The sequence below is a fragment of the Xenopus laevis genome, chromosome 4S (genome assembly GCF_017654675.1).
Source record: "Xenopus laevis strain J_2021 chromosome 4S, Xenopus_laevis_v10.1, whole genome shotgun sequence".
Taxonomy (NCBI): Eukaryota; Metazoa; Chordata; class Amphibia; order Anura; family Pipidae; genus Xenopus; species Xenopus laevis.
The window spans coordinates 113,945,074-114,017,162 of NC_054378.1; the positions used below are offsets into that span (position 1 = coordinate 113,945,074).

General features: G+C 42.2%; 1 protein-coding gene across 2 annotated transcripts; it reads right to left on the bottom strand.

The window, feature by feature from the left end:
• Nucleotides 1-15,189: 15,189 nt before the first annotated feature.
• On the bottom strand, nt 15,190-55,920 carry LOC108715040 (monoglyceride lipase). Of its 2 annotated transcripts, none has more exons than XM_041561734.1 (8): nt 55,753-55,920; nt 50,736-50,874; nt 42,012-42,118; nt 25,294-25,430; nt 24,170-24,280; nt 22,886-22,975; nt 19,685-19,900; nt 15,190-18,378 (listed from the first exon to the last, which is right to left on the bottom strand). In XM_041561734.1, the coding sequence occupies exons 2-8, from the start codon at nt 50,861-50,863 to the stop codon at nt 18,235-18,237; spliced, it is 933 nt and encodes a 310-aa protein (XP_041417668.1). In that variant the 5' UTR covers nt 50,864-50,874; nt 55,753-55,920; the 3' UTR covers nt 15,190-18,234. The 2 variants fall into 2 exon arrangements, with proteins under 2 accessions (XP_041417668.1, XP_041417667.1); XM_041561733.1 differs by having other exon boundaries at nt 55,757-55,919.
• Between the last annotated feature and the right edge of the window lie 16,169 nt (nt 55,921-72,089).

The following is a 72,089-nucleotide window of genomic DNA, read 5'->3' on the forward strand; positions in this document are numbered from 1 at the left end:
TGGTGGGACCACAAATAAAATATGTAAAATGCGGGAAATCTTAAAATCAGGCTACTTAAAATCATGGTTTCACTGTATTCAGGTCGGAATTGAACACTGTGGTTCAGAAGGGGGCGATCGTAGGAGCAGGTCTGGGTGGGACCCACCAGTTTTTTTCCCAGTGTCCCGCCATCCCAGTCTAACCATGCAAAAGGGGTGGGGCAGGGGCATGCTTATAAATGGATGATGCCAGCAGAGTAAGTTATTGGCTGGGGAGAACAGAACGAAGAGCTCAACCCAAACCCACCCACGACCCAGTAATATTGCGTGGAAGTCAGCCCAAACATGCCTGACCTGTGGGGAAGGCCCGCACATGTCTATTTGTACATTCTTCCTATGTCAGTGTGGGATTTGTACAGGTACTTTAGGGAAAGCAGTTAGAGTAGGGCAAGATGATGCCAGTTGGGTAAGATGCCAACAGTAGGGTTACACTTTACACCATGGTTGGCCTATTTTTCTTCTAGGATAAAAATAGTCCCTTCCCAGAGACTATTATCCCACTGTTACTATAGGCACCATCTCTCCCTACTATACCTGCTATCCCACAGTCATACTCCCTTCCCAGAGACTATTATCTACTGTTACTATAGGCACCATCTCTCCCTACTATACCTGCTATCCCACAGTCACACTCCCTTCCCAGAGACTATTATCCCACTGTTACTATAGGCACCAGCTCTCCCTACTATACCTGCTATCCCGCAGCCGCACTCCCTTCCCAGAGACTATTATCCCACTGTTACTATAGACACCATCTCTCCCTACTATACCTGCTATCCCACAGTCACACTCCCTTCCCAGAGACTATTATCCACTGTTACTATAGGCACCATCTCTTCCTACTATACCTGCTATCCCACAGTCATACTCCCTTCCCAGAGACTATTATCCCACTGTTACTATAGGCACCATCTCTCCCTACTATACCAGCTATCCCACAGTCACACTCCCTTCCCAGAGACTATTATCCCACTGTTACTATAGACACCATCTCTCCCTACTATACCTACTATCCCACAGTCACACTCCCTTCCCAGAGACTATTATCCCACTGTTACTATAGGCACCATCTCTCCCTACTATACCTGCTATCCCACAGTCACACTCCCTTCCCAGAGACTATTATCCCACTGTTACTATAGGCACCATCTCTCCCTACTATACCTACTATCCCACGGTCACACTCCCTTCCCAGAGACTATTATCCCACTGTTACTATAGGCACCATCTCTCCCTACTATACATGCTATCCCACAGTCACACTCCCTTCCCAGAGACTATTATCCCACTGTAACTATAGGCACCATCTCTCCCTACTATACCTGCTATCCCACTCCCTTCCCAGAGACTATTATCCACTGTTACTATAGGCACCAGCTCTCCCTACTATACCTGCTATCCCACAGCCGCACTCCCTTCCCAGAGACTATTATCCCACTGTTACTATAGACACCATCTCTCCCTACTATACCTGCTATCCCACAGTCACACTCCCTTCCCAGAGACTATTATCCACTGTTACTATAGGCACCATCTCTTCCTATTATACCTGCTATCCCACAGTCATACTCCCTTCCCAGAGACTATTATCCCACTGTTACTATAGGCACCATCTCTCCCTACTATACCTGCTATCCCACCACTACACTCCCTTCCCAGAGACTATTATCCCATTGTTACTATAGACACCATCTCCCCCTACTATACCTGCTATCCCACAGTCACACTCCCTTCCCAGAGACTATTATCCCACTGTTACTATAGACACCATCTCTCCCTACTATACTTGCTATCCCACAGTCACACTCCCTTCCCAGAGACTATTATCCCACTGTTACTATAGGCACCATCTCTCCCTACTATACCTGCTATCCCACAGTCACACTCCCTTCCCAGAGACTATTATCCCACTGTTACTATAGACACCATCTCCCCCTACTATACCTGCTATCCCACAGTCACACTCCCTTCCCAGAGACTATTATCTCACTGTTACTATAGACACCATCTCTCCCTACTATACTTGCTATCCCACAGTCACACTCCCTTCCCAGAGACTATTATCCCACTGTTACTATAGGCACAATCTCTCCCTACTATACCTGCTATCCCACAGTCACACTCCCTTCCCAGAGACTATTATCCCCACTGTTACTATAGGCACCATCTCTCCCTACTATACCTGCTATCCCACAGTCACACTCCCTTCCCAGAGACTATTATCCACTGTTACTATAGGCACCATCTCTCTCTACTATACCTGTTATCCCACAGTCACACTCCCTTCCCAGAGACTATTATCCCACTGTTACTATAGACACCATCTCTCCCTACTATACCTGCTATCCCACAGTCACACTCCCTTCCCAGAGACTATTATCCCACTGTTACTATAGACACCATCTCCCCCTACTATACCTGCTATCCAACAGTCACACTCCCTTCCCAGAGACTATTATCCCACTGTTACTATAGGCACCATCTCTCCCTACTATACCTGCTATCCCACAGTCACACTCCCTTCCCAGAGACTATTATCCCACTGTTACTATAGGCACCATCTCTCCCTACTATACCTGCTATCCCACAGTCACACTCCCTTCCCAGAGACTATTATCCCACTGTTACTATAGACACCATCTCCCCCTACTATACCTGCTATCCAACAGTCACACTCCCTTCCCAGAGACTATTATCCCACTGTTACTATAGGCACCATCTCTCCCTACTATTAAATTATTTATTGTTCCACAAGTCAGTGACAATTCAGAACCAGATTTTTATCACTGCTCTTTGTATTCAGTCCCTGGCTTATACATCTTTTAGTCGGTCATTGCATTGTCTGCCTGGTTACTGGGGTTAGTTGAATTCCAATAACTAGATAGCAATTTTAAATTAGATACAGATACAGGTAATGAAAGTGTTTAAAGAAACAATTTTACATCATATCAATATAAAATGGCTCTTATGCCATCAGCAAATGACTATATAGAACTAAAATAATGTTGCCTATCCTCTCCATGCTGAAAATCTTGCAGACCAGACCTTGGCTCTTCAGTAAAGCCTCCATCCAACACTTATCAAGATCCAATTCCATCCCTAGTGTTACATTTAGCATCTAATCCACATTATTATACTCTGAATACAGAGGAAACAGCCTCTCCTTGGGTTTTCCTTCCCCCTTGATATGGCACAATGCACATTGCTATGGCTTTATAGTGGGGAAAAAAGGACAAGTTACTAAACCTTAGTTGCTGTAATTCTAGAAATGTGAAATAGAAAAATCACACACAACACACATAACAAACAAAAAATCCATAAGAGGCGCTGTAAATGTTGGCCTTAATATTATATAAATAAAAAGTATATATACTGTATTTCTGTAATGATATCACCTGCATTGTTTAGTTAAAGGGCATGTACTGTGCATATCTTATTCTTAAGTTGTCTTGTTTGGGGAAGGGTGTATCTCCATTCAGCTGGCTAGACTTGCCTCAGTTTCTGGGGGGAAAGAGGTGGGTTAACATTATTCCAACTGGCAGCACAGCACTAACTGTAAGTCACAGGGCAGGACAAGGCGCTAATAAGGAGAGGGTTTTGGTGCATTTCATACTTTCTTTATAAGCTGCAAATTGATTTCACTTTTTTTCTGCTATTTTTAGTGCACCTTCTGCTGTCTTCTATTTTAAGGCTGAGATGATGTTAAGTTCATTTCTTCTGATTTTTGATTCATATCTATCGAAACCTCCCCTGAACATTAGCCAGAAGGTGGATTCCAAGCTTCAGTATGTGCAGGGAGTATATAGAAGCTGGGCAGCTGTTGGGGGAGCACAGGGTATAGAGCCATAGTTTTCTATCACTGCTATGCCATAAAAAAAAATATTTGGAACTACTCAATATTCACATTTATTCAACTATCCCATATTCATAATATTTATGCACAGTGGTTGGGGGTGACACCATAGCAAATTGAGGCTTTGCTGCCCGGGGGCGTCTTGGGTTTCATTCAGACCGGGACACAGGGTATTAAAGGAATTGTTCGGTATAAAATTTATAACTGGGTAAATAGATAGGCTGTGTGTAGAGACCCTGAGATTTGGGTGTATTTATCTCAGGCATTCCTCTTTAGTATTTGGACACCTAAGGGTTCTTTAGTTAAGTTAGGCAGCTATGTCCCTGGTGGGGTCCACACTAGTACCTGGGGATTGTCCACTAGATGGCACTGTTTGATAATATAAAAGGGTTTAGCACCATGAGGTCGGGGTCTGTCCTGGGACTTTGCCTCAGTGTGAGGTACTACAGGTCCAGATCTGCCGGAAAAGTTAGTTAAGCGTGAGATAGGGATAGTACTACAGTAATAGTCGCTCTAGGAGTGAAAGTTAGCCCAGGGTAGCTAGAGAGCAGACGTGGCTCCAACGAGGAGAAATAGTGGGGTTAGGACCCCGTGGTATTTGAACCACTAGTGCAGGGACTACAGTGGGTGAGTTGAGGACCAGATAGGATACCAAGACCCAAGATCCCAGGCTGAATACAGTGGGTGAGGTGAGGATCAAGTCCGGTGCCAAGATACAAGACCCCATGCTGAGAAACCCATGCCTTAGTGCTCAACCATAAGGATAGTGCCAGTGAGAGTGGTAACTATTTCCCAAGTCTATTGTTACTGATCTATATTGATTTCTACTCCGTCTGTTGCATCTTCTACCCCCCCCCCCCGGAGGGAATATTGTTGTTGGAGGCGACTCTATAACTGCCAGTGAACATCAAAGTACTGTAACCTATGATCTTGCCGGTGTTCTGTTAATAAACCAGTTATAATTTACTGCAAAGGACTTGTCTGGCTGAATCTACTGCTGCATTTATCCACACCAGGTACCGGGAGTTGCAGGGAGTTGCACGGGTACACTGGGGGTCTGGGGCACACTACAAGCAGTGTTAGCCTGGTCACACACAGCCTTAATACACAGCAAAAGTACACTCAAGGGTGTGCTACATTTGGGGGCTCGTCCGGGATCATCTTTATTGAACGCATTGCTGTGAGAGAAAAGTGTGACAGGCGCTGCAGTGCCGGACCAGAGAGGAAAAAGGCATCTTGGCCTAGCGCAGTTAGCAGCCTGAGTTCCGACCGCCCTAAATTTACTGTTGCCTGAAGGAGAGGGCTGACTGGAAAGTTGTGTGCCCACCTTTCCAGATTGGTGGGGAGAACCAATCAGGATCGTGTAAATTGGCGCCAGAGAAAGGCGCGAAACAAGTGTGAGTGACGTGGCCCTAATTGTCTGCAGTACCACCCTGTTTAGCCCAACCCCCTCTGACACCAGGAGGTGGGGTATTAGCCAATCTGACGTGCAGAATTCGGCGCCAAAAGGGAGCAGGGAGGAGCCCCTGTGATACTGACGTCATGGCGGCCATTTTGCGAATGGGTGCGAGAGTAGCTGGCCAGAGGAGAAGACGTATGCAGCGAGCCTTGCAATTGCAACTCCAGCGAGCGTCAGAAGGGTCCAGTATGTCTGACAGTGACCAGAGTAGCTTCCGATCTACCTCAGCGATGATGCCGCTTGGCATGCTAAAAGACACGAGCCGCCGATATACCTGGGGTGGCGTGTTCGCCCAAAAAGTGAGCGACTCGGGTAATTCCGTGATGGTTCCCGTCTGCGGCCGATGCCGACGTGAAGCTTACCCAGCCTTCCATGATGTCAGGGGTCGATGCCCCCATTGCCAGCAAAGCTGCTGGATTGGGCCGTATGTGGATGACAAGGTTCAAGGATCACCCCAGGCTGTTCTAGGACTGCTCGCCCTCATGGCCAATGAGGAGCGCTACTTCACGGAGGGTGCAAGTCAGTCCGAATCGACAGATCCGGAGGCGGTTAATCCTCACCGAGAGTTGGCAGTGCGAGCCGCCCTCCTAACGATCACCGACCGTCCAGCGGAAGAGACCCCCCTGGAGGGCAGCACCCCGCATGTCCCAGCAGTGACGGAGGCCTCCGTCCCACCTGAAACGGCACCAGTTCTGCCCGCGGCTGTGGAGAGCGTCATGGCGCCAGTGGAAAGCAAGCCGGAGAAAGGGCCTGAGCAGGAGATCCACTCCAGAGGTTCCCAGGAAGCGGAGGATGCCACCCGCGAGGAACGACGCCCACCTTCCCGCCGCTCCAACCGCCCAGAGGGGGTAAGTGCCAATATCCCCAGCCGGGGCCCCCAAGAACCACCCGTGAGGGAAGGACCCCCCCCATACCCTGAGGCGGACAGCAAAGAGGGATGGGCCCGTAAGGGAGCAGATCTGCCAAGCAGAGGGGTTACTCAGGGTGCGTCAAGTGGCAAGGAGGGAACAGTGGATGAGGCGGAAGATGATGGAGCCACCGACAGGCCTCTGTTTAAATTGCCCCATAGTTTCTGGGCCCCTAAGAAAATTACCCGGGCTGAAGAGAAGCACTTCTGGGTAGTACCCGGCCGAGCCAATCCTGAGATCTTCTGCAGGGTTTCCCGGGTACAGCGGGTCATAAACTTCCGTGTGTACAGGAAATGGGGGTATTATATGCCCTACGCACCGCTGTGGGTTTACGAGCAGGTGGAGGAAAATCTGGATGAGTGGGTGGTGGAGGAGATTGTGGCGAAAGAAAAGACAATTGGAAATACTCTCTCCCACCCTGATCAAGCCAGGCGTGCAGCTGCCTGGAGCTTTGTGCGGTCCCTGGAGAATGAGTGGTGGTGGGGACACACCATTTTGCGCCATGCTGTCCACAGCTTTGGAAAGAAAAACCCTGCGCCACGTTATTTCAGCGTGGATGTTCCACTTCCAGAAGGGGGCACTGTGGAGAAGCCGCACCCAAAATACTACATTAGCTACGAGGACACTAAGATGCGGTTCACCTACATGATCTAAACCGGCATCTGTGGGACTTATTGTAGCCGCGTGCTAGGAGTCACACCCAGGAGGGTGCTGTTTTCTGTTGTGAGGGGCAGGGTGAAGTAACCACCCCCAGTGAAAAAGTTAAAGTTGACCACTGGAGGTCTTTTGTTGCATTTCTATTTTTTTCCCAAGTGACTTCAAGGAATGTAGTTTTATTTTTGTTATTTATCTCTGGTTTGAGACTCTTCAAGTTGGGGAGGCTTCCCCTGGAGTCAGGACACATAAAGAACAGAGACTCAGGTTTGACCTGCAGCATGACTGAAACCATGTTGGACTCTGTAGTGGGTTCTTTATTTTAGCCACTCTCGGGGTGAATCGCACCCACCTGGAAGGAGGACTTTGGCAAACAACCCAGAGACTGTAAATAGTTAAGGGACACTTGTCCTAAAATCCCAATTCCCTTTTTCCCTCCTAAGTGCATAAATAAAAGAAATGTGAATACCTGATTTAAGTACAGTGTTGGTAATAGTAGGGTTAATCCCGAGGTAATAGGATTTAGGGCCACGGCCGTGGACCCAGTATGAGGTTGCATTAAAGTATTGATACAGTGCTCAGGAAAAATGCATGTTTGCAATATTTTTGTTTACAGGATCCATTGTACCATGGGCAGTCCTCTGGAGAGGCTGGAGAGGCTGTTGAAGCGTGATGTACAAATAGTAAATGTTATTTACAATGTGATTTATTGTGCACTTGAGAGTAACTGTTTAGTTTGTCAACGAGGACGTTGACGTTTCTAAGTGGGGGGAGAATGTAGAGACCCTGAGATTTGGGTGTATTTATCTCAGGCATTCCTCTTTAGTATTTGGACACCTAAGGGTTCTTTAGTTAAGTTAGGCAGCTATGTCCCTGGTGGGGTCCACACTAGTACCTGGGGATTGTCCACTAGATGGCACTGTTTGATAATATAAAAGGGTTTAGCACCATGAGGTCGGGGTCTGTCCTGGGACTTTGCCTCAGTGTGAGGTACTACAGGTCCAGATCTGCCGGAAAAGTTAGTTAAGCGTGAGATAGGGATAGTACTACAGTAATAGTCGCTCTAGGAGTGAAAGTTAGCCCAGGGTAGCTAGAGAGCAGACGTGGCTCCAACGAGGAGAAATAGTGGGGTTAGGACCCCGTGGTATTTGAACCACTAGTGCAGGGACTACAGTGGGTGAGTTGAGGACCAGATAGGATACCAAGACCCAAGATCCCAGGCTGAATACAGTGGGTGAGGTGAGGATCAAGTCCGGTGCCAAGATACAAGACCCCATGCTGAGAAACCCATGCCTTAGTGCTCAACCATAAGGATAGTGCCAGTGAGAGTGGTAACTATTTCCCAAGTCTATTGTTACTGATCTATATTGATTTCTACTCCGTCTGTTGCATCTTCTACCCCCCCCCCCGAGGGAATATTGTTGTTGGAGGCGACTCTATAACTGCCAGTGAACATCAAAGTACTGTAACCTATGATCTTGCCGGTGTTCTGTTAATAAACCAGTTATAATTTACTGCAAAGGACTTGTCTGGCTGAATCTACTGCTGCATTTATCCACACCAGGTACCGGGAGTTGCAGGGAGTTGCACGGGTACACTGGGGGTCTGGGGCACACTACAAGCAGTGTTAGCCTGGTCACACACAGCCTTAATACACAGCAAAAGTACACTCAAGGGTGTGCTACATGTGCAAAATAAAAAAACAATTTCAGTACAGTTAGTCAAAAATGTAATGTATAAAGGCTGGAGTGACTGGATGTCTAACGTAATAGCCAGAACACTACTTCCTGCTTTTCAGTAACCAATCAGAGACTTGAGGGAGGGCCACATGGGTCATATCTGAGCTGAATGCTGAGGATCAATTGCAAACTCACTGAACAATTATGTCCCATGTGGCCCCCCTTAAAGTCACTGAAAAGCAGGAAGTAGTGTTCTGTTCCATGTTAAACATCCAGTCACTCCAGCCTTTATACATTACATTTTTGGCTAACTAACTATATTAGAAACCTTTTTCTATTTACCCAGTTTTTATTTTTACACTGAACAGTTCCTTTAAAATAACAGTTGGAAGGAAGCAGGTTAAACACCACTAATATATACAGTATAACAAAAATTCTAACAATATTTTAGAATTCTTTTTCATAAATAGATTTTATTTTTATGCTGAAAACAAAACAACCATATACAGTGTTGGACTGGGACACTAGGGACCCACCCAAGAACCTTAGACCAGGCGCCCACTCTCAGTACTATTATTTTTCCTCTACTCACGCAACCTCTATTCCCCTAGTCTCTTTTCTTTACATACTATAATTATCCCATCTATTTATCCTCATTGTTCTCATAGAAATAGGGAATGGCCATGAAATAAGCCAAATATTTAGCAGCATGAGGGCCGCTGACACCTGGGCCCACCGGGAGTTTTCCTTGTACCGGTGGCCAGTCTGACACTGACCATAATTTTCGGCCATTACTAATCACATTTGATTAAAGGAGAAAAAAACTCAAATCACTGGAAGGAGGTACCACCTTGAGAGAAAAACTTTCCCTCATGGTTGAACTTATTTAAGATAAGGGGGCAAATTTACTAAAGGGCGAAGTGACTAACGCTGGCGAAAATTTGCCAGCATGACGTCATTTTGGAACTTCGCCGATTTACTAACCAGTGCAGGCATAACTTCACTAGCGAAAGAGATTGACTCTGGCACTCATTCGCACTCAATCACCAGACGAAATTGTGCTCTGGCGAAGGGACGTAATAACGCAATTTTACTGAACGTTACCTCTTGCGCCAGACTTGCCTTCGCCACATCAGACCAGGCGAAGTGCAATAGAGTAGATAGGACTTCCTCAAAATGTAGCTGAAAATTTTTTGAAGTCCCAAAAAACGCTGGTGTCTTTTCCTTTTTTCATGGTGATAGGCTGCAAAAGAGCGTAAATTATTTTGGGGTACCCGGCTTCCCCCCTACATTTCCTAACATATGGCAGATAGACTATACACTGGGCTCATGTGTTTGGCAATATAACAACTTTATTTTATTTTATTAAGCTTCCCTGGACTTGTGTAATGTAATGTATTTGCTGCAACATATATATCCATTGAACTTTAACTTCCCGGCGTATGCAAATTAGCCAACGCTAGCGCAACTTCGCTCTGCTTGCCGAATTAACGATAGTGCAACTTTGTCAGCGTTTAGTAAATTAGTGTTGTCTGAGCATATTTTCGCCTGGCGAAGTGTTGCACTGCCTGCGAAGCCGTCGCTGGCGAATTTTCGCCACTAAGTAAATTTGCCCTATTGTGTGGAGTACATGAGTCCACCACCAGCCAAGTATCCGGTGACGGCATATAAATAAAGGTGCATCAGTCCAGGGCAGGGGGATGCCATTTTTTAAAAATGTGGTGCCAATCATTTCCTGGGGGTGGGCATTGCTGAAACATAATTAATCTCTCATTCTGCACAGTTTATAGACAATGAATCGTCAATCTATGACAAAAGAGCCCCATGTGGCATTTCTTGGCCACTTTACCAGTGCATTGTGCTCACTATAATTCCGAGGGACAGAACATGGGATTTATACTTGCCAGGGCCCAGAATAGAGCAGAATGTGCATTTGTCTTTCTTATGTCTGGATGCACACAGGATTGAAAGCAAGTATTCCAGATGAATCCTGAATGAAGGGGGTAGAGGCTGCAAAATGGAGTATGGGGGGGGGGGCAGTGCTTGCCTTAATACACATTGAATAGGGGAACGTGAAGAAAATGCTGAGGCAGCCGCAGCTCAGAAAAGGGAAAGTTGATTAGTGGCAAACAGATGCACATGATACAAATACAGATTTATGAATTTCTAAAGAGCTTTCAGAGGGATATGATTTGTTAACCCTCCAGGGATGTGCAATCTGCAGCCGATTTGCTGTTGTTCGACTACAACACCCAGAACATCTCCAGCAGCTAAAGAACATTGTCATTTTGGACAGTTCCCGTTTGATCCAACAATATGAATTATAAAAGGTTCAAACCATGAACTGATGCAACCTGATATGAACCACAGTATGAGGCTGAGATTGCACACCCCTTTTCTAATTTATGTGGAACATCTCAAAGCCAATAAGCACAGTGAAGACTGCTGGGCACAGGGACAGTTTATCATGAAGGAGGGGGGCTCAGATCATGAAGACTAAAATCAAATCCTGATAGATGTAAAATCCAATTTGACCCCTTGAGCTCCCCAAGACTTTAATGTTGTTGGGCTGAAATGTGTATCCTACGGTACCTCATTTCTATTCCAATCCTTTGTTGGTTTTGGTTCCCTTTTACCATGACTCGTCTCTATGAACCGCATTATCATGGAATATAACATCTGAGTATGACATATTGCCAATCTCACAAATATCTGCTAGACTGTCTTCAAATACTTTGTGCTTATTAGTCTTTTTCTAAAACAGTGTTTAACGAGTCACCATTATTAAGTGCTCGTTAAATTAATTCAGATGCCGAAAGTGCTTTGGAGCTTGTCGGCAGCTTATTAATAAATGATTGTTGTACCGCAGGCAGGCTGTGAAATAGCTTGAGCAAAAACATTTCTATAAAAAGATACAACTTGGAGCAGGCAGCCTCCATTCCCTGAGGGGCAGCCAGTCATTTCTTGCCCAGATATTATACATAGTTTTTACATTTGAGCACCTCCATTTTTTACTGAAATTTGTTCACACTCGTTAAAGCAATGGTTCTCAGAAAGTGGGGTTGGTCACCATAGAGGGGCTCACTCAGAGTCTTGGTGGGGAGGGGGCCAATCCAGATGGGCAGCTACAAATAGGTTTAGGTAGAATGTATTGTTCCTAGATACTCCTGGATGTCCATCCTGGATGTAAATTACAGTTAGATATTGGTTACAGCTACTTTAAGGGCATAGATATTCTTGAATTTACAGCTGATTGTCTGATACATCCGAGTTTTAATATGTCTGTACCCTTGTAATGAGCTACGCAGGGCCCTGGCCTAAAGTTGGGGAACTTTAACTTTAGCAAACAAGGGAAAGTTGTGCTCACCACTATTTTTTAAAACCATTAGGCGGGGTGCAATGAGGCTGTGACCACAAAATACATTCTTAAGAATTCTTAATGAATCAGATGAAAATTGAGCATAGGACTGGCCAGATATGGGATGACTTTGACGTAGTTGGCAGCTTAAATATATTGCAATATATGGACAAACAATCCCTGTTTTGTTTAAAGGGTAAGGCATTTTTTAGTAGCAGTATGCACAAAATGTCTCTGTCTTAAATATATTGATAATGGGTTGAGTGCAGAGGACTCTTGTATTTGAACTTTAACTTTAGTCCAGGGTCAGACTAGGCCGGTAGGACACTGGAAAAAAACCTGGTGGAACTGCCAACCCAGATTTTCTCCCTGCTAACAACTCCTACGGGCTTATTTACTAAACTCCGAATGCAAAAAATTCGTGATTTTGTTTTTTTTTTTATAAAATCTGACTTTTAAAAAATCAAATATTTTTGGAATTTATTAGACTCTGAGGATGGAAAAGTCCGAATCTAAAAATCCGGCATCTCAGACCTGTCGAGGTTGCATTTAAGTCAATGGGAGAAGTCCCATTGATTTTTTGATGTGCCCTGGGTTTTGTGCAATACCCTGAAGTCTTCTGAGTTTTTGAGTGAAAATTCCAAACAAAATCAGAAAAATCGTGAAAATCGGATAAAAAAATAAAAAACAAAAACACGGGAATCGGATGAAAAAACCCTGAAAATCGGATAAAAATCCGAAAAATTGTGAAAATCGGATAAAAATCAGAAAAATCGGATACACAATAAAAAAACTTGAAGATCTGATTTTTTCCCGCAAAGCTAATTTTCAGGCAAATGTAATAATAAATAAGCGTAAAAAACCCGACTGGATTTGATCAGAGTATGTAGCAGAAAATATTGAGATAAATTTGGACTTTGATAAATAACCCCCCTAATGTTCTGCAAGTGTAAAGAATGCAACAGCCCAGGGGCGTAACTACAGAGGAAGCAGACCCTGCGGCTGCAGGGGGGCTCAGGAGGTACAGGGGGCCCCATGAGGCTCTCATTGATGAGAAATTTGAACATATATTGGTAAAACAGGACAAACACTGGATATGTTGGGGGCCCTAAAATGAATTTGCTGTGGGGCCCAGCAACATCTAGTTACGCCACTGCAACAGCCGCAAGTAATAGGATCACTATGCATACCTGCCAAGGGGGTGGTGGTGGAGGAGGCAAACCAACAGATAAACGGGGGAATGTAATAAAAATCGCTATTGGAAAAACTATTCGCAATGCGAAAAGTTATGCCTTTGTGCGAACAAATTTTGCTTAGTGCGAATTTAATATAGCTTTTGCGAGCCCGGAAACTGTTTAGCGACCACTTCCGACAGTGAAAGACCGTTTGCGAATTTTATAGTTTGCGCCAATGCGCAGTCAATGTAATAAAACTTCTTACTGAAAAAGTCGTTATGTTTGCTCCAAAAGATTACGACACCTTCAAGCACTTCTTATGAGTGCGCAATTAAAATTCGCAATGCGCAATTAAAACTCGCAATGCGCAATTAAAATTCGCAATGCAATAACAGTTTAAGGAACAATATTACATTGCGAGATGTGGATTTTTAGTCTTATTGGTGCGAATTGTTTTGCTCTTTGCGACTTTTATTACATTCCCCTAAAAGACTTTGCAACCGGGTCCCCAAGGTTGCATCTCTATCTAGACGTATATATACAGTATATACAGTATATATATATATATATATTATATAAAATATAGTCAATATAACTAAAGGACAGCCACAGTAAGTGGCACTTGGGACATGATCTCCACATGCACTCAGGACAACAGACACATGGAAATCTGCATGTCTCGCACTCATGTAAGTGACATAAACACATTTTTTAATATATTAAGTGGGTTTTTTGCCCTAAAAAGTTTTTTATTGCCATAGGTGACTATCATGAGCGCCATTAATTGCTGTTGATTGCTTGTTTGTGCATTAACACATTTATTGCACAGTGAGACCACCAGGACTTTCACCACTAGTCTAACAGTGTGTAGATTTAAAGAGAAAAATGTTCTAACTGGTTTTATTGGATTTTTGCTGCTTGTATTTGCATTGTTCTTAATTCCGATGTTTTTGCCAATAAAATATTTGGGTACAATATTTTCATTTTGGGGACTAATAGATATGAGATCCTTTGCATATTTGGCATCAAAATCTTCAGAAGTTTATTGGTGCTCATATTTAAGCTGTTTTAACTTTGTACAGAAGGGCATGTGGGAGATAAGATGCAGTAAACTGCAAGCTTTCAGGCAATTTATAGAATTGTCATTAAAACATGCTAATTTTAGCGACGTTTGCAGCTTGTTAGTTTAGAGGGAAAAAATATATATTTAACCATTTTGAATGATTCCATCAGTATGTGTACTTTCCAAAAACATATGGTTTTCTGAGGTCAACTTAAGGTTTTTAACCACACATAATAAAAGCAGGCAGTGGGTTGTTCTAAAGGATCCTCCAGTAAATGGCACAAAATGTTCAAGTTGGCTGCCACCTAACACAAATGAAGTGCAATAAACGTTTGTCACTATAGGGGTAAGAGCATGTTATAGAGTAATATATATATATATATATATATATATATATGTGTGTGTTTATATTGTTTAGTCTTTGGAGTCTTGTACTTTCAAATCAGTTCTTGGATGTCATTTGTTTTATTTTTTGCTTTAGGCTCATTAGGAGTAACCATTAACCCTCCTAAAATTATCATTGTTTTTATCTATTTGGACCTGTGAATTCTCATAAGTGTTCTGCTAGACTGATTCATTTTGATTGGGTTACAGTCATTAGGATGATTACAAAACAAGCAATAATGCAGCTCACGGGAAGTTAAAGATCTGGAACACTAAAGGGGTGCCCACAGCTAATTACCTAGTTCAGCTTCAACAAACATTCCAGTTCTATTAAAATCTCATAATGGGTTTGTTCTTTGAGAAAGCTGAGCCTCCACGTTCAATGCTCTAGTCTGTTACAGATAAGCTCCTATCTCAGGGTCTCCGAATGAAGAGGAGCTCTGATGCATGGAATTAACTTTTTTACTTTGTTTGATGCACAGAGTCATTTTTATCGGTGACAATCCTGAAGTAAGACTTTGGGAGGCCCCAGTATTAGAGTAGGACTTCCCACCAGTGGCCCTTCAGCTGTTGTTGCACCACAAATTCCAATGCACCGAAAAATATTTTCAAAAGAATATTGGAATTACAGAATTTATTTTGAGACTAGAAAAGAATTTTTGTGTTCAGTGACCACATTGTATTGACATCTATCATTGTATGACTGCAACATTATTTTTGTTTAATTCAAAAGCTACAAGTCAAGATTTTTATTTCCCTTTACACAACCACAATAATGAATAAAGGGCAATAAAAATCTTTTGGATTCATTTGATAAAGTTTGCTTTTGGATTAATATTTCGGAATCCCCAAAGGGACCTTATGGGATCGGTGGCCTGTTAACCCAATTGTATCTGTCCCTTATATCAGGGGTCCCCAACCGCCGGGCCGCCGAACTGGGCAGCCGAGCCTAGCGACCAATAAACGTGAATTGGACACCGGCGCGCCAGAATTGGATGCTGACCCCTCCCGACCCCCCGGTCCTTGCAAAAAAATCTGGCTCTACACCAGTCCCTGGACCAAAAAAAGGTTGGGGACCGCTGCCTTATAGGATGTCAAATTCTTACAGAATTACATTTCTTTACCTTATAATGTATTTTTGCCATTTTGGGGTCAGGAAATGAATTATACCAGCACAAAAAGGAAATACATCCATTTTGTGTCTAAAACAAATTGTTTTTGTTAACACAACTTAAAGAGGCCAAGGCCCCCCTGCAAAAAAATAATTTGGTGACCTCCATCACCCCAGAAAATTGTGGGTCTCCCGTGTTGTGCGAAACTGTGGGTTTGCGGGTCACCTTTGGTTTTGTGGCCAATGGGGGTCACCCTTGATTCTGCAGCTGTTGTGTGTAACCCATTACCCTTCCCTGCTATGGATATTAGCTGATTTTAGAGAGCTTACAGAAAATTTTCTTCACCTGTACAGTAATTCTATCCCCTTTATACACCACACTAAGGAGAGAGTGTATCAAATTGCCTGGCAGATCCAGTTGACATTTTAATGATTATCTGGGAAAATGGGTTGTGTTCTGACTTCTGAGGCAGGAGAATGCAAAGCCTTCAGTCTCCCAGAACACAACAGGAGCTAGTGATTAGGTCAGTGTTCCAGTTAATGGCACCAACAACAGTTACACCACACAGGTTACACAATTCTAACAGTCAGAATTTATTCATAAGGAGACACAGCGTCCTTTGTGCATTACATTGTTAAAAAACAAAAAACGGTAATAGTAAATTGTGCATTTTTGTTACAAAGTGCCAGACCTTTAGGCAGCCTCTCTTCAGATGGAACACTAAAAGCCAGAGATTATTATGAAGCATTTTTTATGCAGTTAGGCCGCAAAGGGAGAACAGTCCCCTTAGGGTGGCTGGTAGCCATAAGCAGCGTGATTCCCGTTCAAAGGAATAGAAAGCAGCAGCCAGCAGGCAAGGTTGTCCCTGAAAGAAGTGCAGCAATTATATGATCCATAGATCCAGAAGAATATCAATAGATCCATAAGCCAAGGCTGCAGAGGCATGCTGGGAGTTATAGCCGGGAGTTTTATAGACAATTCCTGCCTGCATCTGTGGCTATTCTTATATGATAATATTTTGAAACATCATTCCCTTATTTCACCAAGAAGGGCCAAAACGTCATGTCTCTGAGTTGTACTGCAGTTACAAATGGGTTACAGGAACAAATTGCCCACAAAAATCTAAAACAGGGCATAGGACCCTGTGACCCTCTACAGTCATTGAAGAACTGCAACTTCCACCAACCCCTCTGGTTGGTTTAAGGAAATCTCTAAATTTGGCCAAAGGTCAGTTATTCCACTATGGTATAGGTTTATGGTTAGGAACCATGTTCATGCTACACAGCTGGGGAAGGTGTTTATGTACTGTTTCCTCTGCAGCCTGGTTTGTACCCAAGAGAGGTCAACTACAAATAAATCTGGTTGCAAAAAGTTGGCCATTCTGAGCAGGTCGACAATAATGGTGGGACAAGCAGAATAAAGAAAACTAGGAAACTGGAGGCAGGGGAAGGATTTTTGTGTTGGGGCAGGGGTCGGGCGAATTGGGGCAGGGCTGGGCAGGCATAAGAAATCCATCCATTTCATACAACTCTAAAGACACATCCACCACCATGGACTGCAGATGATTTTATGAGCTGAACATCTTATAATATGGGGTGGAGAAGAGTAATTCCGTTATGCTGAGGTTCTGCTTGGGTCAAATTCCAGCAAGTGTGTTTTCCTTCATACTACATCATGACCACATATGCGTACGTACATACGTACATGTAGTTTTATATAAGAATGTCACAGATCAGCCAAAGAGCACAATGAACAAGCGCCAGCCCTTTACTAAAGAAAATTATATTTGTTTTCATCACCGGACAAGACTTCTGATGAACACACACTTAAGGTTACTAAAAAGGCCACAAGATTGAACATTTCTGAAAAATTTTAAGAAATATGCTTTAAAAAACTACATTTCCTCTGCCTGGTGTCATTCAGGCTGTTAATATATTAACATATTAAACATTATATATATATATAGTGTCTGTAATAAAACTTATTAAAACCAAAGGATAAGGGATATTTACAAGGGATTATATAGATGAGCTTTACGAGAATTACATTAACAAACCCCCCTTTCACCATGATGTTTCGGGGGTTCAAAACTGAGTTCTCTGGCTGTTGCCTCAAGTTTGATAGCTCCCTAGTCGTGTGACATATTGCTTATCTCTCCTTGGTTGGAGGATTTCATTTTCATTAGGACCACACACACGGTTCTAGGCTTCGAACAAAGAGCAGAGAAGCAGGGACGCAGGAGGATATGCAAGAATTCTTCATTCGCTTGCAAAAGCTGGAAACCTTGTGTCATATTATTGCTACGAACTGTAATGCCCGAATCCTCTAGATTCAAATAATTCCAGAAATGAGGTTTCCTATGTAATCATTGTTCCCACGATGGTTGGGATCCCTACTCAAGGTGTTGATGTATTTTGTGCTTTCTCAACATGGAAGGAAATGAACGTGTCCTAAAAAGGAATGTAAACTATTTCTGGAGTGATTTTATAGATGTCTGACCATGAAGTTGGAGGAGGCTTGACTGAGGAGAAGTCGTTGTGGGTGGTTATCCTATGTGCTGGATTCTTGCTGCACCACGTTGCTGATTCCTCTGCTTCCCAATCTTTTCTGAAGCCAGTTCTCAATCTCTTGGAATACAGAAGAGGTGACCTCTGGCAGCTCTTTATGTAAAGCATGGAAAGCTCCTTCATATACCTGTAAAAGGAAATATATTTATATCAAATACTTGATTGTATTTAATACCACAGTGATGGGTACAGTGCTAGGTAGAGTCAGTGCTCGTACAGTTGTTGTTGAGCTCCATGCTTCACTTTCATAAAATATGGGATGTGGCAGGCATGACTGAAGGATAATGGAAGTTTACTTAAAGAAGAAATTAACCCTACAAATGAATATGGCTAGAAATGCCATATTTTATATAGTGAACTTATTGCACCAGCCTAAAGTTTCAGCTTGTCAATAGCAACAATGATCCAGGATTTCAAACTTGTCACAGGGGGTCACCATCTTGGAAAGTGTCTGTGACACTCACATGCTCAGTGGGCTCTGAGCAGCTGTTGAGAAGCTAAGCTTAGGGCTCGTCACTAATTATCAACCAAAAAATGCATATAGTGTGACATTTCTATTCTATGTGTCCTGTATATTGTGAGTGGGTCCCTAAGCTCAGTAAGTGACAGCAGCACAGAGCATGTGCAGTGAATTAGCAGAAAAGAAGATGGGGAGCTACTGGGGCATCTTTGGAGACACAGATCTTTACTGCTAAAGGGCTGTGGTTGCCTTGGGCTGGTACAGAAGCCCAAAATATAATGTAAAACATTTCTAGCTACTTCTTTAGTTAAGCTTTAGTTCTTCTTTAAGATTTAAGCTGCAAATAACACCTTCATATGAGCTTTGGGGAAAAAAACAGATGACAAATAATTCTACATATGCCTCTTAATTTTTCATTTGATTATTCTAGTAAATCTCATGCCCCAATTCCTGGAAAGTAAATCCCATGCTACTAGGGGTAAAGTAGAGTTTACAGAGTATGATCAGCCAACAATAACATTTGTGAAGTCGTGCATACACAAACACAGACCCTTAATATCAACACAGATGTTGAGTAGAGCTCTGTATTTATATATTGGTAGCGCTGCACTCTAAAAGTTCTAGGTCATAGTTACAGCTAATTATTCTTGCCCTTTTGACTGTATCCCATAGGAAACACTTGAAAGGAGCTCCAGGATTAGATTTTAATAAAAATATAAAATTTTTGACTGTATAGTGCTGAAATATACATATTCTTATATTAAAATGATGGTCCCACTGACCAACATCATAAAAAGGTGGAGCTTGAGTGCAAAGAAGAATCTGCAAGCAAAGTTAGCAATACCTTCACAGGAATGACTAAAAGCCCTTTAACATGAACATTAGACATTTATCACTTAACTTGTCCATTAGACCAGCAGGAATGGAAAATGAAGAAGACTGAGTGAAGGTTCTCATAATTAACTCTCTTTACCTTTAGTGTCTTCTCCTCACTTTGTATGGTGTCTATCATAACGTGGGAGCCACGAATATCACACAACTTGTCCATGGTGCCATGAAACAACAGGACTGGAATCTTAAAGTGCGGGAGAGCTTTCTCCACCCGAGATGTGGCATTTAGCAACTGCACACCAAAGGAAACCTTCAGTCCTCCATGGTAAACCAATGGATCTGAGGTATATGCATCGACCTATAGAATAAAAGAAGCCTTGATTTAATTTTATTTCTCACAGGTGAAATGTTTGGAATGTGTGGGGATCTACAAATTAACTAGAGAAAACCATGACCAAACCACAACGTACATTTCCCTGTCACTAGGGTTGTGCCAGTTGAACTCAGAAGCTCTGTATTGGCTGCAACTTAGAAAATGTACGGCTAGCAGTAGCCCAGTATCCCTATACACCACATAAAAAACCATGTGATGTGATTTTAGGGTAAGGGCACACAGGGAGATTTGGTTACCTGGAGAATAATCGCCTCTTCTTCTGGGCAACAGTCTACCCGATCTGCCTTCCCTTACCTTTCCGCTGGTTATAATGAACAATGGCCAGCGGTATGGCACTCGCAGAGTTCCTTTTTCCGAAGTCGCCCGAAGTTTCCTCGTGAGGAAAACGAGTGCCATACTGCTGGCGATTTTACTGCTGGCAATTTTTCATTATAGCTGGCAGGAAGTTAGGGGAAGGAAGTTCTGAGAGATTGTCCCCCGAAGAAGAGGCGATTTGTCGAAGAAGAGGCGATTAGTAGCCTGGCTATTAAATGTCCCCGTGTGCCCTTACCCTCAAGATTACTTGTTATTTAGAAACGGACTGTATTTATAATTTCAGAAGAAAGTTTCTCAATCTCACTCACCAGCAGTAAACTTTGATAGCAACACCACCAATATGGCATTTTCAAGATCAATTTTATTAATGAAAGAAACTGCTAATCTGGTAATTTTATGATAAGACAAAAGACATGGGGCTTACTTACAAATCAAGTGCCATGGACTATACAACAGGTGCTAACAATTCCTAGTAGGGCAGATAGTAACTGGTTCAAACTGAACTGGTCCCTACATCAAAACAGGTGGGCCCACTGTAGGACAACTCTCATCACCTCTAGAATTTTTATAAAACATTCATGTCACACTAATACAATTCAGTAAATGTTATTGATCTTACAGTGGGTCTTGGAGGACATGTTCTCTGCCCTAGGAGACCCAGTCTAATCATCTGACCATGATCTTGAGTCTTCTAACATAAAAACAAGCTTTCATTTTGATAACTGGGTGTCAATAAATATATAGTTGGTATGTAGGGTGGCAGAGCTCTCTACTGCAATAGGTCACATATTGCTTAAAATAATGATAAAATTGCTATCTATTCAGTTATTTATATATTCTCTTTCAACAAATGGCTTGTGAAAGTTTTGCGCCTTCTGGTAAACATTTAGTGTATTTATGTTCAGATCACATGGTTTACAGTTGCTAATTAATTCAGCACATTGACATGTCGCCATCAAAGTTAAACTTTAAAGTGTTCTGCCCAAACAAAAATCTGATGGCTTTCTATAAACAAAACCTGTCCATCCACCCATTCAACTGAGTTAACCTTCAACTGTTCTAGAGGTGAAATCACGCTGAGTGCTAATGTGTCCCGTGAAATGAACTTGTGGCAAGTAGAAGAATCTGGGACTCATGATATTTTCTTGTCCTCTGTTTATCACCAGAGAAAACTGCAATTCCCCAGGCAGTGGAACTTTAATGAGGGAGAAAAGACCAGGCATAGCAATGTCACAGTCATGATACTCAACGTTCTCCAGTTTAATGGTTCCTCTAGAACTAAAAGCCTTTCACAATACAGGTTTATATTGTAAAATACCACTAGATAAGCTCCTTAGCAACCAGGTCACAGCTACTTATTTTTAAGTGACAAGCAGCATTAAAGGAACCTTGGGAAACACATTCAGAAAGAGGCCATGAGAAGGACCCACTTGTCCACTCACCCAGCATCCTAAATAACATTGCAGCCCCCCACCCTGCATACTAACTCTCTGCCTGTTCTTAGGATGAATGGCGAGTACATGGAATATGAATGAAGGTTTAGAGAGAGGCCTGTGTATTTATAGATAAGCTCACGCCTGAGTTATCTCTTTTGTGTCACCGGCTTTGAGAACTCAGTGTGGTCTGTGTATATAGCTGAGCTCACTTCATTGTGTCTGCTATAGTGATGAATGCGTGGTTCCTGATGGGCTTGATTGAGACACAAGCAGCTACCATATGCATTCTACTTAAGATTGCCAAAACAAAGTTGTCTGCAAAAATTACCATTTTCTTTAACTATCCTATAGGCTCAAACTCACTAACAGGGTGTTAAAGGAACAATAACACCAACAATGAGAAATTGAAAATGTAATGTACTGTAGTAGAATAAGGGCTGCCACCTTATTTAGATAAACTACCAGCCTACCTACTACTAGTTTTACCAGTGCAGGGCAACACTACATTATATTGTCATTCCTTTAAACCACTTTAATTTTATGGTGTTACTGGTGCTTTTAAGGACCAGTTACAGTAATTTATTTTATTTTTTTTAAATTCAATTCTTTTTAACGAAAAAAAAACACTAACACAGTTTAAACTTGTAATTCGCAAAGCTTTTATTAAGAAATTTCTTACCGATTCTCTGCATGCGCTCCTCTTCTGACACGGCGACAGGGCGACGATCCATCCATTTCTCCTCCCTGTCTTCTATAGTAGATAGCCAGGGAGGAGAAATCAAGCGCCACACGATGGATCGTCATCCTGTCGCCGTTTCAGAAGAGGAGCGCATGCAGAGATTCGGTAAAAACTTTCTTAATAAAAGCTTTGTGAAACTAATTTTTTAAAAAAAAAAAAAAGAATTACTGTTACTGGTCCTTTAAAGCACAGCCAGGTTAATTGCTGGTCAGAGCCAAACTACAGATCAGTTTTACCCATGTTGGGGCTCATCCATATAGTGCAGGGTTCCAACTAATAGTTGCCTAGTGAGGGATCCTTCTCATGTAGGCTACATAAGGTGGCAACCTTTCTTCTTCTTCTACAGTATATTATCTGATACCTTCTAATAGTACAGAAATCCTTTGTCCCAGAACAATGACAGCCTAAACCAACAATCATTCTCACTTGAGTATGCAACGTTATGTATAATTTTCTCACCTCTTTTTTATCGCGAGATACAAAGTTTGGATCAATGCTGCCCAAGGAAAGGTTCGGGAGGACATAGTTCAGCAGTTTAGCTGCAAAAACCTGTCAAACAAAAATACTAAATTGAATAAAATAATCCCACTCAAATGTATATGCATGGCCTTTAATCTTCTGTAAAAAAACAATTTTACTCTTTTTAATACCTTAAGGCACTTAATGGGTATGGGTACTCGGGTTGAGCATGTCCCCGTGGATACAGCAACAGAACCTGATAAATTCATCCATATGCTACTGTGTGACTGAGCCACAAGGAACCATCAAACTTTAGCAATAAAGGCCCATTGGAATGGAAACATTTCTGAATGTTAGGACATACTAGACAAGACTCTAGGCAAGTGGTGTCCATGCTTCAGCTATGTAAGAGCTCATTTACAAAATAAGCCACAATTAGGCTGCACAAAAATAGAATACTTTTACATATTGATAACATTTATTTAAAATTATTTTGCCTAAGCACCCTCCGGCCTTGCACTTATTTATGCTTGCCTATGGCCTATAAATGGCCTTTAGATGGTGTCATTTTATTCATTATCACTCTAGTTCCTCAAGCCATAGAAAATGAAACTTGTACCCAGTGGTCAATGGACGGTGTGGGGCCAATGTTGAGCTGTTGTTATCTACTCATCACCATCTCAAGATCCACTGGTTGGACACAATCTACCCTGTAGTCAGAGAGATTAGGACATTCAACATGCTAAACTAACATGAAGCCTGTTAGAATATATAAAAAATCTAGGCCAACCTGAAGCCAATATGAGTTTTAGAATATTCAAAAGCCTAGGCCAAACATATCCACTCAAATACATGGATATGTAAAGGGCTAGATTAATCTGTAGCCAATAAAAGCAACAGACTGAAATGAGTCTGAGGGTTGAGAAACTCACCTTAGGTGGCAGCGCCCCACAAGTTGTCAGGTAAGCAGACACTGCAGGGGCCCAGGAGGTTAGGGGCCCATGAGGCCCTAATTAATGAGTACTTTTAATACTTATTGGTAAAACAGGACAACCTCTAGAGAGTTTGGGGGGCCATCAAATTATTTTGCTGTGGGGCCCTAGTAACACTGTGATCTGCCAACTAATTTTGCTTATCTAATCTGATCGTATAACAAAGCAAAAATATGGGAATATAAAAATGCAATCACTGGAGCAACACTGGAAAATGTACACACAAATATAAATGATTAATGTGTGAGATATGGACATTGGTTCCGAGTTTATATACAGGATCGAAATTCACCTTGCATGAAGTCGCAGATTGTGGGTTTGGCAACACCAAGGGAGATATTAGAATTAATCCAGAAAAGTCATCCAGTCTCTCATTAACAGTCAAGATGGCAATGGCTCCTCCCTGAGGAGAGAAGAACAGCGGAATTTCTTATTATCCATAAACTGTCAGTGCAAAAGGAAAACATTTCCTGCTGCCTGTAGCAATCCAGGCATTTATTGCCAGCCATGCTACTATAGTGCCAACTGGAAACATGAATTCCAATGAAATATTTTGTAACGTAGGGTGCCACAAACCCAGAATTAACTCCAAGTTCTTGGGTGTGATTTTCCTTGTTGTTGTATTCGGTTTTGACTCTTGCCTGTCCCTGACTCTGACAAATTGCTGCCTGAACTGATCCTTGCCTGTTTTGTACTACTCTTCGGATTCTGATTTGGAACTGTGCTCCTGCTGTGTTTGACCTCGGCCCGTGACCTCACCCTAGTCTCTTGCCCCTAAATATTAGATGCTACACAGAAGAAAGAAGAGTGCATTCTTAGGCTTTGAAGTGTAAATTACAAAAAAACATGAAACTTATTAAAGGAGAAAACTGCACTGGCCTGGGGTTATTCCATCGAGCACCACGTAGCGATCCTCTTCCGGCTTCTTCTTTCTTTGCGCGGCTGCGCATACGCATTAGAGTCAAAAGCAGAACTTTTACTACTGCGCATATGTCTGCCCTGGGAAATTTGAAGAAAGAAGAAAAGCCAGAAGGGGATCGCTCTGTGGTGCTCACTGGTATAACCCCAGGCTGGTGCAGTTTTCTGCTGATAGGAGCACGAAAGATTGTTTGTTTCAATGCACACGTGTAGAGCTGAATCGTTAGATATACAGGTAGAAACAATAGAATTCTACCTGTATCTGATTCAGCACTAACAATGGCTGATGTTCGGGTGTCTTCAAATGTGCACAATCAAAATTTTCCGACCAGCCCGATCGACGAATCAACCAATATCCAAGTCTTCTGCTGATATCGGACGCACACCGAAAATCGTATGAAAATTAGTTTTGTACGATATTATCTGTGCGTCTATTACCACCTTAAAAAGGGTTTTGTTCAGATTTGTATTCACAATAGCCTTAGAGCAGACTCTTACCATGGAATGTCCACACATATATATTGGCAGGTCTGGATATTGTTTCTTCATGAGGTCCAAGTGTTGTATGCTGTCTCTTACAAAGATATGGAAATCATGGACGGTCATTCGCTCCCCCTCACTCTGCCCATGGCCAACTGTGCAAGCAAGAAGAAAAAAGACCTTGGTTGGATATGCACACTCTTCATTAAAATAAAAACAGTTTAACAATGGGGTTGAAGGTCTGGTGACCAATTGTTAATTTGTGTTTTATTTCAAATCATGTGACCTTAACCTTTATAAAAATATCAGTATTACTATTTCCCATGCAAGTAATCTGTAATGTTCTTGAGTCTCCCACTAGATATTGCCTGTGCTCACTGGAACAAGCCAGAGTTGAGTGTCCCACCAAAAACCCAGGTGTATTGTTTAATAAACAGAAAGTTCACTATTTAAATAATTTTTGTATGCTATTTATTTTGCATGGTTTTTCAACGATTACCTTCCTATTCTGGTTCTTTCCAGCCTGCTGCTGAAAATGCTGCATGGCTGTCATGGGGTCACTGACCCCTACAACAAAACAAAACCATGCCTCAGAGGCTTCAGTTTTATGATTATAATTTATTTTCTTTTTCAGGTCTTCCACTATTTATTTTGACATCAGGAGTGTACCCTGGTAGCATGAGTTATTAACTCCCAGCACCTCAACAACAGTTTAAAGTCAAAAGTCTGGAGCTGCAGAACAAAAAATGTAAACAATTAAAAAAAAAAAAACGCAAACAAATACACTTGTAATTCTGCTGTCTTCACCATACTGAAAGTAAAATCTAAATTGATTAACGCATTTCCTTGATTTTACATTCATTAGGTTTCAAGAGAATATGAGTTGTTTTTTCTTTAAAATACAGATCTTTACAGTTCTTTACCAATTTAAATTGACTATATACAGAAAAACATGATAAAAAAAAACAAAGGGTATTGCCTGGTGTAAAATGCCAGTAAATGAGGTGTAAATGTGCCCAGCAAAATGCACTGATATTAGAGGAACCAAAAAATGTTCACTAAAAATGCACGCGGAACATTGGATCTGGGATTGACTGTATATTTGAAACTATGGGAGCATTCCAGCATATGTCAGTTCATGCACGGGACACCGTTATTTAACTGAATCTCACTTTAATATACCTGCTACCCCACAGCCACACTCCCTTCCCAGAGACTATTATCCCACTGCTACTATAGGCACCATCTCTCCCTACTATACCTGCTATCCCACAGTCACACTCCCTTCCCAGAGACTATTATCCACTGTTACTATAGGCACCATCTCTCCCTACTATACCTGCTATCACACAGTCACACTCCCTTCCCAGAGACTATTATCCCACTGCTACTATAGGCACCATCTCTCCCTACTATACCTGCTATCCCACAGTCACACTCCCTTCCCAGAGACTATTATCCACTGTTACTATAGGCACCATCTCTCCCTACTATACCTGCTATCCCACAGTCATACTCCCTTCCCAGAGACTATTATCCACTGTTACTATAGACACTATCTCTCCCTACTATACCTGCTATCCCACAGTCACATTCCCTTCCCAAAGATTATTATCCCACTGTTACTATAGGCACCATCTCTCCCTACTATACCTGCTATCCCACAGTCACACTCCCTTCCCAGAGACTATTATCCACTGTTGCTATAGGCACTATCTCTCCCTACTATACCTGCTATCCCACAGTCATACTCCCTTCCCAGAGACTATTATCCACTGTTACTATAGGCACCATCTCTCCCTACTATACCTGCTATCCCACAGTCACATTCCCTTCCCAAAGATTATTATCCCACTGTTAATATAGGCACCATCTCTCCCTACTATACCTGCTATCCCACAGTCACACTCCCTTCCCAGAGACTATTATCTCACTGTTACTATAGGCACCATCTCTCCCTACTATACCTGCTATCCCACAGTCACATTCCCTTCCCAGAGACTATTATCCCACTGTTACTATAGGCACCATCTCTCCCTACTATACCTGCTATCCCACAGCCACACTCTCTTCCCAGAGACTATTATCCACTGTTACTATAGGCACTATCTCTCCCTACTATACCTGCTATCCCACAGTCACACTCCCTTCCCAGAGACTATTATCCACTGTTAATATAGGCACCATCTCTCCCTACTATACCTGCTACCCCACAGTCACACTCCCTTCCCAGAGACTATTATCCACTGTTACTATAGGCACCATCTCTCCCTACTATACCTGCTATCCCACAGTCACACTCCCTTCCCAGAGACTATTATCCACTGTTGCTATAGGTACCATCTCTCCCTACTATACCTGCTATCCCACAGTCACACTCCCTTCCCAGAGACTATTATCCACTGTTACTATAGGCACCATCTCTCCCTACTATACCTGCTATCCCACAGTCACACTCCCTTCCCAGAGACTATTATCCCACTGTTACTATAGGCACCATCTATCCCTACTATACCTGCTACCCCACAGTCACATTCCCTTCCCAGAGACTATTATCCCACTGTTACTATAGGCACCATCTCTCCCTACTATACCTGCTATCCCACAGTCACACTCCCTTCCCAGAGACTATTATCCACTGTTACTATAGGTACCATCTCTCCCTACTATACCTGCTATCCCACAGTCACACTCCCTTCCCAGAGACTATTATCCACTGTTACTATAGGCACCATCTCTCCCTACTATACCTGCTACCCCACAGTCACACTCCCTTCCCAGAGACTATTATCCACTGTTACTATAGGCACCATCTCTCCCTACTATACCTGCTATCCCACAGTCACACTCCCTTCCCAGAGACTATTATCCACTGTTGCTATAGGTACCATCTCTCCCTACTATACCTGCTATCCCACAGTCACACTCCCTTCCCAGAGACTATTATCCACTGTTACTATAGGCACCATCTCTCCCTACTATACCTGCTATCCCACAGTCACACTCCCTTCCCAGAGACTATTATCCCACTGTTACTATAGGCACCATCTATCCCTACTATACCTGCTACCCCACAGTCACATTCCCTTCCCAGAGACTATTATCCCACTGTTACTATAGGCACCATCTCTCCCTACTATACCTGCTATCCCACAGTCACACTCCCTTCCCAGAGACTATTATCCACTGTTACTATAGGTACCATCTCTCCCTACTATACCTGCTATCCCACAGTCACACTCCCTTCCCAGAGACTATTATCCACTGTTACTATAGGCACCATCTCTCCCTACTATACCTGCTATCCCACAGTCACACTCCCTTACCAGAGACTATTATCCACTGTTACTATAGGCACAATCTCTCCCTACTATACCTGCTATCCCACAGTCATACTCCCTTCCCAGAGACTATTATCCACTGTTACTATAGGCACCATCTCTCCCTACTATACCTGCTATCCCACAGTCACACTCCCTTCCCAGAGACTATTACCCCACTGTTACTATAGGCACCATCTCTCCCTACTATACCTGCTATCCCACAGTCACACTCCCTTCCCAGAGACTCTTATCCCACTGTTACTATAGGCACCATCTCTCCCTACTATACCTGCTATCCCACAGTCACACTCCCTTCCCAGAGACTATTATCCCACTGTTACTATAGACACCATCTCTCCCTACTATACCTGCTATCCCACAGTCACACTCCCTTCCCAGAGACTATTAACCCACTGTTACTATAGGCACCATCTCTCCCTACTATACATGCTATCCCACAGTCATACTCCCTTCCCAGAGACTATTATCCACTGTTACTATAGGCACCATCTCTCCCTACTATACCTGCTATCCCACAGTCACACTCCCTTCCCAGAGACTATTACCCCACTGTTACTATAGGCACCATCTCTCCCTACTATACCTGCTATCCCACAGTCACACTCCCTTCCCAGAGACTCTTATCCCACTGTTACTATAGGCACCATCTCTCCCTACTATACCTGCTATCCCACAGTCACACTCCCTTCCCAGAGACTATTATCCCACTGTTACTATAGACACCATCTCTCCCTACTATACCTGCTATCTCACAGTCACACTCCCTTCCCAGAGACTATTATACCACTGTTACTATAGACACCATCTCTCCCTACTACACCTACTATCCCACGGTCACCGTCCCTTCCCAGAGGCCATTAGACCCACCACAATAACACAGTATGCATAGCAAAGGAGTGGATTTATAGGGGTTTAGCTTTCCTACCTACATTATAATTGCTACATAACAGTGTCGGACTGGCCCACCAGGATACCATGAAAACTCCCGATGGGCCAAGGTGTCAGTGGGCCCTCCTGCTTCTAACCTTTGGCCTGTTTAAATGGTCATTATCTATTTCTTTATGGGATAAAGAGGCTTGATAATGGAAGAATAGAGTATAGTATGTAGAGAAAAGAGAGTAGGAGAATAAAGAGGTTGAGTGAGGTTCTGCCCTTTGGTTTAACGTTAAGCAGTTCCAAGTATTTATAACAGAGATATTCTGCAGCTCAATCTGCCGCTAGCATCTTCTTTATTCACATTTATGAGAAACAAGAAAAAAAAAAACAACAATTTGCATGTGCTAATAAGATGGGTAATTATGTTCTCTGCTCCTCGGCTCAGCTGGTGAATGTGATGTTGTTGTGTGCCATGCTTCTTACAATGCTTTCATTTGATTGTCAGTCCCCAAGCTTTCACTACATAGGAAGCATTTTTTCTGAGCATAACAAATGCTCAGCCAGCTAGATGGATCCATCCATTATAAAAAGTTGGATGTCTGCTTCAGTTTTCACAATACATCTGTGTTGCTTGTAAACCTAGCTCTGCCCTGCTGCTGGTATAAGCACATGTGACGATATTCAGTGTTTCTGTGGCAGTTACACATGAAGCTCACATGACTATACCGCTAACATGTCACCTCTAAAGACACTAATAGAAACAACTAGCACTGGGAGCAGTATTGCACTGTGTGATACCATTTTCTAAGATGTCCCCTTAGAGCAGGGATCCCCAACCTTTTGAATCCGTGAGCAACTTTCAGAAGTAAAATGAGTTGGGGAACAACACAAGCATGAAAAATGTTCTTGGGGTGCCAAATAAGGGCTGTGATTGGATATTTGGTAGCCCCTATGTGGATTATCAACCTACGTTGAGTCTTTGTTTGGCAGTACAACTGGTTTTTATTCAACCAAAACTTGCCTCCGAGCCTGGAATTCAAAAATAAGCTCCTGCTTTGAGGCCACTAAGAGCAACATTCAAGGGGTTGGTGAGCAACATGTTACTCACAAGCTACTGGTTGGGGATCACTGCCTTAGAGGAATACCGTGCGCCTTAACGCAAGGGAGCTCAGTGTTCCCAATGTAGTTTACTATGCAGCAGGCCGGCATGCCACCCCTAAAAATTCTCTACCCTAGGCTTGGCCCTTTGTGGCCTCAGTGCCAGTATTACAAATTTCCCAGCAATTACATTGTCTGTAAATTCGTATTTCCCCCTCTTTCTTAACCCCCCCCGCTATTCCCCTATCAATGCTCTTGCAAAGTTTTAGCTGGTTCACCTAGTTTCTCCCACTGTGCCGCCATTAACCCTTTCCTTACCTTTTAATTTGCAAATATTGCCTCTATGCCATCCTACTATGAATTCTGGGGTATTGTACATGGAATTGCCTCTGTGCCATCCTACTATGAATCCTGTAGTATTATATAGTACATGGAAATTTCCTTTGCGCCATCCTGCGGTGAGTTCTAGATGGAATTGCCACTACGTTCATTAATATATTCACCGAGGGTGTATTTGTAAAATGGGGAGTAGTTAGTGTGTGGGGTCTTGTAAAGTGGGCGTGGTCCCTGTCTCCAGATTTCTTTCTAAAAATCTAGTCACCTTACCCATTCTCCACCCCTGTGACGTCACTAATTGCCTCCTTGGACCACAGGCCAGTAAAACTGCAGAAAAAAAGATGGCAACCCTAATTCCATTATGGGATTATCCAATGGCAAATACTTAAAATACATGTATATTTTTCATGCTTTTTATATAAAGCAGTGTTTTACAAGCAATGTCAGAACTGCTGGCGGTGAAACCTACCTCTCTTGTGTAAAACATCTGTTAGACTTACTAAATTGCTCCTGGTTGCCTGTGTCACCATGTTGCCAGCTTTAGTACAACCCCCTATTGGCTATCCTTGGTGCAGTGCATGTGCATTATAGAGCCCGTCTGGCAACAGAGTCGAATGCACATTCCCTGCCTATTGAATATGACATTTATGGCAAGGATGGCAACCAGGAAGCAGTTCAGATAGCAATGCCCCCTGCTAAAAGAAGCCCTACCTCACACCCTGAAGAGCAGACTAGAGAGAGCTGCATGGAGAAAGCCTTATGCGTAAAACAGGAATACAGTTCTTCATTTATTAGGGTTAGTTAATACCAATAAAGCAGGGGCATCAAACTTGAGGACCCTACAATTCCCAGAACCCCATGCCAAGAGCAGTCGTCAACAACATGCCTTGTGAAGAGTAGAAAATGCCTGAACCAAAGGATTAAATTATCGCCTTCCTTTCAAATTATATGCGACAGAACAGTCCTGAGAAAAAAATAAAGTCACAAAGGCAGATGAAAGGGAAGAACAAGATAATGATCAGTCATTGAAAGGAACAGTTTAATATCCGTCCATTTAATGAAAACTTGCGTTCCTGTGCTAAACTGCACTTCCACTAAGATTCTCATTACTCTGAACTAATACACAGTGTCCAGTTTAAATTAAACTCTCATTGAAGGCTGCCTGCCCAGCAGTGGATGGGTTGTGACTGGCATTAATTGTGCTGATTCCATACAAGAATGCCCCCCATCCCTCTTTGATGGATTTTTTTTAAAAAATAGACGCATCTGCTGCAGGAGTCAGAATATTTTGCATTAATTACATGGCAGCTGTTAATGATCAGACCTGATTTTTTCATTAATATATTATAAACTAATAAAGTTCTATGGTTTTCTGCACCTGACTTTAGGTGCCCTCAGTCCTGGAATTTTATTAAAAAGTCCAGAGTTCAAATGGGGACACAGTTACAGAGGTAACATACATATTTAATATTTTTGCATAATACTATCAACAGCTCTATACTACCAAGGTTAACTACACCAAGCCACAACTATCGGAATATCTGGACTCTATTCCTATCGCAAAGTTACCCCTCTCGCTTAAAGCCTAACTCAATGGCCCCACTACACTAGAGGAGGTGAAAGAAGCAATAACCTTTCTCCAACCAAACAAAACTCTGGGGTCAGATGGATTTACAGCAGATTGGTACTAAGTATCCACAGAACTCCTCTTCCCCTGGCTCCATAAAACCCTGATTAATGCAACTCTCCTTTAATACTGCACTCATTGTGGTCATCCCTAATGAAGTTAAGGACCCAATTGAGTGTAGTTCCTATAGACACATCTCGCTACTCAACGTAGATGCTACAATATTTGCAAAACTACTTGCTAATAGACTGAAGCTAGTAATCAAGGAACTGATTGGGCCTGACCAAACAGGTTTTATGCCAAATAGATCCACAACATAAATCTCTGCAGGCTATTCACTAACATTCACACTGACCACACTAATAAAGGCTCCCGTATTGTGATCTCATTCGATGCAGCTCAGGCCTTTGACTCCTCTTGAAACTCCTGGAGAATTCCAGTCTAGGTGAACAAGTCATCAAATGGGTGGGAATGTTATAAGAAGCACCAAAAGTGAGGGTTAATGTAAATGGCCACCTATCTCCAGCATTCTCTCTAGCCAGAATCCAAGGCTGACCATTATAGCCTCTACTATTTGCCCTGGCTATACAGCCCCTCGCCATCCTAATCCGACACTCTCCAGCAGTGACAGGCCTCAAAATGGGGGCTGTAGAATAATGCCCTATACACAGATGATATCCTATACTTGAACTCTCCTGGTGCCTCCTTCCAGGTGGTCCTGCGTATAATTGATGACTTTGGACACCTCTCTTGCCTGAGAATTAACTGGGACAAATCAAACATATTCCCCATAGTAATAATATGGGAAACTTGAGATTCTAGGGATGTTAAAGGTACAAATGGGGATTAAGGGAACTGGGAACACAAAGGAAGTTGGAGGAAGAAAGATATGGGAATTCTAGAGAAGTTGGCAAATAAAAATAGGGATAATAGTAAAAAGGGGAAACTAGAATACTAGACTAATGTTGATCTGGCCATACTAGGAAAGGGGAGGGTAATGGTAGAAAGGAGAACTGAGAACAATATAGGAAGGAGAGATGGAATACTTGAGAAAGGGAAGAACTGATAGCTGAAGGTAAGAGGAGTTTGGAACAGGAGAAAGATGATAATGTGAGAAGATTAGGGAATGAGATTTTCTGGTATATGAGTGAGGTGGGAATACTAGTGGAAAATGAAGAATAAAGGGGAGCTGGGAAGACTGTGGAATAGGGCAATGTTGGAAAGTGATGTTGGGAAGACTTTGGAAAGTGGTCAATGGACTATAGTGGAGGTGGGGGGAAATGGAATATAGAGACCTGGGAATACTGGAGAAAAGTAGATGATGCTCCAAAATAGAGCTGGGAAGGAAGGGAATGGTGCATAATATACCTGAGAAAACAACCATAATAAATGGTATTCCTGTAATACACAGTCTACAGGTCTTTGTGTTAAAATAGTAAGGGAATCCTGTTAGTTCAGCTCTCTAGCAGTCTGCTTATTTTACAGTAAATTGTGATCCTGCAGCCAGCAGAGAGTAAAAACTTGGGTCTGGGCATGGCTACAGCAAATCCTTCCTCCCCTGCGTGCAAGCAGCCTGGCAAGTCTAACTCTTCCATTATTCTGGGATCCTCTGTAGCCTGGCCAATCTATGTGTGTGTGTGGGTTGAGCAAACACTGGGTGATATTGCCAGCAGGAGGGCTTCCTTTGGCCGATGAGAGGTTTGTAGTGTATTGCATGTATTTGCAAGGGGACAATCAATCTTTATTTGTGGTTCCAGACAATTCACTGAATTCCTGGTCTGGATGAGTGTTTTTCATTTATGCCATAGGGAATTTGGGGATTGTTGGGATGTTAAACCCCAATATTTGTAATCTATTACTCATGTTTTAGGATTTGGCAGAGTTAAAAGCAATTGGAAGCCATGCAGAAAATGGCTGGAACGGCCGGCCAATAGTACGAGCAGCAAATAATACTTTCCATATAGGTAATTGTACAGAACTGGCAGAAATTTGTGCCTGGTAAAGGCTATTCCAAAAATCCTTGGACTCTTGTTTATCTGCGTTTCTAATGTGGCTTATACACGATCACACTGAGAGTTGCATTTCCCAGTCACAACAAGATACAGTCTCAGTGTCCTGTGAAAGGTAGGATTGCCATATATCTCTATGCAAGTGTGACCTAAAGGGTAAATCTAAATGTAAAATTTACTTTTCTTATGTCACTGTTGTAAGTTATCAAAGCAGTTCTGCAGCTGGTTTTCATTTGATATTTTTGGGGCTTTATAAAAATCTTTACCGGTCTATACTACATCTCTCTAAAATCAAACATCAAAGGGGAACTAAAGTCTAAAATAGAATAATGCTAGAAATGCTGTATTTTGTATACTTAACATAAACATGAACTTACTGCACCACAAGCCTAATAAAAGAGATGATTTATGTTTTCAAAGTTGGCCACAGGGGCTGTCATCTTGTAAGACCAAGACTGTGCACATGCTCAGCCTGGTCTGGGCTTCAGTTGGGAGGTTAAATTTAGGGATTGTCCTAAATTATCAAGACAGCAAATAATATCTGCCATAGAAGCAGATACAGCAAGACTGATTAATAATCAGAATATGCAGACTGCACTGGGTCTGCAGACACAAGTCTCTACATGGTCACCGGCTGCTTTATAGGGAAACCAACAAAGCTGCTCGAGGTCAGGGAAGTATATGTGGGGGGCTCCCCCTGCCCTTTGAAAGTATGATCGTTTCCCTGCAGAGCAGTTAAGGACCATCTGAAATTTCCTATCCATAGCAGTTAGAGCAAGTAAAACGAAGGGGGATTTTTACTTCATACAGTCAGGTTTATTATAAAAACTGTACACATTTTTTAATTGAAGTATATTGGAGTAAAAATGGGATTTTATTTTTTGCCTTTACATCTCCTTTAAAGGGATTCTATCATGATTTTTATTATGTTGTTTTAATTTCTAAATTACGCTGTTTACACTGCAAATAATTAATTCTACCATGTAAAATGTCATTCCTAACCCAACAAGTGTATTTTTTTTTAGTTGTAATATTGGTGTGTAGGTGCATCTCAGGTTATTTTGCCTGGTCATGTGCTTTCAGGATGCAACTGCTTTCAGGCAGGCTGTTGTTTCTCCTACTCACTGTAACTGAATGTGTCTCAGTGTGACATGGTTTGTTACTACTGAGTGCTGTTCTTATAGCTACCAGGGAGCTTTTATCTGGTTACCTTCCCATTGTTCTGCTGATGGGCTGCTGGGGAGGGAAGGGAGGGGGTGATATCACTCCAACTTACAGTGCATACAGTGAATGAAGTTTATCAGAGCACAAGTCACACAACTGGGGGCACCTGGGAAACTGACAATATGTCTAGCCCCATGTCAGATTTCAAAATATACAGTATATATACATAAAAAATCTGCTTGCTCTTTAGAAAAACGTTTTTCAGCGGACAAGTCTGCTGGAGCAGCACTATTAACTGATGCATTTTAAAAAAATAAATCACATTTTCCCATGACAGTATTCCTTTAAACTTAATGTGTTGTCTAGGGTTATGAATCCAGACAACTAGAAATCAGATTATTACCTCAGGCAGTCGTCTCAATTGTGTAAGAGCCGAATTTCCAGTTCCCTCAAAATGCGCCCCTGGGTATTGTGTTATTGGTGTAACTGGAAATTATTTTGTTTAAGGTATTCATCCCTGTGTCATTGCTTCCTGTTTATCATATATATATAGATATATACTGTATATATATATATATATATATATATATATATATATATATATATATATATATATATACAGGACCGCCATCAGAAATTACAGGGCCCCATACGACAAAATTTCCTGGGCCCCCTGGGCTGCGCCCACCGCAAGCCTCACCTATAGGTCCGCCCTCCCCACCACACAGTAAATATAACAAAAAAAAATATTGGTGGCTATGGCCACCAATAAAAAATTAATAAAAAATAAAAAGATATTGGTGGTCAGGGCCCCCCATAAAAAAACATTTATGGCCAGGGCCCCCCATTAAAAAATATTGGTGGCTAGGACCCCACATGAGAAAAAAAAATTGGTGGCCAGGCCCCCCAGCCCCCCCCCCACACACATTATAAGAAAATTGGTGGCCAGGGCCCCTTAAACGTCCATGCCTTCCCGAAGTCAGCAGCTCTCAGAAAGATGGGGGGCCCGGCTAATCAAGTAATTGTGGAGTGGCCGTGCCCCCCCTTACCCTCTGGGCACCCTACAACTCTCCCCCCTGTCCCTCCCTGATGGCTGCCCTATATATATATATATATATATATATACAGTGGCATAACTAGATGTTGCTGGGCCCCACAGCAAATTCATTTTAGGGCCCCCAACATATCCAGTGTTTGTCCTGTTTTACCAATATATGTTCAAATTGCTCATCAATGAGAGCCTCATGGGGCCCCCTGTACCTCCTGGGCCCCCCTGCAGCCGCAGGGTCTGCTTCCTCTGTAGTTACGCCCCTGTATATATATATATATATATATATATATATATATATATATATATATATATATATATATATGCAATTTTTTGTCTTCTATTGCCAGTGGCCATTAAATTATTTTACTGAGCTGATACAGAACTACGTGTCAGTAAAAAGTGTTTTTTTATAGTCAGTTCAGATGGTTATACTAATATGCCGGCTATGATGGGCAATGCTGGGTGCTGTTCTTAAAGCGTAAAGGGCTGGATATTCATGGAATAAATCGACCACGCTGTGAGATTAACAAAGAGCTTCCTTCTCCAGGGGGCTGAGACAAACAGGTCACACATCACCTTGCTGTGCTCCCCAGCGGCAAACCATCCAGCAAGCAGCTCATTAATATGCTGTTCACACGCACCAATGTACAAATATAGAAGCAGTCTGAAGAAATGAAGAAGGGAGCAGATACTGTAGGCCTAGGGTACAGGTGCCAGTATACAGGGCCTGGATGGGCCTTAGTGGAGCGTAAAGAAGACAATTCGATTAATCCTATAGGCAGGGAGGATGCAGGTCTCATTTCTGGTAAGACTGGTTGGCTCAGGCCAAACTGATATCTGAACCTTTCTTACATCACAGGTTGGCAGGGTTGTGTAACCACAATATAGCCTGAATCGGTTCTACAACTAATCCTTTAAAATCCTGAAAATTAGCATAAGCTAAGTCTTCACTTTCGTACTGTAGTAGAGCAGGCACACATATAGAACAGTTTTCCAGACAGACGTGTAAAAAGATTTTAGTTTATTTGGTACACAAAGGCACAGCCATACGCATTTGATATCTAGAGGGTTATTTATCAAAATCCGAACAAACTAGAATCCACGATTTGACCTTATTTATTAATAAAAAAGCATGATTTAATTAGATCAGGAAAAAAATCTGAATCGTACGATTTCTTTAATTTTTTCCCCAAATCGCTCGATTTTTTCAGACTTGTTCCTGAAAAGTGCGAATTTTTCAGATTTTTGCCCGAAAAGCCAGAATTTTCAGGATAATTCCAATGCAGACCACAGAAACTTTCAAATAGGAAAGGGACCTCTCCCATTGATCTATGTACAACCTCGGCGGGTCTGAGATGGAGTATTTTCACATTCTGGGGGTCATTTATCAACACTGGGCAAATTTGCCCATGGGCAGTAACCCATGGCAACCAATCAAATTGCTGCATTCATTGTTCTACTTGCAGCTGACTTCAAAAAGCTAATCACTGATTGGTTGCTATAGGTAACTGCCCATGGGCAAATTGGCCCAGTGTTGATAAATGAGCCCCTCTGACTTTTTCCATCCTTGGGGTATAATAAATCTCAAAAAAAAAATTTCCCCCATTAAATATTCGGATTTTAGTTAAAAAAAAAAAAAAACTTTAATAAATAACCCCCTTAATCATAGGCAGTCTGGAAGACTGTTTCATGCGTGCCTGTTCTACTACAAAACAGTTCTGATCCTCTCCCTTAGCTGAAGGTTCAGGGACGGTGCACCTGAGACCTCAGTTTTTGCACAAGTCTTCACCAATCAACCACAGCAATAAACCTTATACGCCCTTCGGGGAGCAAGCCATGAAAAAGGGGTAAGTAAAAGGTGCACTGAATTTTTTGAAGATGAAAATAGAAGATAAATAGAAGAAAACAGAGCATCAGTATGTAATGATCATCGAAATGTTGGAACTGATGTTGGATACAAGTATCCTGAGACTGGATGGATATCCTTGGGATTAAAAATCTTTATTTCTAACAGTATAAAATTGTTCTTTAAGGGTATAAATTAATTAAATGGAACATAAAGGCCACCTCTGCACATAATCGCAGACGACCTGTGATTCCCCACTTAGATACTCATGGGTCACCCTCAATCCCCCCACCTGCACATACTTGTGGATCCCCCAGATTCTGAGGAAGCAGACCCCCGCTGTGCCCCCTGTAGCCCCAGCCCCCCCCCCCCCGAGGCTGCTTCCTCGAACATTATGCTACTGAATCTACGGTCTCTGTGAGGACCATTGTAGGCTCTAGTTTGACTTGAATCCTCTTGAAATGTATAAAGTTTGCAGCTTTCTTTTCTTAATGGCAGGAGTGGGACTGAGGTTACCCTATGGAATCATGTGTACTCAATTCTAATTGGTTCTCACGGCAGAGAGTAGAAAACATGGCTACCTTCACTATTTGGTGCCATGTGGACTAATTTCAAGAGAATGCGAGTCTCGGCTTTCAAAATGTGGCTGTATGCATTTGGACTTATATCTAATATAAAAGAGAAATTGATTCTATTACTATTCCACATTTATAAGGGTGACTTTATGTCCCCTTTTAAAAAAAAGTCAGCCCTGGTAACATAGCAGATCTGTGGAGATTGTTTTATTTGCATGTTTAATGTGACACAATTAAATGGTGAATCCTACCCATGTATTCCTCAAACTGATCAGCCATTATTCATATGAGAGACGGATCAGGTTAATTTAGATACAACAAGATTTCCCCCCAGTTTCATGGCACTGTAAAAACATTCAGACAATTCAGCCATGGTGAAAATGATAGTGATATAATAGGATTTGTATCCCTACTCTGTGAATGTTTGAGCAACTGTGCATTGGAGGCTTAATTAAATTCAAATATTTATATCAGAAAGAGGGAAACATAGGGTCATTCAGAAGTGTGCCCTTTTATTAAATCAATAAAACATAAACTCACTTCTGCTTCACAAAGAGAAACATAAGCAGAGACAGAATGTCCCAGCCAGAATGTTATGGTGGGTGTGGGACTCATCTAGAGAATCTTACTCATCTAGAGAATCCTCCAAGCAGAACAGAAAGGTCACTTACTCGGGTCAGAATGAAGTACACAGGAGATAAAGAGAAATCAGGATGTTCCAATTATTTTGCTTTCATAGTGATAACATCTACTCTGTGCCTTTAATACAAGTAAACAGAGTGATCTACCCAGGGGAGATGGAGCATAATAGACTATTATTCCACTGTTACTATAGGCACCACCTCTCCCTACTATACCTGCTATCCCACAGTCACACTCCCTTCCCAGAGACTATTATCCACTGTTACTATAGACACCATCTCTCCCTACTATACCTGCTATCCCACAGTCACACTCCCTTCCCAGAGACTATTATCCCACTGTTACTATAGGCACCATCTCTCCCTACTATACCTGCTATCCCACAGTCACACTCCCTTCCCAGAGACTATTATCCCACTGTTACTATAGGCACCATCTCTCCCTACTATACCTGCTATCCCACAGTCACACTCCCTTCCCAGAGACTATTATCCACTGTTACTATAGGCACCATCTCTTCCTACTATACCTGCTATCCTACAGTCACACTCCCTTCCCAGAGACTATTATCCACTGTTACTATAGGCACCATCTCTCCCTACTATACCTGCTATCCCACAGTCACACTCCCTTCTCAGAGACTATTATCCCAATGTTACTATAGGCACCACCTCTCCCTACTATACCTGCTATCCCACAGTCACACTCCCTTCCCAGAGACTATTTTCCCACTGTTACTATAGGAACATCTCTCCCTACTATACCTGCTATCCCACAGTCACACTCCCTTTCCAGAGACTATTATCCCACTGTTACTATAGACATCATCTCTCCCTACTATACCTGCTATCCCACAGTCACACTCCCTTCCCAGAGACTACTATCCCACTGTTACTATAGGCACCATCTCTCCCTACTATACCTGCTATCCCACAGTCACACTCCCTTCTCAGAGACTATTATCTCACTGTTACTATAGGCACCATCTCTCCCTACTATACCTGCTATCCCACAGTCACACTCCCTTCCCAGAGACTATTATCCCACTGTTACTATAGGCACCATCTCTCCCTACTATACCTGCTATCCCACAGTCACACTCCCTTCCCAGAGACTATTATCCCACTGTTACTATAGGCACCATCTCTCCCTACTATACCTGCTATCCCACAGTCACACTCCCTTCCCAGAGACTATTATCCCACTGTTACTATAGGCACCATCTCTCCCTACTATACCTGCTATCCCACAGTCACACTCCCTTCCCAGAGACTATTATCCCACTGTTACTATAGACACCATCTCTTCCTACTATACCTGCTATCCTACAGTCACACTCCCTTCCCAGAGACTATTATCCACTGTTACTATAGGCACCATCTCTCCCTACTATACCTGCTATCCCACAGTCACACTCCCTTCTCAGAGACTATTATCCCAATGTTACTATAGGCACCACCTCTCCCTACTATACCTGCTATCCCACAGTCACACTCCCTTCCCAGAGACTATTTTCCCACTGTTACTATAGGAACATCTCTCCCTACTATACCTGCTATCCCACAGTCACACTCCCTTTCCAGAGACTATTATCCCACTGTTACTATAGACATCATCTCTCCCTACTATACCTGCTATCCCACAGTCACACTCCCTTCCCAGAGACTACTATCCCACTGTTACTATAGGCACCATCTCTCCCTACTATACCTGCTATCCCACAGTCACACTCCCTTCTCAGAGACTATTATCTCACTGTTACTATAGGCACCATCTCTCCCTACTATACCTGCTATCCCACAGTCACAGTCCCTTCCCAGAGACTATTATCCCACTGTTACTATAGACACCATCTCTCCCTACTATACCTGCTATCCCACAGTCACACTCCCTTCCCAGAGACTATTATCCCACTGTTACTATAGGCACCATCTCTCCCTAGTGGCCCATGCACTTGCTCTTAAACCTTCTTTAAAAAAGGGCCTGTCTCTTTTCAATAATTTTCATGAATTGTTCTTTTATCCCCCCATGCAAACTGATCTACTTTAATAAGCATTACACATTATTGTCAGGCATAGTAATAATTTCATTTTTAATGATTGTGTCATTTCGTAGTAAAAGCTCACTTATGAAGTGGCTATGCCCATCACTTATCCAAGTTTACTCACCATGGTCATGGGAAAAGACGAGAAAGTTCAGAGCGGATAGAATCTGTGCCAGGTCATCGTATCGGCAGCAGTGTTCTGCAGCACCATGTACAATAAACATCAGAGCCCTGAAAGGCAAAGGGAGATTCACTTTGTCAGACAATAGAGGAAATACAAACAAATGTATATTGAGCTGATAACCACCAGCATGTACCATAATTACTGTAACCATCACACAGTTCTAGAGAGATAAAACATCAGAAAGCTTCCAGAGCTCCATACGCCCTAAACTGAACTGTAACTGCCATGAACTGTTTGAGCAGCTGGTTAATGACATTATGACAATTGCCTTTGGCTGTGCATAGTCCATGGGAACAGGACTTCTATGTTTTACTCTAACAAATTAAAGGAGTAGTTGCCTCTAGATATGAGATGTAGAAGGGAAAGAAAACAATGACTGTTTTGTACTAGCATGTGTCTAAGAGAACTTACAGTTTTTGGTAAAGTATTATATATAGCAGAGATGTCTATAGGGCATAGATGTTATAGATGCTAAGACAGTCATGAATTTTGGGTCTCACCATTGGGGTAATTTATAAATATCTCAAATGTAAGTGGTAGAGCACTAAGGGGAGCAAAATTGCACACATCAGTGCCCATTGACCCAGAACTCGCATCTGGGCATTGCTCTGTTCTGCATATAAAAGAATAGAAAGGGGATGCACACTCAATAAAGAAAATAATACTTAGTAAACAAAGGTGGTATTTTAAACATTCTCTTTTATATAGTGTATAGCAAACAAATATACATCATACAAACTGATATATTATGCACAACAGTATTAGCACAGATATATACATACCACCAAGTTACAAGATCAAGGCAAAAAGGGACAAACCACAGGGAGCAGATACACTTGCCAAAAATGAGAACACCCCAACGTTTCGGCACTATAGCCTTTGTCAAGGGGAATTCCACTTGACAAAGGCTATTGTGCCGAAACGTTGGGGTGTTCACATTATGGGCAAGTGTATCTGCTCCCTGTGGTTTGTCCCTTTTTGCCTTGATCTTGTAACTTGGTGGTATGTATATATCTGTGCTAATACTGTTGTGCATAATATATCAGTTTGTATGATGTATATTTGATGTATATTTGTTTGACTCCTGTCTGTTCTAATAATGTAGAATTGTACAGTGCTGCGTTCCCAGGTAGTTCTATAAAAATACACATACCCCAGTATATATAGATATAAAGCTAAACAGAACTGTCTAGTAATTCATGTTTCTGTATTACAGGGTGTAGTCTGTACATGAATCACATGCCCTGTCCGGTTCATGACACAGCCACTAACACTTCATATAAAGAATATAAATATACTTATTTGCCCACAGTCTTTCGTGCCTCATATAATCATTTCCATATCCACAGTGTACATGAAAACCCCACAGTAAAGCCCATGAGCCTGATAAACAGATGTCCTTTTGATGTGGGGAAAAAATCCCTGATTAGAAATACTTTCCACTGGAAGAAAATAATTTTAACAAAGCGTCCCTTCCGCTCTCCATTCTGCAGGCATGGTTAACCTCTTCATTGCCACGTGCTGCCCATGGCTTTGTTAACAGCCATAATAATTGGTTTAAATTTGGGATGTTCTGTATGTAAAGCTGTTTAAATGGATTGTCCACCTTTGAATTAACTTTTAGTATGTTGTAGAGAGCGATATTCGGAGACAACTTGCAATTGGTATTTATTTTTTATTATTTGTGGTTTTTGAGTTAATTAGCTTTTTATTCAGCAGCTCTCCAATTTGCAATTTCAGCAATCTGGTTGCTAGGGTCCAAATTACCTCAGCAACCATGCACAGATTTGAATAAGAGACTGAAATATGAATAGGAGAGGCCTGGGTAGAAATATGAATAATAAAAAGTAGCAATAACAATACATTTGTAGCCTTACAGAGCATTTGTTTTTAGATGTGGGTCAGTGACCCCCATTTGAACACTGGAAGAGTCAGGAAAAAGGCAAATAACTAAAAAACTATGAGAAAATACAATGAAGACCAATCGGAAAGTTGCTTAGAATTGGCCATTCTATGACATACTAAAAGTTAACTTAAAGGTGAATCACCATTGTTGGATTAATAGGAATTATAGTCCATTGTTATATGTATTGTTATTTATATCAGTCATATAAATTCACAGGTGTCAGTTTGATTCTGGGAGTTAAAGCACAGCAACAGCTGGAGGACCACATGAAGGTGTAACTGTAACGAAAATGTACCCTGCAACTGCTGAGGGCCCCATCTGGACACTGACTGACAAGCAGTTAGGCCCCTAAAATGATTTTACTGTATGGCCCAGTATCATCTATTTACAGCACCAGTAGACAGATATAAATATATCATCCACAATTTAACCCAAGGCCATTTTCTGGCTGGAGGAGGCGGCAATGACCCCCTATGACACCCATTTTCATTTTGACCTTCATGATAATTGAGGCCTTGCCTGCTGTAATAGCAGGTCAGCTGAAGGTTGCAGCACCACAAAGGCATGTGCCTAATCTGACAGCTCCACAATGCAATTTAAACACTCAGAAAGACGTATTGATTTATCCGGCAGCTGTTGGACTGTGACATGAGCAAGTGGGGTGCAGCCTCCCGGCAGCCTTAACCTCTTCAGTGGCAGAGAGAAGTAGCCTGTTTGGCCACACCAGGATTTCTGTGCTACTAAGGATTCCAGTTCCAACCTCCTTAAACAGTATGGTGTTCTCTCTTCCTCCATTAGTTTATCTGATTCTTCTGGCTATGACAAGAGCCTATACACTTGACTACAGGGCAGGCAGTGGGGCAATTAGTCTGTTTTTATGGCCACTCAGCAACTGCCACTAATGAGCCTTTCTTTGGCCATTTAAAATATTAAGCGGTGAACAGGTGTTAAATACAAGGCCCTTTCCTGTACTTCCAAAGGAACCTCCACTAAAACCTCTGCACTAAGACGACTCTTGGGTACTTAGTGCCTTACTACTGCAAAACAATCCCCCGCTGATTAAGGGGAAAACTTCACTTGGATTCATAGGAGTGGCGCAATGGGGTTCCAGGATCTATAGGGGTCCCCCAACCCAGTCTCTAACAACCCGCTGACATCCTCTACCACTCTCTCTCCCATTTGTGCCGCATACCTTTCCTCCCTCATTTCGGCCATGATCAGAGGGGGGGGGGGTGAAGCACCCAACATATGGAGCAGGGAGCAGGCTTTGGTTGGCAGAGCCCCCATTGGCCAGACCCACCCTGGCCCATAGTGCCCCTAAAATCCCACACCAACCTTGTTTCACTTAGGGAACAGCTCCTGCATTTTAGCCCTAGTGCCTCAATCCTCCCACAGAATTCCCGCTGACCCCCTGTACATAGACGATATCTGAACTTGGAACCCAGGTATGTGTGGCCCAAGCAACAAACTGCTATAAATGTGGTATGTCTGAAAGGAATAAAGCTCAGCAGGTAGCATCAATGTGATGTTAGTTATTTATCATGTATCTGTCTATGTATACACTTTTCCATTTACACAGAGTAAACTTGTTTGGCATACAGGTACCACAACACAACTGTCACATTATTCATTTCAACTGAAAAAGGTGCAATAATCATCTATTCAGTGATATGACACGTTGGAACTTGTTGAACTATTGGAAGCTTGCTCCATCTGTAGTAGCCATTCCATACTAAAGCCAACACAAACTTTTATCTAGAATGGCTTTTTTGTGTTTCCAACAATGTATTTTGAATTTCATACGTCTTTTTCCGCCCACCTAATCGCTACAGTGCTTCATCATTTTCCCTTTTACAGTTAACATAATCCTCTTTCTATAGTGCCCATTCATACAACTGCAGTGTCTGTCACCTTTGATGAGTGGGAACCCCACTAACATTCCCATTGCTCTAACATCCCTTTTTGTAAGCAGCAAAATCATGCTGATGCTTAATTTGGAAGTAATACAGGTCAGCTATAAGTTATTTAAAGGACAAGGTAAGTTAAACTAAAGAAGTAACTAGAAATATTATACATTATGTTTTGGGCTTCTATACTAGCCCAAGGCAACCACAGCCCTTTAGCAGTAAAGATCTGTGTCTCCAAAGATGCCCCAGTAGCTCTTCATCTTCTTTTCTGCTGATTCACTGCACATGCTCTGTGCTGCTGTCAATTACTGAGCTTAGGGACTGACTCAAAATACACAATACACAAAAGAATATAAATATCACAGTATAAGGCTGATTAGTAATTAATACAGATAATTCCTACATGGCAGCACAGCAACCAGTGCAATTAACATCAGAAATTAATAATCAGCCCTGTAGCATCAGCTTATATTACAGACCAACCTCATTTTCTGCTGGATAATTAATGACGAGCCCTAAGCTTAGCTTCTCAACAGCTGCTCAGAGCCCACTGAGCATGTGAGTGTCACAGACACTTTCCAAGATGGTGACCCCCTGTGACAAGTTTGAAGTCCTGGATCATTGCTGCTATTGACAAGCTGAAACTTTAGGCTGGTGCAATAAGTTCACTATATAAAACATGGCAGTTTTAGCCATATTCATTTTTAGGGTTTAGTTTTACTTTAACCACGTCTCACAGCAGGAGGTAGCCTAATACAGATAAGATCATACAATTTAAAGAAATAACATAAAGAGAATGGTACTTTGCACACCACTATTTCACATCCATGTTATTTTTATGTCCTCAATAATATTTGTTTAGGTATGTGTCTTATATTGTGTCTATTCTAGAACATCATTAAATATTACAGTAAAATATCAAACACATGGTGCCTAAATTAGCAGTGGGCATAATATCTTATGGGAAGAGACTATGGTGGTGGGATAGCAGGTATAGTAGGGAGAGATTGTGCCTATAGTAACAGTGGATAATAGTCTCTGGGAAGGCAGTGTGACTGTGGGATAGCAGGTATAGTAGGGAGAGATGGTGCCTATAGTAACAGTGGATAATAGTCTCTGGGAAGGGAGTGTGACTGTGGGATAGCAGTTATAGTAGTGAGAGATTGTGCCTATAGTAACAGTGGATAATAGTCTCTGGGAAGGGAGTGTGGCTGTGGGATAGCAGGTATAGTAGGGAGAGATGGTGCCTATAGTAACAGTGGATAATAGTCTCTGGGAAGGCAGTGTGACTGTGGGATAGCAGGTATAGTAGGGAGAGATGGTGCCTATAGTAACAGTGGATAATAGTCTCTGGGAAGGGAGTGTGACTGTGGGATAGCAGTTATAGTAGTGAGAGATTGTGCCTATAGTAACAGTGGATAATAGTCTCTGGGAAGGGAGTGTGGCTGTGGGATAGCAGGTATAGTAGGGAGAGATGGTGCCTATAGTAACAGTGGATAATAGTCTCTGGGAAGGGAGTGTGGCTGTGGGATAGCAGGTATAGTAGGGAGAGATGGTGCCTATAGTAACAGTGGATAATAGTCTCTGGGAAGGGAGTGTGGCTGTGGGATAGCAGGTATAGTAGGGAGAGATGGTGCCTATAGTAACAGTGGATAATAGTCTCTGGGAAGGGAGTGTGGCTGTGGGATAGCAGGTATAGTAGGGAGAGATGGTGCCTATAGTAACAGTGGATAATAGTCTCTGGGAAGGCAGTGTGACTGTGGGATAGCAGTTATAGTAGGGAGAGATTGTGCCTATAGTAATGTGGGATAATAGTCTCTGGGAAGGGAGTGTGACTGTGGGATAGCAGGTATAGTAGGGAGAGATGGTGCCTATAGTAACAGTGGATAATAGTCTCTGGGAAGGGAGTGTGACTGTGGGATAGCAGGTATAGTAGGGAGAGATGGTGCCTATAGTAACAGTGGGATGCTACAGATGAATCCCCTTACATGGCTTTTGAAGAGAATAACTTACTTAATAACCATACTTAGAAAGAGGTATGGATAGATAAACATAGATAAAAGAAAATGCCAAACATTTAATGTATAAAGGCTGGAGTGACTGGATGTCTAACATAATAGCCAGAACACTACTTCCTGCATGGGCTCTTTTGGTTTCCAATGATTGGTTAACAGGCAGCAACCAACCAATCAATGACTTGAGGGGGAGCCACATGGGTCATAACTGTTGCTTTTGAATGCTGAGGATCAACTGCAAACTCACTGAACAGTTGTGTCCCATGTGGGCCCCCATTCAAGTCACTGACTAACTCAGAGTTAGAGAGCTGTAAAGCAGGAAGTAATGTTCTGTTATGTTATGTTAGACATCCAGTCACTCCAGCCTTTATACATAACATTTTTGCTTAACTAACTATATTAGAAAAATTCTTTATGTTGCACAGCCAATTTATTTACCCAGTTTTTATTTTTACACTGAACTGTTCCTTTAAAAGAGAACAGAACATGGTTCCAGCTGGTGCTATTGATTTTCCCTTGTGTCAGAGAATTTGATTTAGTGAGAGTGAGTTAGTGACATCTTGGCACAGTGGTGAGGCTGGGAAGTGTCCAAGGCCAGACCTAGAGACGTTAGATCCTCAGGCATAAAAGAAAAGCTGTGGCTCCGATATATGGGGTAAAAATCATATAATTAGGTGATTTTAGCAGGATTCTGGGAGTTGTAGTACAACAGTAGCCTTGGAAGTACATTTCATCATCATCACCATTATTTATTTATATAAGTTACGCAGTGGTTTACATTCATTTATAACAAACAAAGATCTTGAAAAAATTGAACAAACAAGGTTTTACAGAGTAAGAATAGGATTAGAGAGTCCTAATCACAAGAGTTTACACTAAAGAATTAATATAAATCTATAAATCTAAAGTACATTTTAAAATATCTAAAATTCTTTACACAGGGGCCCCTGTAGGGGCGGAAGTAGAGGTCCACTGCCCTCTATGACCTCATATAAAACTGACCTGGGTGGCCTTGCTGCCTTTATGTTTTCCTTTCATGTGTCAGCACAGCCGGCTTTCATTATTTTCCCATCAGCCCACACTGAGTTATCAGATGTCTGATTGGCTAAACTGAACCAACTTTTTCCTGTGTTTAGGACGTTTGGCGAAGGGTCACAAAAAGGTCCATCGTCCAAGGATTTAAATCGCTACTGCAGTATCACATGTTGGTGCCAGAAGGTGTCATTGTTGCTTTAAACAATTTCCAGCCATTCATTTAAAGGGGTTGTTCACCTTGAAATTAACTTTTAGTATGATGTAGAGAGTGCTATTCTGAGATCATTTGCAATTGGTTTTAAAAATTTTTATTTTCTGAGGTTTTTCAAGTTATTTTGCTTTTTATTCAGCAGCTCTCCAGTTTGCAATTTCAGCCATCTGGTTGCTAGGGTCCAAAGTACCCTAGCAACCATGCATTGATTTGAATAAGCGACTGGAATATGAATAGAAGTGGTCTGAATAGAAAGATGAGGGATAAAAAGTAGCAATAACAATACATTTGTAGCTGGAAAGAGTCCAAAAAAAAAAACTATAAAAAAAATGAAGACCAATTGAAAAGTTGCTCAGAATTGGCCATTCTATAACATACTAAAAGCTAATTTTAAAGGTGAACTACCCCTTTAATGTGTTAAAAAGAATATATAAATAAATATCAGCAATAGACTGATCAGGGAGTTATCCACATGTCAAGAAGCCAACACACGGGGGGGGGGGGTTAAAAATATCTCAGTTATTAGCACATGATCTCCGCTGGCTTTGTTGGCAGGAGAAAACCAAACATGATCGGTGCAGGTTCCAGAGCAGCTTCACTTCATCTATAACTGACTGTGAATTTAATTAAAGTGAAAACTAATGGCACCTACATCGGGATCATAATGCAAAGTGAATATTTTGCCCATTTATAACATACATCTCATCAACAAAAAAAAAGTCCAAATCAAAGGGGTTGTTTACCTTTAACTGCTGTAGATAGCCCTAGTATTTGCAACTTTACAGTTGGTCTTCATTTTTTATTTATAGTTTTTGAGTTATTTTTCTTTTGCCTCTTTTCAGCTGTCAAATGGGGGTCGCTGACCCCAGCAGTCAAAAAAAAAAACAACTGCTCCGTGTAACTTTTCATTGCTTCTCTTACTATTCAGGCCCTTTCCTATTCATCTTCCAGTCTCTCATTCAAACAACTGCCTGGTTGCTGAGGTAAACCAGACCTTAGCAACCAAATAACTGCAGAAATGCCAAACCACATCAAAAACGATAATAGATAAAAATCAATTGCAGATATGAATGTCTACATCATACTAAAAGTAAGTTAAAAGGTGAACAACCCCTTTAGCCCTTGAGTGTCTGCTATCACCCTGGCACCATTATACAGGTATTGGATCCGTTATCCGGAAACCCGTTATCCAGAAAGCTCAGAATTACGGAAAGGCTGTCTCCCATAGACTTCATTTTATCCAAATAATCCAAATTTTTAAAAGTGATTTCCCTTTTTTCTGTAATAATAAAACAGTACCTTGTACTTGATCCAAACTAAGATATAATTAATCCTTATTGGAAGCAAACCCAGCCTATTGGGTTTATTTAATGTTTACATGATTTTCTAGTAGACTTAAGGTATGAAGATCCAAATTACGGAAATATCTGTTATCAGAAAACACTAGGTCCCGAGCATTCTGGATAAAAGGTCCCATACCTGTAATGATAATGATTTTGTCCAGCCAACCAATTATATATGACGCAGAGGCTTCAGCTTAACTTTTTCATTACCAGAAAGAAGATGCATTTTGCAGTCCCAGGGCCTTACCGTGGTGAACCTGAAGGCTTCCAATATCTGGAGAAAATGTGTTGCCCATCTGCATTAATGAAGTGGCTCAGTTCTGTGTACGGGACCCCCTGAGGACTGAGAGCTGGGGTGCTACCTTCAGGCATCATCGGGGTGCCACCTAAAGCAAAAGAGACAGTAAGATGCTCTGACATGAAGCTGCTGCTGATACATAAAGTACAATCTGGTGCCTGTACTGGGTTAAAGGAACAGTAACACCAAAAAATTAAAGAAAAAACATGTGTTTGATTCAGAAACACTACTATTGTTTATATAAACCAGGTGCTGTGTAGCAATGGCGGAAATTAAAAAATGCTATATGGTACAGGTTAAGGGAAGAGATACAGCAAAGATTTGGGGAGATTTAGTCGCCCAGCTACAAATCGCCTCTTCTTTGGGTGACTAATCTCCCCCCTGAAAAGCCTTGCCGCCGTTTAGAATGTAAATCGCGGGCTGGAGGGCACTCGGATCGCTTAGTTTTACGAAGTCACTCGAAGTTGCCTCATTAGGAAACTTCAGGAAAACATTCTAGTCCGAACCTGCTTATTATTAGACATGTGCATTTACCAATTTCGGGGTGGTGACACGCTAAGATTCCGGGGGAGATAAATCGACCTCTTCTTTGGGCGACTAATCTCCCCGAAAAGCTTTCCCATCGGCTAGAATGTAAATCGCCTCACTGAGGCAACTTTGGGCCACTATTGAAAACGCATCGCCGCGTGTGCATTAGCGCAGCCTATGGGGAAAAATGCTGAGGTAATTCAGGGAGAGAGTCACTCAGAAGACGAGGCGATTAGTCGCCAGGCGACAAAATCTCCCCGAATCTCCTCGTGTGGACTAGCCATAATAGTGAATAACAGATAACACCATTATGTTCTACAAAGCTTATCTGCTGTGTAACCTGAGCCATTCCTTTGAATGGCTGCCCCCATTCCTACACAGCTGCTTATTTATATAAACAATATATGTGTTTCTGAAGCAAACACAGCAGTTTTATCAGTGCAGGGCAACACTGCATTATATTTTTATTAATTCAAAACAATTTCATTTTTTGATGTTACTGTTCCTTTAAGAATTTGCAAGGGGAAAAAATGAATTTTGGAGGCACTTCTGTGCTGTGAGGAGTTAATAGACATGAGCAGCCCCTGCTCTGGAATGAAAGATACAATGAAGCTTTTTTTTATTGCCGTCAGGACCTCGTTGTTGGTGTTTTTGTTATGAATCTCACGGTAAACCCGGCAGCTTAGAGCCGCACATTGTGCCATCTGTGGAACCCTGCAGCAAGCAGCCTGTCCCTCCCCAGCCTGGCCGTGTTTTTGGGGGAAAATATATTCCCAGCGCTGTTGGGCAGCACCATAGGAGCAGGTACAAACGGGGGGATTATATAGGGCAGGTCTCCTGCTAACGTGCAGGTATTTACATGTAACCGGGTTGCGCTATCTCTATATCCCCCCTATGATTTCTTTACTGATCCCCCATCCCTCTGTTCTGTGCCTCTGTGTTTATACAGATATGGGACCTGTTATCCAGAATGCTCGGGACCTGAGGTTTTCCGGATAACGGATCTTTCCGTAATTTGGATCTTCATGCCTTAAATCTACTAGAAAATCAACGTCAACATTAAATAAACATAAAAATAGGCTGGTTTTGCTTCCAATAATAATTAATTATATCTTAGTTTGGATCAAGTACAAGCTACTGTTTTATTATTACAGACAAAAAGGAAATAATTTTTTAAAAATTTTGATTATTTGGATAAAATTGAGTCTATGGGAGATGGCCATTCTGTAATTCAGAGATTTCTGGATAACAGGTTTCCAGATAATAGATCCAATACCTGTACCGCTTAGCATGGAAACCCAGCCTAGAAACCCAACATTGCTCTTAATCCACTCCTGATTCACTGGGGAACATGTCCTATGATGGCTCATCCCTTTCCTCTGCCCGAGACAAAAAAAAGCTTATTGTGAGAATATTCCATCTTTGCTTATTTACATCAACAGATGAATGGGAGCTGCCATACTGCTTCAACTCATTATGGCTGTCGGTAGGCTCTGGTTATTGGAGTTCAGCAACAACCTAAGGGAAGCTGAATGGCATATAATTATATGAATGGGATCTGTTATCTGAAAACCCAGTATCCAGAATGCTCCGAATTATGGAAAGGCCGTCTCCCATAGACTCAATTTGATCCAAATGGTTAAAAATTTCTTTTTCTCTGTAATAATAAAACAGTAGCTTGTACTTGATCCCAACTAAGATACAATTAATCCTTATTGGAAGCAAAGCCAGCCTATTGGGTTTATTTAATGTTTGCATTATTTTCTAGTAGCCGATCCAAATTACTGAAAGATCCATTGTCCGGAAAACCCCAGGTCCCGAGCTTTCTGGATAATAGGTCCCATATCTGTATATAAAATTTACATTTTAGTTCATTGAAGACAACAGCTTATTCTTGTTTTATAACTGACGCGAAAGTCCAATAACACAATAAATGAATCAGAGCCTATTCTCCTAAAATAGGAACTCATTTGTCCATGTAAATACCGGGAGCAACAGACCGAGAGCGACGCACTGGGATACGTAACTGGCTGAACAAGTTTCAAGTTGAGCTGCACAAATTACAGGCTATAGATAGGAACCAATAGGAAAATCCGCATTTACCCACATTTAAAGCCACACACACATACACGGGTAATAATAAAGAAAACAATAAGTGAAAGAAATACTGTACATCCCATGAACGGGATCTGTTATCCAGAACCTCATTATCTAGTAAGATCTGAAACTCGCCATTACCGTAGCCGGAATTGTTATATTTGATGGTAACTAAGCTGCAAAAAGCCATTGTGATGCCAACACAACTACTGGGTTTATTTTATGTGAAAATATTTTTTAATAGTTTTAAAGGATAATTCAACCCTAACGTTAAAAAAACCCTACCCCCCTACCCTACATAGACCCCCCTTCCCGCAGCCTTAGGGGGTTATTTACTAAACTCCGAATGCAAAAATCACGACTTTTAAAAAAATCACGAATTTTCCCGCAATTTATTAAACTCCGAGGATGGAAAAGTCAGAATCTGAAAGTCCAGCATCTCAGACCTGTTGAGGATGCATAATGGGAGAAGTCCCAATGATTTTTTGATGTGCGCTGGGTTTTTGGCAATACCCCGAAGTTTTGGGAGTTTTCGGGCAAAATCCAGCCCTGTTCTGGTGAAAAATCCGAAAAATTGTGAAAAAGCGGATGAAAAATCAAAAAAAAATCATGAAAAACAGATTTTTCACGATTTTTTCCTGCAAACAAAATTTTCGGGAAAGTGTATTAATAAATTAGCCCAAAAAACCCGTGCGGATTTGGCCTGAGTCTTTTTCAGAAAATATTGAGATAAATTCGGACTTTGATAAATAATCCCCTAAGTGTTACCCGGGCAAATGTCCCTAACGTTTTACTGACCCCTCTGTGCAGATTCAGGCATCGGAATTCATGAGCGCCATCATATTCTCTTCGGGAATCTTCGGAATGAGACCAGCGTGGTGGCGCATGCGCAGTTGGAGCAATTTTCTGTTTTGTGACAACAACGCATGTGCCGAAACTCCCCGAAAATTGCCTAAGCACCAGTCGTATTCCGAAGATTACTGAAGCGGCTGATGATGGCGCCTGTGAACTCCGATGTCTGAATCTGCACTGAGGGGTGAGTAAAACATTAGGGGCATTTGCCTGGGGTAACACTTAAGGGGGTTAATTATCAAAGTTCGAATTTATCTCAATATTTTCTGAAAGATACTCACACCAAATCTGCACAAAGTTTTTGGCATTCGCAGCTTAGTAAATAACCCCCTTAGGCTGGGGGGGAAGAGGGAGGGGGGTCTATGTAGGGTAGGGGGGTAGGGTTTTTTAACATTAGGGTTGAATTCTCCTTTAAGGTTTGGTGATCCACATTATGGAGAAACCCCACAGGTCCCAAGCAGTCTGGATTATGTAGCTATACTGGAGATTAGCAATGTAAAGTGCTGAATAAGTGGATATGGGACTGTAGAGGCTTTATTCACCTGTACAGCAGATTCCCATATAAATATTCACATACACATGAATAAAGGGAGCTTGGTGCAAGCGCCAGGACGTTTCCATCCCCAGGAATTTGCCCCAGTTATACCCAAGAGAGACAAGTACCGAATTGTTTAAAAAAGAGGCACTGTTTTAGGGGTCACTGACATTGGAATTACAACCAGATGTTAATGGGCCCCAGAGTAAATTAATTTTAGGGCCCCCACCAGATCCAGAAGTTGTCCTACTTTAACCAAATATATAAAAATTGCTCATTAATATGGGCCTCAGGGCAGAGACTGGCAGATTCGGGGAGAAAACAAAGCGCTCCGAGTGCCATCCCGCTAGTGATTTTCATTATAGCCAGAGGAAGGCAGGGAGGCAGTTCAGGGAGTTTACTCGCCCCTAAGAAGATGACATTTGTCGCCAGCCAACTAATCTCCCCGAATCTGCCAGTGTGTCTCTGCCCTTATGGGGCCCCCTATACCTTCTGGGTCCCCCTCTGCTTCCTCTTTAGTTACCCCCCACTGAATTTAGCAATGGCAACTGTCACTTAGATACCAATGCTCTCATCTGCCGCTGGGGAGGGTATCTGCCCAGGTAATACCTACAGGTGCACCCAAAATAAAAGTATCTTGTAGCAGAAGCTGCCCCCCACACCCCCCATTGATTGGAATGAGCTGGCTACTTAAAGCAATACAGGCAGCAATAAAATGGAATGTGACTATAGACTTCAGGGACCACAGAGCCAGACAAATGGGCAATCTGTGCCCTTATCCACCCGAGCAGAGGCTCACCCCAGTGCAGCAGTTACTGATCCAATTAAACTGCAGCCGCCTTAATCGCTTGTTAAAGGGACTCCAGTGCCACCAATTGCCACCCTGTGCCGCTGGCTATTTCCTAACTGCCACCCCTCCAGTGGATCCAGCCAACAGCGAGGATTGTGCCTTACCCACCAGCAGTGCAAGCGCTGTGTTTATCTGCTAGCGCCTCTGGCGATACCGTCTCTGCTTCATATCATGCTGCTCCGGCGGGAGCTAATTCTGCTGCTGGAATCGCTGGAGCAACTGTCACTCTGCTCTGCTGCTGATCTGACACTTGTGTTTCGCCTGGTGCGAGGCAGTGGGAGGGGGCGGAGACAGAGGGGGGCGCGGCTCAACCTGTCTACTCGTTGGTGCTGATTTTGCCTTTGCTAATGGAAGGCGGGGTTAAAGGAAGTGTGGAATTAGCAAAGCTCCTCCTCTTTCTTAAAGGTACACTAACACATTTTCTAAATATTCCTGTGGGTTTAGGAGCTGCACTCTATTGGGCAATGGCAATGTTTGACCATAATCAAGGGCGTTACTACAGAGGAAGCAGACCCTGCGGCTGCTGGGGGTTAGGAGATATAGGGGGCCCCCATGAGGTCCTAATTAATTAGCAATTTCAATATATATTGGTAAAACAGGACAACCTCTAGATATGTTGGGGGCCGTAAACAGGCCTGAATTTGTGGAGAGGCCACCAAGGCCCAGGCCTAGGGTGGCAGAATTTTAGGGGGCGGTAGGGTTGCCATCTTTTCTGGAAAAAAATACCGGCCTTCCTATATATTTATCTTTTTTACCTATTAATAACATTGGGATCAACCATCATTTACCGGCCAGGCTGGTAAAATACCGGCCAGGTGGCAACCCTAGGGGGGCGGCGTTGCCCAACCAGACCCACGTTGGTTCAAAAACACTGGAGATGCGCAGGAGATACAATAGTTTTTAACATTTTCTGTGCGCCAAGCCCCATTGCTCCGGTCCCGATGATGAAAATTTGCACAAATAAAAGGGAGGGGACAGGGGCGACGAACGTCAGGGGGCCTAGGGGTGGCCACTATGTAAATCCGGCCCTGGTTGTAAAATTTATTTGCTGTGGGGCCCAGTAGCATCTAGTTACTCAACTGACCATAATGATTTTATTCTATAAAGATCATTCCTTTCATTATGTATGGGAGCTCATTTGCTGAACTGCAACTCTTTATACAAGTATTTGCCATTCAACTGCCCTTGGGTTCTAAAAATGGAGTCTATGTGAGCCATTTTGTAATTCGGAGCATTCTGGATACTGGGTTTATGGATAACGGATCCCATTCATGTAAGTATATGCCATTCAGCTGCCCTTAGGTTATTGCTGAACTCCAATAACCAGCGCCCACCGACAGCCATAATGAGTTGAAGAAGTATGGCAGCTCCCATTCGCCCGTTTCAATGTAAACAAGCAAAGAGGGAATATGGAAAAGGTTTTATTGTCTAGGGGAGAGGAAAGGGACGAGCCATTATGGAGAATGTTCCCCAGTGAATCAGGAGCAGATTAGGTGCAATGTTGGGTTTCTAGGCTGAGCAGTATAAGCACAGTCATAGAACAGAGGGTTGGGGTGATCAGTAGAGAAATTACAGAAAATACATGTAAAACCTGCACGTTAGCAGGAGACCTGCCAGATATAATCCCCCCATTTGCACCTGCTCCTATGTTGCCGCCCAGCAGTGCTTATATGGCAACCGGACTGAGTTCCCTCACATTGAGCCCAGGAACTGTATCGAGCTCTATGTGCAACCCCCCTGCGGATTAGCCTATTAACCCTGTGTGTGCCGGGCACGTCCAGCATTGATTTGAGGAGACGAATGGGAATGTATTTTCCCCCATAAGCACGGTCAGGCTGGGGAGGGACAGGCTGCTTGCTGCAGGGTTCCACAGATGGCACAATGTGAGGCTCTAAGCTGCCGGGTTCACAATGAGATTCATAACAAAAACACCAACAACGAGGTCCTGACGGCAATAAAAAAAAGCTTCATTGTATCTTTCATTCCAGAGCAGGGGCTGCTCATGTCTATTAACTCTTTATGGCAAACAGGTGCTGCCATACATTCTGTTTTTCCAGAGAGAGACAGCGATAAACTAGAGAATTTGCAACATTATTATTATTATTATTATTATTATTATTAACATGTATTTTTAGAGCACGAACATATGGCACAGCGTTGTAAAATGAATGTGCTTATATAAAGAAATCACGTGAATTACATACATAGAACATACAGAGTTACATACATAACAACCAGTACTGGTACAAAACGTGAGGAAGGCCCTGTGCAAAAGAGCTTACAGTCTAAAGGGGAAGGGAATGAGACACAAGGTGCGGGAGTGTGCAAGATCAGAAATAAGTAGGTAAGAGATGTAGCATATATTTATATATATCGGGGTGCCTATTTTTTTAGTTTTATTTTTAATTTAAAATCATCTCCACCCTCCGCCATGGATTTCCATAGGAAATCCGGTGACGGAGCTGAAGGGTAGGGGGGCAGAGGAAGAATGCGGAAGTGATGTCACATGCACGGGGTTCTGACGTCACTTCCGCTGAATACATTGCGTGACATCAGTGCGCCGGCGTGTGATGGCAGCTCGCACTATGTAGGGACGTGTTTAGGTCTGATGCTTAGGACGGCATCGGATCCAAATACAGCCCTGAGCATATGGTACTGCATTTGGTAGCTAAGCAGAGTGAGGGTAGGCTTCTCTAAATAAGTGTGTTTTAAGAGATCTTTTGAAAGCAGAAAGGTTGGGAGAAAGTCGGACAGACTGTGGGAAAGAATTCCAGAGGAGGGGTGCAGCCCTAACATCCTATAAATATATGTAATATGTGTATCTCTCAGCATGGAATACAGTTCCACGTGAAAGCAGCTTACCGTTTCTTTGCACCATAATCAGGTCGGACTGGGGGGCCCAGGGCCCATTGGGACTTTTGTCCAGGCGCCCCCCGTCCTAACTGGAGACCCTAGGCAACCTGGCCGGCCACCCCCCCACCTGTGTGCACATGCCGTACCAGGGGGAACGTCAGGGGAGGAGGGGAGAACAGCAGGGGAAAGTGATGGAGTTGAGAGTGACAGAAGGGAGCAAACGAGGGATGCACCGAATCCAGCATTCAGTTCGAGATTCGGCCAGGATTCAGCAGGATTTGGATTCGGTCGAATCCTTGTGCCCGGTCGAACGGAATGCGAATTTGCAAATGCAAATTCGTATTTGGTTCGGTATTTGGCTGAATCTTTCGCAAAGGATTCGGGGGTTTGGCTGAATTCAAAATAGTGGATTCTGTTCAGTACTAGAGCAAACACAGACTAGGAGTAGGCAGAAGACCCTTATTAGGTACCTGCCCAGCGCCCCACCATTGGAAGTTGCTGGTGCATCTTCTGCCTACCCCTAGTTCCAGCCCTGTTTGCGTCAAAATGCACCATTAACACTGAGAAACCCTGAAGGTACCACCACCTCCTGACAAGGCAGCAGCTCCAGGGTTCCCACTGCACCAGACAGCAGTGGTGTAACTACCTATACAGCAGACCCATTGGTTGCGGGGGGCCCAGGTGAAAGGAGTCTGCTGCATCATAGTCCCCACTCTCCAGCCCCTTTCATACCAGTGCAGTGAAAGTTTGGAAGTGAGGTGCAAGTAAGCCGGGGGGGGGGGCCTGGGTAGGATGGACTGTTCGCACACTTGGCCTTCCCTTTAAAAAAATGTTTGCTGTTACATCCAGGGCTAATTCTTGCCCCCAAGGCACCGCAATGCCGCCCTCCCTCTCTTTCCTTTGACGTATTGGAAGGGATCTGGTGGGGTCCGGCATCACTAGTGCAGAGAGCACAATTGCACTAGAAGAGCTGGTTTGCTATGCAGAAATTTTGCTATGGAAGTTATCAGTTTTTTGTCATCTCTGGTAACATGTGGGGCAATGCTGCCTGAGGGAAGTGTTCATTGTGCCTCATAGCAGGTGTGCCCCTGATTATATCCCCCATAATTATACACACCTCTAATTTATCAATCATATCAAGTAAAAAAAGATTGCCTTTAACCAGACCAATGTAAATAATCAATTGTCATATATAAATATCAAAAGTTCAACTACTACTACTCCTGCCAGGTCAGTCATCTATGGTTGATGGGAGGTCTGGGGCACATAAGACATAAAATATATAAAACCTTTTATCAAAGTATAGTAAAAATCTGGGTTACATTATAGTTTGCACCATATTCCTTAAAACATTTCATAGGTTTTGCATGAGAATTTAATACATGTCAAGAGGAAGTGGTGCAGAATTCACAAAGCGAGCCGAGAACTTCTCTGTGGCAAGCTTATTAAAGGGACAGTAACACCAAAAAATCTAAGTTTTTTAAAGGAATGACAATATAATGTAGTGTTGCCCTGCACTGGTAAAACTGGCGTGTTTGCTTCAGAAACACTACTATAGTTAATCTAAACAAGCTGCTGTGTAGCACAACACTACATAATATTCTCCTTACTTCAAAACACTTAATTTTTTTATGGTGTTACTGTTCCTTTAAGAGTTGTAAGAGGTTTTTTTGTGCATTATAGAGGCTTTTTTTGTACTTCCTTTTAAGGTTTTCTGTTCAACCCTTCAGTTGCGTCCAGGAGACTGCTGACCGGATTTCTATTTTTTACATGCAATGTACTTGTGATCCATTGAGAGGGAGGTCTGGTGCCCCTGCTCCAGTGAGGAAATCTCTATGGGGCAATTCATTTCGACACTTAACCCCTTATTGATTTATCATAATCAATAGGGAAGGTTCTGGAACATACTGAGTTAGCGACTATAGATTTAGTAATAGAGACAGTCATAGGTAATAGAAACACTGGGTCAATGAATGGTCAGCGTGCAGGTTCAAATACAGAGAGGCAGAAATAATGAGATTAAAGGAACAGTAACACCAAAAAATGAAACTGTTTTAATGAATGACAATATCAGTGGAGTAACTAGATGTTGCTGGGCCCCACAGAAAATAAATTTTAGGACCCCAACATATTCAGGGATTGACCTGTTTTATAAATAAATGTTGAAATCGCTCATTATTTGGGTCTCATGGGGCCCCTGGGTCTGCAGGGTTTGAGAAAAAACCCAAATCGCTCAATTTTTTCAGGCTTTATCCCGAAAAGTCCAAAATTGTCGACATTTCAGACTAATTCCAGCGCAGACCACACAAACTTCCAAAAAGGATAGGGACCTCTCCCATTGATTTATATACAACCTCGGCAGGTCTGAGTTGCCGGATTGTCAGATTCAGATTTTTTCCATCCTCGGGGTATAATAAATCCCGAAAAAAATGTAGGTTTTTTTTCCCACTAAAAATTTGGATTTTATATTGAAAAAATTTAAAAAAATGTTTTCGAATTTTTGGCATTCGTACTGTAAGAAATAACCCCCTAAGTGTAGTCACTCTGCATGGGTTATTATCAACTAAGCTGATCCAAAAAGGGGTGGTTCACCTTTCAGCATTCAGAATCAACATTTAGGGGGTTATATATCAAAATTCGACAATATCGGAGTATTTTCTGAAAACTACTCCACACTGGGTTTTCCCTCTTATTTAGCAATACTTTTTTCGCAAAATTTCCTGTGCAGGAAAAAACCCCAAAAAATTGTGAAAAAAACCAATCGCACAAATTTTTCAGATTTTTTGGATTCTTTCCCAAAAAAAAATGAAATCTCTGGATTATTGCACGAAAGTCAGCATAGATCAGGATATCTTCAGGACTTCTCCCATTGACTTCTACATGAACTCTTTGGTCTGAGTTGGAGTACTTCTTTATTCTGACTTTTTCAGTCCTCTGGGTTTAATAAATTCCAAAATTCAGATTTTATAATTAAAAAAAGAGACTTTTTGGCATTTGGACTTTAATAAATAACCCCCTTGAAGTTACCAGGAACATTTTTGCTGCCCCTGATAACTTTTGTGGAACTGCCGTCTGAGGCAAGGTGCTCACCTTGTCTCATGGCAGAAACCCCCCTGTCCATCAGGTTCAACCCCTCCAAATGAATCCCAGTGCACACTGTACACTTATTTACACATTCACATATATAAACGATGTATATACCGATACCTATACTAATATCACTCCAACTTGCAGTAGAGTAGTAAAGAGTGACTGAAGTTTATCAGAGCACAAGTCTGACAGGGGGCACCTGGGAAACTGACAATATGTCTAGCCCCATGTTTTTATCGCTTCAAATATTGCCCTTTTTTATGCAAGACAGAACTTTATTTGCTTTAGTAGCCACAGAATGACACTGCCTAGGGTTACACAGCTTGTTATCCACAAAATTCCCCTATCCCACTATTATTTAGTGTATACCTTGCATTGATATTATCTCTACTAAAGTGCAAAACTTTGTATTCATCAACACTGAACCTCGTCTGGCAGTTTTCTGGCCAGTTTTTAAATTTAAATCAAATCGCTGCAAAGAAAGGGCTAAGGACCGACCCCTGTGGTACTCCACTAACAACACTATTGGCACTCCACTAACAATCCAATTAAAAAATGCTCCATCTATCCTTCAGTCAGTTCTCTCAACAACTACAACAAATATTGTGTTCCAGACCACTTTTCCTTTATAGTTTGTCATCCACACCTTAGACCTTTGTTCTTACGACAGTAATCACAGGTTTTGAGAGCTGTCTCTGAGACACCTTATTGCAGGATTATCCAACTCAGGTGGCCTGTCCTGTAAAGGCATTTACAGTATAGTTTGCACTGTGCAGCCCTGTCTTAGGCCTACAATTTGCCCAAACAATTACACTGTTTTAAAAGTTTGTATCCCTGGAAGAAGACATTTTTATTATTATTATGTTATTATGGTACGGCACGACTCAAGCCTGCATAATAGCTTAATCTGACACCCAAGCAGGCATGTTTACTGCTGACTGACATGGAAATTAGCACATACAAAGGAAATTGCTGTTTGCAGAAAAATTCATGTGCCTGTTTTTCCTGCTCCTGCACATTCCATCTCCTTTGTGCTTATTTACCCAAAAGTCTTACATGAAGTTTGCATAATATTTGTGTATATCTCTCTGACAGGATTTTTCTGCTCAACATCAAATAACCTGCAGAGCCTGCACGATGTATGGGCGGCACGTGGAACGTAAGTGGAAGGCAATTTTTCTTTTATTATGCATTCTACTGATTGTAATGGAAGTTGTTTCTTTTATTATTATCATCATTATTCTACTTGTTACAATATATCACATTCTGAACAGAGATTATACATTAGTCCCTGCTCCAGTGGAGCTTACAATCTAAGGTCGCTGTAATTCATTTGCCTTTATGCATGTGGATTGTGGGAGGAAACAAGAGTACCCAATAGAAAACCACACAAGCCCTAGGAGAACATAAAAACGAAATCTAGGACCTCAGTGCTCCGAGTCAACAATTAAAACCAATGTGCCCCTTTAATTCTGCAGTGAGCAACTATAAGGATGGTGACACACACTAAAATTCCGGGGAGATGAGTCGCCCAGCGACAAATATCCGCTTCTTTGGGCAACTAATCTCCCCAAAAAGCTATCCAGCCGGCTAGAATGTAAATCGCTGGTGGGATGGCACTCGGAGCTCTTCGTTTTCCGAAGTCACCCGAAGTTGCCTCACAAGGAAACTTCAGACGACTTCGGAAAATGAAGCACTCCGACTGCCATCCCACCGGTAATTTACATTCTAGCCATCAGGAAGGCTTTTCGGCGAGATTAGTCGCCGAAGAAGAGGCGATTTGTCGCCTGGCGACTAATCTCCCCGGAATCTTAGAATGTCTAATAGTAAGCAGGGTCAGACTGGTGGGTGCAGGGTCCACTGGGTCTGCTGTCCAAGGGGCCCCCCACTGTGCCCCCCCCCTACAGGGGCCACCACCACCTGTCTGAAACCTATCTTTCATCGTATTGGAGGAGATCAGCTGACTGGGGGAGAGCCTGGGGGGATCAGGTGTGGACCCACTGGGGTTTTTCCCAGTGTCCTGCTGGCCCAGTCCGACCATGATGGTAAGACAAAGTTCCACTTCCTTTTTATGCAAAACAGAAACAATTCTTCAAATTATTTGCTTTAAAGTAAATCATTTCAAGATCTAACATAGTAAATGAATGTATTGACTTCAAATCTCACCCTAAATGGCTTTCAAACTGGATTTTCAGAAACATCTAAGACAGGTTGTGACTGGGCCAGCAGAACATAAAAAATCCCTGGGGACCTTTACTCTTATTGGCCCCGGAATCTGGGGGGCAAGGGGAATGACTTGCTGATGGTGTGAACTTTGCAGCACCAAAGCAGCAAGAATAAGGCCTTCCCACAAATCTGGGTCTGGTCAACTCCCATGTTTTGAGATATTGTGCACAAGTTATATTGTATGGTTTAAAAGGGAAGATGACTTCACTTTTGGCATCAACACAAAGGTGCCCCAACTTTTTTTCAGAAGTTGGGGAGCAACATAAGCATGAACAAAAGTTCCAGGGTGGTGCAAAATAGGGGCTGTGATTGGCTGTTTGGTCGCCACCTATGTGGACAGGCAGCCTACAGGAGGTTCTGTTTAGTAGTACACCGGGTATTTATGCAGCTAACACTTGCCTTCAAGCCTGAAATTCCAAAAATAAGCACCTGCTTTGAGGCCACTGGGAACAACATCCAAAAGGTTGGAGAGCAACATGTTGCACATGAGCCACTGGTTGGGGATCACTGTATTAGCATCAGCATAACAGCATTTGTTTCCAATTCTTTGAAATGCCCATTTTGGTTATGTTTTTTATTGTATTTATTAAAAAAACATCAATAATAGTATTTTTATATATCTACCCTGATATTTTTCAATTTCCACAAAAACAAGTTGTAAATTTCTCTGTACAGTTCTGTATTTATCTTTTCCTTTCAAGGTGCTAGAGCTTTATAGTAGCCCAATGTTTGTGGGGTGAAGATTCCCATATTTTTTTAAGAGGAAAAACAATTTATAAATTCTGCATAAAATAAAGATTAGCATTCTTCTTTTGCAAGCACAATGTATTGGTTAAACTGTATATGCTACAGTCAACGAGCTTGGCTATAGGACTTAAAATTATTACGCTTGAAGTTAATTTCTTTTTTCAGGGCTTATGAAATGTGACAGGAGCTGGTGTAAAATACATGATAAATATTGTACAGTCCTGATGTATACATTTATCAAATAGTGCTTTTTAGGGTGGTGGCCAGTGTCGGACTGGGACACCAGGGGCCCACCAAAAGACCTTAGACAGGGGGCCCACCAAAAGACCTTAGATCAGGGGCCCACTCAGTACTATTATAATTCCTCTCCGCACTTAACCTCTATTCTCCTAGTCTCTTTTCTTTACATGGTATAATCTATTATTCAGTCTATTTAGTCTCTTTGTTCTCATAGAAATAGGTAATGGCCATGAAATAGGCCAAATGTTTTGAAGCAGGAGGGCCCACTGACACCTGGGCCCACCGGGAGTTTTCCTGGTATCCCTATGGACCAGTCCAACACTGGTGGTGGCACACGTGGCTACTCGGGGAGATTAATCGCCCAGCGACAAATCTCCTCTTCTTCGGTCAACTAATCTCCCCGAAATGCCTTCCCGCCTGCAGTTTACATTCTAGCTGATTAGTTGACCAAAGAAGAGGAGATTTGTCGCTAGGCGACTAATCTCCCTGAGTAGCCATGTGTGCCACCACCCTAAATGTAAATCGGCGTCAGGATGGCATTCATATTGCTTTGTTTTCCCAAAGTCGCCCAAAGTTGCCTCACGAGGAAAACTTCGGGCGACTTCCGAAACCCAAAGCAAGTGCCATCCCGACACTGATTTACATTTTATCCAGTGGAAAGGCATTTAGGGGAGATTAGTCACCCGAAGAAGAGGAGATTTGTCAATGGGCGACAAATCTCCCCGAGTAGCCACGTGTGCCACCTTTCTTATAGGGAGAGAGGGATAGACACAGAGAGAGAGATGGAGACAATGGTAGAACTACCGGATGTGCTGGGTTGCGACCGTGCCCACAAACCCTTGGGGCCTGCCGGATGCATGCACCGACAGGAATCTGGCACAAAAGTTGAGTCCAGGGGGGGGCAGCTACCCAGCTTGCACCCGGGGCCCCAGGTGCGCTAGTTACGTTGCTGGACGGAGAGCAACATTTAATTAATACAAAAAATGTAAATTAGCACCGACAAACAGAGGAAACATCTGCAAATGTTCTAGAGCCAGTTTTGGCCTTTTTCCATTTACATAATAAAAACATTGGCACAAATGCATACATAGATTTTTGCTCGGTGTTTGTTTACATTGTATCGATTTTACAGTAATGCCATTTGTTACATTTTCTGCATAGTGTACATTTTTTCCTTGCTGATTCATTGCATACAAGAGCTGCAGTAGGCATGAGGGTTATTATTGCCGCAAGTTGCAACCCCCTTGCCCAACTGCATTTCAGTTTTCTGCATTCGAGTGCTGATTTTGATGTGCCACAGCCACACTCCAATACAAGTCAATTTTGGGACCACTGCCTCCAAAACCCCTACCTGTTCAATGTTTTTTACACCCAGGATCCTGCCAGTGCACACTTACAGCCTATTTTTAACCCCAAAAGATTATGCATATATTTTTAAGGCTCATATATTTTTAGGCTTAATGAATCAGTGTGGTGTTAGAGTTCAGCTCTGCTGCTGAGCACTAACAACCCATAGCACAGAATGGAACGCTAAAAAATGTTTTTGACAAACCACCACATTTGTCAAAACGGTAAATAAAATGTTTCCGACAATCAGGAAAGTGTTAATAACTGCTAAAAAGTGGGAACAGCCGAGAATTCATCAGAATCCCCAAGTTTGAATTGTAAAACACACGCCCCTGAGCAACCCTTTAATTATTTCAGACGAGCAGCCAATTAGATTTGTGGCAATGTAAATCAAGGGCCGGCGATACGAAATTCTTCTATCAGCAAAATGATCCGCATAGAAATAATAGACATAAGAGAAATAATATGGCCAAGTGGGCAATTCCTCATTATTCTCCCAGTGACATGAGTAAAATCAATCTGTGCTTTAAACAACTGCCTTTCAATTTCTCTGTACGATTGCTCCCATTAGGTAATGAACTTTTCTACCAATGTAAAAAATGTAATTACTTTATCCTTCCAGACAATGAATTTATCAGAACTGCTGAATCTCACTGCGGTTACCCTGGCAGCTGGAAAAAAAAAATAATGGAGTATTAATCTTCTCTGGGAATTACTGATATTTCATTAGATTAACTCTCCACTCTCTGTTTTCCCAGACCAACTTGTTCATTAATGGGAATCATTTGTCACAGCCATGTTACTGAGCTGTGGAATTTTAGAAGAGAGGGGGCATATGGAAGGAAGCTTGGGGCCCCAATGTGAGGACAAAAAAATATGAAAATCAGGAATGTCCAATTTGTTACCTCCAAGCTGTTAAACATGGAGGCCCAGTTGTTGTTTTCGTGTGATACTCCTTAACTCAACAAGGGGGCATGAAGAGTCAGGTCTGGTGGATCCAGCAGGTCCTTTTTTATCTCTTTTATCTGGAACAGCCATATGTTTATTGTTTTGACACTTTCTTATGAGGCATAGATACACCAACTGATTACAGTCGTGTATTTTCATAAAATAACAATCACGAGAAATGGTTAAAGGAGAACTAAAGCCTAACTAAAGAAGTAGCTAGAAATGTTGTACATTATGTGCTTCTGTACCAGCCCAAGGCAACCACAGCCCTTTAGCAGTAAAGATCTGTGTCTCCAAGATGCCCCAGTAGCTCCCCATCTTCTTTTCTGCTGATTCACTGCACATGCTCTGTGCTGCTGTCACTTACTGAGCTTAGGGACCCACTCACAATATACAATATAGACTATAAATGTGTAAGGCTGATTAGTAATTAATACAGATAATTACTACATGGCAGCACAGAAACCAGTCAGAATTGAATAATCAGCCTTGTAGCATCATCTTATATTACAGACTAACCTCCATAATTTGTGTTGACCCCTAAGATTAGCTTCTGGCCAGCCTTTCAGAGCCCACTGAGCATGTGAGTGTCACCGACACTTTCCAAGATGGTGACCCCCTGTGACAAGTTTGAAGTCCTGGATCATTGCTGCTATTGACAAGCTGAAACTTTAGCCTCGTGCAATAAGTTCAGTATATAAAATATGACATTTTTAGCCATATTTATTTAGGGTTTAGTTCTCCTTTAATCCTTTTGGAAAACCAAACCTAAAAATAATTTTAAGGCAAACCGTGTTTTTTTTTTTTTTTTTGTGTACAAATATTGGCTTTTTATCATGTATAGCAGCTGGTCAACTCCAGAATGTGGGTGACACTCCTAGCAGCTGGTCAACACAACATTGTGGGTTAGACAGAATGATGGCGATTTCTTTCTGTGTGTCTTGCGCTAAAAATACAATAGGTGGTTTTGTTTGTTGAGCTGAAAGCTGGTAACAGTAGAAGAGTATTAGGAGGACCTCGATGTAAACCTGGTCCCATCATGGCACCCATTTTAGGGTTCTCCCCAACACAGGTGGGTTAGGAATCTGATGGGAAATTGTGATCCACCTGCAGCACTAAAGGTATGGTCCTATCACCAAAGAGTTGGAGTCTTGTTGAGTGATTATGTTCCCACTCCAACAGCTTGTGTTTGTGGTCAACATCCAGCTAGGAGAGCGGTCCAGTCAAATGACCCTTGAAGTTGAATAATCGTTGCCATTTACACATCTCTGAGCAGCCAAAATTTACATCTGACAGATGACAAGACAAAATAGGCGTGTGCGTGTGCATAAGATCCCACACTACTGTACGTGCAAGAAATAGCAATGGGAGATCATTGCAAGAAAACAAGGGAAGCGTTTCAGCAAGTACGAGTGCCGGTGTTTATAGAAGGGAAGGAAATAGCCTTGCATGTAGCAAACATAAAACAAACATTTTACCCAGCAGTCATTTCCTTTTCTCGTATAGGGGAGGGAATGAGAACGGTTTGTTATAGCAGCTAAAAATATACAGTATATATATATATATATATACACACTGTGGTGGCTATTTTTAGGGTACTGGGCCCTATAAAAAAGGAAAAGACACCAGCATTTTTTGGAACTTAGAAAATTTTTCAACTAAATTTTGAGGAACTCTTGTCTACTCTATTGCACTTCGACTGGTCTAAGGTGCCATAGGCAAGTCTGGCGCAGGAGGTAATGTTCAGTAAAATCCGCATATTTGTGAATTTGCGTAGTTACGACCATTCGCCAAAGTGAAATTTGCCAGGTGTTAGGGAGCGAATTACAGCTAGAGTCTATCTCCTTCACTAGTGAATTTAGTAAATTGGCTGAAATGACGTCACGTTGGTAAATTCTTACCAGGATGACTATTCATTCAACTGTGTCATGTCATGAACATGTTATACAAAATACAGGTATTCTTGAGGAATGGTGTGGGCACCTGAGGAAGGATCACCCGATCCAAAACATGTCGTGCAACTTTCAAATAAAGTGATTACTGACTAGAGAAACCGGTTCTCCTGAGTGTTACCTACAATTTATTCTGGAGGAACATTAGCCATATGGTCCTTATTCAAATGCTTCTTGACAGCACCAGTACATCAATAACTAGCATATAATGTAACCCTATCTATTGTTTCCATAATAATCAGTGTCAGACTGGGCCGGCAGGCCCCCGAGAAAAAACCCGGTGGGCCACAGGCTCTTGTGGGCCCCGCCGGCCCAGATCTGCTTCTCCAGTGGTGTGACCCCTCTTTGTCGGGGGTCGCGGTAATATCAACATGTAGCGCGAGTGCAGTAGCGTGGTGCTGCGCGCATGCGTGCTGATGATGTCGTGGCGTGATGCATGCACACGTACCCAGCACCGCGCTTAAGGACTGACGCGGCGCGTCGGAGTGGCAGGGGGGCCCTGGGCCAGTAGCCCCGGTGGGCCTCAAGCCCCCTAGTCCGACCCTGAAAATAATAATAATAAATTCGGAGCACAGGGTAAAAAGTCTCTTCTGTATATATAAATGGGGCCCCACAAAGTATGTTTAGCCTTTGTCCTGCCTTAAAGGAGAACCAAACCCTAAAAATTAATATGGTTAAAAATGCCATATTTTACATACTAAACTTAATGCCCCAGCCTAAAGTTTCAGGTTTTCAACAGCAGCAATGTTCCAGGATTTCAAACCTAACAAAGGAGGTCACCATCTTGGAAATTATATTATATTGTGACATTTTTATTCTAGGTGTACTGTATATTGTGAGTGGGTCCATAAGCTCAGTAAGTGACAGCAGCACAGAGCATGTGCAGTGAATCAGCAGAAAAGAAGATGGGGAGCTACTGGGGCATCTTTGGAGACACAGTTCTTTACTGCTAAAGGGCTGTGGTTGCCTTGGGCTGGTAAAGAAGGCCAAAACACAATGTACAACATTTCTAGCTGTGGTGTTCTTGGTGAGCCCTATGGAGGGGAGTAGGCCAGGGTGCAGTCACACTCCCTGCCCCTTCAGGTAGTTATACAGAGTAGGGGGCTGTAGTCTTACAAGAGCAAGCAGGTTATTATTAGGTTAATGTATTGTTATTTTACTGTTGCCCTTTCAAACAGGCTAAGATAAAGGCACATGCAGGATATTAAAGCCAGATATTAAACATTCATGCAGAAGCTTCACTTTAATTTTTTTATTTTTGGAAGAAGAAGCAAAGTATTTTCCCCTATATAAGAAATCCCTTTAAGTTGCACCACTAAAGACCTTTCACCCTTCTTCCTCCCCTAATTACTGACTAAGGTCGATATTATTCTGAGCCCTGCTAGTAGTTACACTTCTCATTAAAATGTGGTCATTTTATTTTCTAGGTAATGTAAAATATTGATTATTTAATGCGCCTTGCTTTTTCCTGAAGAGTGAGGCTCACACGCTCGTATATCAAAGGGAATTGTAAAAAAGTAACAAGCTGAAAATATTAAGTTGATATTTTTAAGACGTTTGGTACAATACAAGAAATATGCCAAGAGGAAATGGTCAAAGAGAATTTTCATGTAACCAGTGAATACATTTTTTTCCCCTAGTGAATTCAAATGGGCACATACTTTCTATTCAACATGCAATTGGTCTTAATTTTTTTAAGGAGTTTGAATTGTTTAGCTCATTGTTCAGGTCTCAAGTTTGATCCAGTTTAGCCTAGCAACAAGGCAGTGGTTTAAATGTGAGGCTGGAGAGGGTGTAGAAAGATTAGAAACAATACAAATAGTACAATACAGCTGTAACCTCACAGAGCAAGTGTCTTGTGGCACCCCACATTTTGTAATATGGAAAAAAGCAAAAGAAGACACTTTTATTAAAAAAAAATATAAATTAAGAACAGCTGAAAAGTTACTTAGAATAGAATATACTATAACATACTAAAAGTTAACTTGAAGGTGAACTATCCCTTTAATATAAGGGGCCCATTTACTTAGTTCGAGTGAAGGAATAGAGGAAAAAAAGTTTGAATTTCGAATGGTTGAATATATGGCTACTTCGACCATCGAATGGGCTACTTCGACCTTCGACTACGACCTTCGACTTCGAATAGAACGATTCGAACTAAAAATCGGTTGACTATTCGACCATTCGAGAGTCGAAGTACTGTCTGTTTAAAAATTTCTTCGACCCACTAGTTCGCCACCTAAAACCTACCATGACCGATGTTAGCCTATGGGGAAGGTCCCCATAGGCTTCCTAATAATTTCCTGATCGAAGGAATATCCTTCGATCGATGGATTAAAATCCTTCGAATCGTTCGAACGATTATTCCTTCGATTGTTCGATCGTAGGAATAGCACGAAATCCTTCGACTTCGATATTCGAAGTCGAAGGATTTCAATTCGGCAGTCGAATATCGAGGGTTAATTAACCCTCGATATTCGACCCTAGGTAAATCTGCCCCTAAGTGTGAAAAAAATATATATCATGTAAATGCCTGCCAGCACGTTACTGGACGAAAATACTGCTTTATAAGACAATTTGTGTGAACAGAGAAGACAAAACAAAATACAGACTCATGGAATTCCGAGCTTTTTCCAGATGTGATATACTGGGGAATATTTCAAGTGAGCCTTTGGCAATTGTACCAGGGTACAGTGAAGGGTGCTGCTAGGTCCCTAGGCACGTATCTTCTGTCCACCCAAAAGTGTTGTTGGACCAGCAAGCAGATAAGATGTGTGTGATGTTGGGGGCAAGTGGGAGTGGGGTGGTTGGATGACATCCAGGGACTTGCTTTAGGCACCATTAGCTGTTTGCCTGGTTCTGTGTTGTTCACTGGTTATAAATGATATCTATACTTTGGAACAGTTTTATTTTCCCCGTCTGCCATGATTTACTTGTTTTACTGGTGGAGACATGGGGCATTCTGTATTATAAGATACATGAAACAAAATATAGTGTAGAATAAATATAACATCGCCATTGTGAATACATGTGCACCA

What these genes read in the sequence shown, in the direction of transcription:
- LOC108715040 (XM_041561734.1), bottom strand. Translation starts at nt 50,863, where the DNA reads ATGATGCCTGAAGGTAGCACCCCAGCTCTCAGTCCTCAGGGGGTCCCG. An exon ending in ATATGTGTGGACATTCCATG is followed by an intron (nt 24,281 to 25,293) that starts GTAAGAGTCTGC and finishes TTCTCTCCTCAG; the next exon opens with GGAGGAGCCATTGCCATCTT. An exon ending in TATCTCGCGATAAAAAAGAG is followed by an intron (nt 19,901 to 22,885) that starts GTGAGAAAATTA and finishes TTTATTCTATAG; the next exon opens with GTCGATGCATATACCTCAGA.